We start from the raw sequence: 72,089 nt of genomic DNA, 5'->3' as shown, positions 1-72,089 counted from the left end.
CTATTCATACAGATATGACTTCAGTAGACATTAATGTAAATATGAAATATATGGTGCTTGTTTTTAGGAACCTTAAAATATAGAGAATGAAGGCAAATCTATAAGCAAATAAGGCACCAAAGCTTATACATGTTTTGCAAACAGGCCAAAATATATTTCTGGCATATAAACAAAGTAAAAATATTCTACTTGAATTGGAGTATGCAGTGGAGAGTAAGATAGAAGAAAAGTTAGATAGAGAATTTGATGTCTTAGCTAAATGCTGAAAACCAAGAAGATTTGCACTAATCACTAACCACACAGAGCAAGGGCTTAGGATAGTAAAGTGTGGGATGGAGGGAGAATGATGTAATAGATAGTGAAGAATGTGAAGGTACCATATTAGCATAATCATGTATTTAACTAAAGTATTTGAACTTCATGCTGCACACAATAGCGAACCTTCAAATGTTTTTTGATGAGAGTAAGTTATTATCCACTTTGTAACTTATACAGCATGGTCTGACAAGTTTGAAGAGTTTACTGTCCAAGAGGCAGATCAAGATAAGTTTGATTAATTTTTACTAATGAATTAGTCCTAAGGAAAGATGAGTTCCCACACAAGGAAGTGGTAATGTATATATAACAAGGATTGAATTTGACAGCTGATTAAGAAATGAGATTGACAAAGACTTGGAATCAACCCAAATGTCCATCAGTGACAGACTGTATTAAGAAAATGTGGCACATATACACCATGGAATACTATGCAGCCATAAAAAAGGATGAGTTGCTGTCCTTTGTAGGCACATGGATGCAGCTGGAAACCATCATTCTCAGCAAACTATCACAAGAACGGAAAACCAAATACCACATGTTCTCACTCATAGGTGGGAATTGAACAATGAGATCACTTGGACACCGGAAGGGGAGCATCACACACCAGGTCCTATTGTGGGGAGGGAGAGGGGGTAGGGATAGCATTAGGAGATATACCTAATGTAAATGACGAGTTAATGGGTGCAGCACACCAACATGGCACATGTACACATATGTAACAAACCTGCACGCTGTGCACATGTACCCTAGAACTTAAAGTATAAAAAAAAAAAAAAAAAAAAGTGAGATTGACAGGATTCTTAAAAGTGTCTCTCGCTGGTGTTGATAGGTACCAAATAAAAAATGAATCAGGTTCTAGCTTAAAATTATATAATCCAGTGGTTCTCAAACTTCAGCATACTGGAATTATATGGGAACTTATAAGCGTACTAATAGACAGGCCACACCACTTTCAATCTATTCAGAATCTTTGGGATAATTAGTAATTCCCAAGTGATTCAATTTGGCAGCCCAGTTGGATAATCGCTAGTATACTAAATAATGGTGCCATTTAATAATAGAGAACAGATCTATAACATGGAGAGGACTTGTCAAAAAGAATGCAAGAGAGGAAGAGTTGGAAGATACAGGAGAAGAAATGAGATAACTGAAAAACAAATGGCCTGGAGACAATAGAAGAATAGAGAATGAAAAACAGAGGTCAAAGTATTAAACTTCAAATTTGAGTAAGTATGCTTCAGTTTCTGAGATTAAAGGAAAGTAGGTAATGCTCAAGCACCCAGAAAAAAACTAATAGGAAACTTTATGTTCATATCTTTGGGGTGTAGTCTTGAAAGCCCCTCCGATGCTAGAGCACAACCCAAATTTTGTATTTTCCCTTATAAACTTAATAGGTGATACAAATATGTATTAGATATCAGTCTAGGATACTCGGTGACATATGTCAATGACTGAAGAATGGGCATGCAAGGAATGTATAAACAAATATTTCATTTTTTGAAAGAAGCTATCAGCATTGCAGTTTATATAAAAAAGAAAATTCCAATAAAATATACAAGCCCAAAGTATATTATATCCATGGGTTTCTTTCAGCTTGTGGGTTGTATTTTGTAATCACTACCCAAAAGCATTGTTTTCAAGCCATTTTTTTTCAAGAAAAGTTTGTCCAAAAAGAATTACATAGAAATATAAAATGACAAATAAAAATCAACTAGATTTGAAAGGAAGTCATTGCTCCTAGAGATTGATGGTCAGTGATTGAGAATATATCAAGTTGTTTTCTGAGAAATCAATTGAATAAAACTTGGGATTGAATGAAACCTCTCTTTTTTAACAAAATGCAGGACATGCATAATGTTTTACAGCTATTCTTTTTAATATGGGAGCTACTAACTACATGTGGTTATCAGGCCTTTGCAATATTGATAGTTAAAAAGATAGTCTGCACATTTGATTTTATAAACATAGTAAAACAGAAAGATAAAATACATTAATAATATTTACAATATTGATTACATATTGAAATAATACTATTTTGAATATATTAGATTAAATGTAATATATTGTTAAAACTAAGTTTATCTCTGTCTTTTCTACCCTTTAAATGCAGCTGCCAGAAATTTAAAATTAAATATGCATCTCACATTTTGTCTTTATTAGATAGCGCTAATCTCCAAGCATTTGGGCACTAGGGAACATCAATGAATATTAAGTTGGAACTTAATTTAGCTTATGGAGGATGGTCACAATTAGTTGTTTTCAGACTCTTAATATATGTATTTTTAGGATTGAATCAAAAGTTTATTTAGAGAAGGAAATGCTTTAAAGTTATTGCTGCTATAGAATCCTTAAAAAATTATAAATTACCAATACAAAAGGTACATTACATTTTTCTTGCATCTCTATTTCTCTTCAGTAGCTTTTCTGATTTTTAATAAAGTCTTGCTTCTCCATATGTATATAATTTCGAACATCTTTTTCTTTATCCCATTTTATCCTCAGAATAACTCTGTGTGATAGGAAATAAATTATCTTCACTTTATCTTTACCTCTTTCTTTTACTAATCTGTCTACATGCAGGGAGCAGAGCATCTTACAGCAACATTTCTTCATTGAATAGCTTATAATTTAGACATTCATTCAATGATCAGTCAAGAGATCGCTGTCTTATTTTTGCATAATTGATATAATTTTGAAAGATTGACTGTCCTCAATATTGTTCTTTTAGAGCCCAACATACTACTTATTCATCCACAGGAATTCACTGTGCCAGGCAATGCAATCATTGAACTTTGGATAGTACATCTGTGCCTATTAGAGATAATGCCATTGAAAAGCTCCTCCTTAGAAACACTGAAGACAAGAATGCACCGCAAGGTACACTGGGGAAAAAGATGGTATTATGAAGTCCAAAATTTCTACCTTTCTTAATTAATGCCCCGCATCTTCAAAAGGCTTGGCTACAGCTCTGAATTGAGGTCTTCTTCAATGAAACAATCTAGAAGTTCTAGCTGTGTACTAAGGTCACCACTGAACCAACTGAGCTGTGCTCGTAATTGCCTGCTGGTGGAAGCTATCAGTGGTGTGAACAAATACTTTCCTGTGCTAGATGACCTTATTTGAATAGTGCATTTTTAACTTCCTAGATGTGTCTCCATAGCATAATTACTTTGAAAACCTATGTATCAGTTTTCTAATGCTGCTGTTATAAATTACCACCGACTCATTGGCAGAAAACAATACAAATGTATTCTCTTGAATTTCTGTGAGTTAGAAGTCTGACATGGGCCTCAGTGGGCTAAAATCAAAGTGTCAGACCTACGGCATTGTGTTCTGGAAACTCTGAGGGACAATCTATTTTCTTGCTTTTTCTGGTTTCTAGAAACCATTTGCATTCCTTAGCTCACGGCCACCTTCCATCATCATCAAAACCAGTGCCTTTGCATTTGTTGACTCTTCCTCTGATTACAAATGGGAAAGGATTCCTACTTTCAAGGGGTGTTTGTGTGTGTGTGTGTGTGTGTGTGTGTGAGAGAGAGAGAGAGAGAGACAGAGAGAGAGAGATTAGATCAGACTCGAGATAATTTCCACATCTCAAGGACTTTTGCTTATTTTTACAAAACCTTTTTTTTTTCTGTATTGGATAATATATTAATATCAACTAGATCTGGTGATTAGAATGTGGACATCTTTTTAAAGAGGATTGCATTACTCTGCCTACAGCCTCTTCTACTGCTCTGAGTATTTTGATAGGAACTATATCTCTTACTAGCAGTGATCCTTTTTCCTTTCATTTTATATAGATATACTGTCAAAAAATGTCCCAGCCCATAGGACAATAAAATACCTGTTAAAAAGCCATTTGTCTCATAATGACACCCTTAAATCATCTAAATAGCCATTGAAACCAAGATTGAGTTTGATATAATTAACATAGATATATAAGGAAAGTTGGTTAAAAGTAAAATTGTGTGGGTTTTTTTGTTTGTTTGTTTTGTTTTGTTTTTTGTTTGTTTTTGAGATGGAGTCTTCTCTGTTGCCCAGGCTGGAGTACAGTGGTGCAATTTTGGTTCACTGCAACCTCCACCTCCTACATTCAAGCAATTCTGCCTCAGCCTCCTGACTAGCTGGGACGACAAGCACGTGCCACCATGCCTGGCTAATTTTTTTTGTTTTTATTAGAGATGGGATTTCATCTTGTTACCCAGGATGGTCTCCATCTCCTGACCTCGTTATTCGCCTGCCTCGGCCTCCCAAAGTGCTGGCATTACAGGCGTGAGCCACCACACACAGCTTTAACACACATTTTATACATATGATATTTAATTGTTAAAAGCAATTTTCTAAAATTCCAGAAGATTAATCTTATTGAAAATTCAAAATAATGGGATTAGGACAGTCTTTACGTCTCCTATCCGAGTGGCCATTTTTAGGGCAGAGTAAATATTAAGCCATTATCAGTTAAAACTTATTCACTGTATGAGTTAGGACAATCCAGAGAACCAATAGCTCTATCAATTTATCATCTATCTAGAAATGTATTTTAAGAATTGACTCTAGCAATGTGGGGGCTAGTAAATTTGAAATGTGTAGCCAGGAACCTGGAAATTCAAGTAAAGGTTGATGTTGCCATCTTAAATCTGAAATAGTCTGGAAATGAGTCAAGAGGCTGGAAACTCAGGCAAGGTTTCTATGTTGCGGTCTGGAGAAGAAGTTACTTCTTCTTTGAGATTCTTCCATCTTGTCTTTTCATGCATTCAATAAATTGAATGAGGCCCACTCTCCTTTTGGAGGGTAATCTGGTTTTCCCTTAATTCCTCTGATTGGAAATTTTAAAAACACACACAAGTATCTTCACAACAATATCTAGACGGATGTAAGACCAAACCACTCGGCATCAAAGCCTAGTGAAGTTGACAGATAAAAGTAACCGTCACATTTTTACAAAGCATTATGGAATTAAAGTTTCCTCTGAAGAACTCATTATTTTTGTGAAAGCCTTTTAAAATCAAATACTATCTTATAAGCTACTGATTCAATAATTTTCTATTGAGGGCTTACTGTACCGTGTGTGTATATGCACTTAAGTTTTTACTGCTTGCTAGTTGGTACATTTGGTTATATAAATATGAATGACACACTGTCCCTGACTTGAAGACAATTGTTGTTAATCATAAAGGTAAATGCATATAAAAAAATCACAGTGCAACATTCTTGGTGTTAAGAGGACTGGGAATGCGGTGGCAGGGCTTCAGCATGAATGGAGTGCAACTGACACATCCCTGGGGAGTCATATTTGAGGGAACTGAAGACACTGTGAATGAACAAAATAGGAAGCGGAGACATAGGCAGCTCATAGATCAAAAAGCATCACATTCTATTGCCAGTTTATATAACTGAGTATTTTGGTATATCTTGAAAGCAGGACGGATGTTAGGAACATAAGTGGAGTCGTACTGTGAAGAGCTTTGGATGTCGGACCACATTTTTGTCTTACAGGAATGAGAGGACATTAAGGTAGTAGCTGTTAACCAGTGAAAGACCCAGATTTGCCTTTGCAGTTCTTGAAAAGGCCATTTCCTTTGCAGAAAGAGACTCAATTCTTGCTCTTTCTCTGTCTTTGTGTTGCTATAACAAAATATCTGAGACTGGGCAACAGATAACGTAAATATGTAAATAAGTAGATACAGAAATGTTTTAAACTTCTTTCTTGCAGTTCTGAATGCTGGAAAGTCTAAGAACCAGTCACTAGCTGGTCTGGTGTCTGGTAAGGGCTGCTCTCAGCTTTCCAGGATAGTACCTTGCTGTCGTGTCCTCTGAAAAGGACAAACACAGTGTCCTCACAAGGCAAAGGCGGAAGGGCAAAAAAATAAAAACCAAAAACCCTAGAACAGCCCCCCCCCAAAAAAAAGCCAAATGCTGTTTGAAGCCTCTTTTATATAGGCCTTAATCCCATTCATGAGAGTTTCACCCTCATTGACTTAACGTCCCAAAAGCCTCATCTCTTAATACAATCGCAGTGGGAATTAAGTTTCAACACTTAAATATTGGAGAACACATTCAGACCATAGCACTCCCCACACACGGTGTGTGAAAAAGAGAACATGAACATTTGCATTCAGCAATTCCAAATATTAAGGGTTGAGTCTAATTTTTAATTACTACTGTAAGTTTTTAATAACTTATAAAGACACTTCAGATTTATCGTACTGCTAAGAACAACAACATTTAGGACTGTAAATCACGAGAGAAGAATAACTCCTTTTCTTTGTCTAGTCTCATGCTAATTCTAATGGATCCAGGGCACAAAATATAGAAATGACATAATTTCCTTATTAAATATGTCTCCATAAAATGTTAAATGCATATTAAAGATGAAAGTTTTCTTCTTTTAATTGTGGCTGGTTTCATAAGATTCAGCTTTACTGAAATGTTCTACTTTGGCTGCAGGCACATTAATGTATGAGTATATTAATTTCTGTGCTTTATAACAAATTATCATACACTTAGTGCGTTAAAACAACACACATTTGGTATTTCAGTTTCTGTATGTCGGAAACCCAACTATAGCTTAATTGGACCTCACCAGGCTGCAATCCAGGCGTTGGTCATGGCTTCAGTCTCATCAGAGGCTCTGCTGGGATCAGAGTCACCTTCAGGCTCTCTCTGGTTGTTGTCAGGATCAATTTTCCTGGATCTGTAGGACTGGGATTCCCATTTCCTTGATGGCCACGGCCTTCAGGCCTCTCTTGGCTCCTATAAGTGCCTGAAGTTTTAAATTTTTTTTTATTTGCCACACGAGCCACTTTATAGGTCTTCTCACAAATAGAAGCTCACTTTCAAATCCAGCAAAGGTGAATTTTCCCGTTCAGTCTGCTAGAATGAAGTCTTACATCATGTAACCACGGGAACCATGGCATAGGCGTTCCATTAACTTTGCCATATTATGTAACCTAACCACAGGCTTGACATGCCATTACTGTTGCCTTGTTTGCTGTACACTAATGGTTAGAAACAAGTAACAGTTGCCACCTCCAGCCAAGGGGCAAGGGTTGTGGGGAGAGCACACAGAGGTGTGATATACCATGAGGTGGGAATTACTCGGGATCCTGGGGAAGTCTGCCACAGTGAAACATAAAAACAGGTCATGTTGGTTATGTTGAAATATTTTGGAATCTCCATTCTTGAAGTATTCTGGATCAATATCTAACAATTTTTTCTAGAATGCATTAATGGAGAAATATTTTTTAAAATGTCCCAAACAATACATTCATCAAACTGCTAGGAAAAAAAGATGATTATACAACATTTTATTAAAAAGAAACTTCAACTTAACAAGGATTAGTAATCAGGGCCGATCAACACAGATAACGCCGATCAACACAGATAACTCTTTTCATTTCATAGTCCTATTTAAGTTATTTTATTTCGAGCTCGATATTTTCCTTAATATATGTACAGCTTGGTTGCTTGACTTGATTTTACATATATATGTATTCATGTATATGTGCATGTATGCATATTTTTACATACATATTTTCCAATACCTGAAAGCACTGAAATGGGAACTTTATCGTTATGGTAAATAGATATCTCCATGTTGAAATTTTGACTATCACAAATTTGCATTAAGCATATGCAAATCCAAAACAAGCTATATAATGATCCCAAACATTGCTTTTTTGCTACATTAAGTTTAACGGCTCAGTCTCAAGCTCTCTGTAGGAGGGCAAGTATTTTCACCTCTGTAAGGCTTTGCAGAAAATAAACTTTTGGTAGAATGACCACACTCATATGCATACCTGGCAGCAAAGGGTACATGTGCTATATTCCCCATAATATAATGTGTCACTTCACAGTGAGAAAATGTCCACAGAAGAAGACCAACGCCCTATCAGGCTTCAAGACAGACAATAGTTATGACTAGAATGAGATGATCCTGAAGCTTATCAGTGGAACTTATGCATCAGTAGAAATGCTGTCTTGTTAAAGTTAACTATTAGATCTGCAAAACTGTAACCAACAAGCAAAAGCTGTTCATGTTCTCCTGTAGAAATGCATCTTTTATGCTATATTTACAATTATTATGCTGTGAGTCAGGATTTCCATCTCACATCCATCACCCAATTGTGTAACTCCTGATTTGGGACAAAATTACAATACTTATATGAAACATGAAAATGTGGATCGTTTTTCTGTTATGATATTTATCAAATGGCTCTGTTTTGTTCCACTTAGAGAAGCCCATTTAATTTTTTTTTTTTTTTTTTTTTGAGACGGAGTCTTGCTCTGTTGCCCAGGCTGGAGTACAGTGGCGCGATCTCGGCTCACTGCAAGCTCCGCCTCTCGGGTTCACGCCATTCTCCTGCCTCAGCCTCCCGAGTAGCTGGAACTACAGGCGCCGCCACCAAGCCCAGCTAAGTTTTTGTAATTTTAGTAGAGACGGGGTTTCACCGTGTTAGCCAGGATGGTCTTGATCTCCTGACCTCGTGATCCACCCACCTCGGTCTCCCAAAGTGCTGGGATTACAGGCGTGAGCCACCGAGCCCGGCCAGCCCATTTAATTAAATAAACAAAACAAAACAAAACAAAAACCAAAAAAGTATGTGCTGATTTTTGCATGATTTTGTCAGGAAGTTATTTGTTGTTATGGCTTTGTATTTTTGCTGTTATGCATGTACTCTCTCAGTACCTGGCTACACAAAATTAATGCTCCTAACTTACCCAGATCACTGTGTTTTGGTAAGCTTCTCCCACACTGTTTTTCTTACTCTTCTGTGCCCAATTTCATATATGAACTAAAAAAAATCATCTAATATGCTTAATGTCTTTAAATTGGAGTATGTACCTGAATCAAACAGAATATTTGCAAAACTTGTCACTCATATTTTGAGTTTCTACTTTAGTGTCTTAGTGCTTTCTTGACATGGGAGAATTTATGTCCTCCATTCACAAGTGTGCAGTAACTAAGAGGTATCATGTGTGTTTCCTGATTAGGGACTAATCTTGAAATATTATCCTACAATAGGTTAGAGCACATATACCTCCTGATAATATATTGAATATCATGTATTTAAATAATCGATTAACTAAATACTAAAGCAAATTACTGCACATATCATTTATTATCCAATGTGTAGAAAGTGGCCTGGCTCAGTGTTTGGAAATTGTCTGACTTTTCATCATATATAGTGTGGTTTCATGTTATTGTATATAAGACCTGACATGAACTCTGTTTACAATAATCTCCCAGTGCCATAAAGACCATAATAAATAATATTAGCAATTGGTTTCTTTATGCTGTCATTATTAGTGCATATAGCATTAGTGGAGGATTACCTTTATTACTCATAGTGCTTACAGTATGAATCACACATGCACCTTGAAAGGAGGTGCAATGTAATAAGAAACCAGATATTGAAAATGCAAGTTTTGTTATGTCATTCTGGGTATGTTAACCTTTGTTTCCGCCCTCTATATGCATCTGTAGCAAAATCGGCCTATTTTTGCTTCCTCCCACCACTCCTTAGTTATTGTTCCATCTGCCTTAGTGATTAAACTTTATACAACATGAACCAGACTTCCCCTCCATGATCACACGAAAACATTCAATTCACAGGTACTTACAGTCTACAGAATGGGCCTAGAAAGGTGATAATACCTGAGCACCTCTTGTTTCATAAAAATTTGAACTCAGGCTATGTAACGACTTTGCTTTTAGTAGTACAGACATTTCTGGAAGGTTGTCAGTTGTATTAGAATAGAGAAGCTACTATCAATCATGTTTCCCTGAAGCTGGAAGAGCACATGACTCCCTTTTAGTGTCTGAGTTACATTACATAAGTTGAGGACTGTTATAAGTAAGTTGGAGTTAGTTGACCTGGAATTTTGCTAAGCAAGAAAATCTTAGCAGGTATAGTTATTTGAGTAAACAGGGATGGGAATAATTTGTAATAACATAGAATATGGGTTTCCTTTGCATAAAGGTAAAATGCTGAAATATTTCATGCCCGATGATCATTACACTGTGTGTGATTTATACCAGGAATAAGCTGAGCCTCTTCCCACCATGTCATTTCGTATCAGCCATAAACGAGAAAACAAATGAGAAAGTTATTATTTGCCATGTGATTAAGTAGTCCGTCAAATCCATTCTCTCTAACAAGCAATTGATTTCTTTAAAATGGGAGCCAGAATTTATAAGGATGGGGTGATATACTTTGGAGTGTGGGGTATGCAATCAAAATTTTTGTGGTGTATTGCATTTTTCAATGATGATCACAACAGTATCTCCATTCCATAAGTTCTTTCTACAATGCAACCTATGATAGGTTCTTTGCCCTCTCCCTTTAAAACTCAATGGCTTTTTGTGACTGCTTCAACATATTACATAAAAATGCCATCATCATCCACTGTGATCTTTTGAGATGCTTGCTGTAGAAAAAGAGCCAGCATGCTGTGAGAATGTTCAAACAGGCAAAACACAGAGACTCCATGGAAAGGATGTATGCATGAATTTTGACTGACAGTATAGCTGAGATCCCAACTGATAGCTAGTACCAAATCACCACCTATGTGAGTTAACCATTTTGATAGTATGTTCTCCAGTTCTGAGATCAATTGCTTTAAACAGACCTCCTGAATCAAAGGCAAACTCCCTACTAAATGCTTCATGAGCCTTACCCAAGGAGTAGATACAGAAACAAAATAATTGTTGTTCTTTCAGGTCAGTAAGTTTTCTGATTTTTTTAACACATAGCAAAGAGTCATACAATCAGCAACTAATATATTGTGCTGTCCGTGATCTTTAAAAAAAATTTTTTTATAAATGGGATTTACTAGAATAATACCCTTGAAATGAGTCTTTGTATGTGACCAGTTGTCCAATGGTGGAAGAAGACATTCAAAGGGGAAAAAAGGAATAGACTATGAAACATTTATTTTTGGAGGTCATAATTATTTAAGAATAGCTAAAGCTGGAAGTCCTAAATAGGACACAGTAAAAGATTACATTGGCAGTAGAAGCAGAAACCTTATGATGGAGTTATCTATCTATTATCTATCATCTATCTATCTAAGTATCTATCTATCTATCTATCTATCTATCTATCTATCTACCTACCTATCTATCATCTATCTGTCTCCCTTTCTACTAAGTTTAGATTTGATTTTGAAGGTAATGCAAAGTCATAAAGGACTTTCTGCAGAGCATAGATAGTTGGATTTGCCTTTTAGGAATATTTGGAGAGAGAATGTTGAAATCTCATCACCAGGTATATATGTCATATATACTCTAACCGAACCTGAACCCTAGCCCTATCCCTAACCCAGTTAATAGATGCCTGGTAGAGATCTGACACAAATATATTAAGAACTTATAGTCAACTGAATCTGACTATTAATTAGATGTGAAGAGTGAAGGTAATAGAGTCATTCAAATGAATGACTTGCCAGGTAATGGAGCAAAGGGCCAGATTGGGAGGGGTTGCATGAGCAATAATAAATTCAGCTTTGCCTACGTTACACTCAGTCACATTCTTCTTCTTACTTAATTTCTCAGACCAAAACCTTGAGCACATCGTTGCTTTTTCTTTCTCAGTTACAACACTCTGAAGAATATCAAGCATGATTATATTCCAAGTCGAGGATACATCTTGTCGCCTTCACCAATGCATCTTAGTCTTCAAACTGTCATCAATTGCAAACTGATAAAGCATGTGTGTGTTAATGTTCTACCCTTTACCATGAAATCAATATTGTTGGAGCTTGTTGAATGAGAAGAGTACTAATGGAAGATGATGTCAGAAAGACAAGATTGAGCATGAGTTGGCTTTGCAGGCTCTAGTAAATCATTTGGAATTTATTTTGTATTTCAAAAGAAGTTATTGAAGTCCTTCCACTAGCCAAGCAAAGCATCTGATGATGTTTTTCAACAAACACTGCTGTCTGGAGAACTGAATATAGGATGGCAAGGATAAAAATAGCTAGGAAACTCTTTCTGTAATGTAATCATGAGACTGGTAATTCTTTTTCCTTTGCCAAATCAAACTTATTCCAATCAAGGCACTATCTTTGTTTATATATTTACCTAGACGGTCTTTTCCTCAGAGTTTCATGTCTTGTCAATAAGATGTAGGACATATCAAGATCAAAGAGTTCTTTCAGCATATCTTCCAAAAGTAGTTTTTCCTCTTGTCATACATTGACTGATATTTTTCCTTTGAATTTTCAAAGCACAGAGCACTCTAAGGAGTTAAATTATTTACTTAATTGTTTCTATTCCGTATTTTCCATCAGAATGTAAGGCATCTGAGGATAGAAAATATATTTTTCTTATGACATCATATTCCTAATGTTCAGCATAGTACTTAGAGTGAAATTTGTCTTCAACACATGTTTGTAGATTAGCAAACGAAAATAAAATAAGACATAATTTAAAATTTGGAAGATATGTGCTTGGAGGAAAAAATTGAAGGAGATTTTCTAAAATGAAGATATTGCTTTAGACTTGATGAGGGGGAAATTTTTGACATCCATCATCAATTTATGGATTGATAGTAAATTAAATTATCTTTTAAAACATAGCAGAAAGTAAATCATAATCTTTAATAAAGAAGGGAAATTGAAGAAAACATGTCTCCATTGAGTATTAGGCACCCCGTTATGTACTTAATATATTTAAACTCATGCCAGTCTCCAAGAGCCATGACTTTAAAAAAAATTCAGTGATTTAATAAAATATTTATGTTTTAAGCATGAAGAGTTATATTTGTTAAAATTCATGTACTTACAGAACAATGAAAAAATCACATGTAAAACACACAGCATTTGGTGTACTCAATTTTGACAAATATTTATCTTTTTTAGCATTGAAAATAGGAACATTATTTGCATTTGGAAAAATATTTCTTGGATCTATTGGTCACTAAACAATGAAGTAACATGTCATGGTTGTTTTATGTTTACCTGTCTTGCAAAAAGCTAGATTTGACTAACAATAAAAATGTCTACTGTTAAAATGCCTGCAGAAACACTTTTCACATTAAATTATAACCAGATACTCACGTTTGCATTGCCAGGCCATCAATAAAACAATTCCAGGTTTATAGCACAGAGGTACCTTGTACCCAGTAATGTTATTGTGATATATTGTGTTGCCTTGTGCTGTATCATATTGTAGTTCAGACATTAACGTGTGTGACTACCACTCTTTATGTAGAAAATATGGTGTTCTCATTTGTTCAAAAATTGTCATATACATATTTCAAACTACAAAATATATCTATTTTCACGGTAGTATCAATTATTCATTGAGCTCCTTCATAATATACTAGTAAATATATTTTAAATTGTGAAAATAGTGAGTAAATAAATAAAATAAAGAAAGAGCTGCAAGTTACTGAGATTCTGGGACATATGAGTATGTTATCTCAGTAAAGCACGACCTGTGCAGTTCCTTTCTATTTATGTTCCTCAGACTTGATTTTTTTAAGCTTTAAAATAATTGGATTAAATTTTTGTCAAACTTTAGAAAATACTTCTTATAGACAAATTTTGGGGCCAAAAAGGGAACAATAAGAAGCTGTGGGAAGTAAAAGTGATATTTTGGGCGTCAAAATTATCATTTCTCTATGCTAGGATTGAAGATGTATACACATTATCATCAGCATTCACACACACACTCACTCACTCTCACACACACATGCAATTTGTGCCTTAAAATACTATACAAAATAAAATTGGTGCCTAGGAAAAGATACAGAGTTCAAACAGAATTCTCCCATAAATACATCCCCATTACTATTTTAAATATGAACTCTCAGGAGGATTATAGTGTTGGGGAAAAAATGTCAAATCAGGGAGTGAGCTGTTGAACTTTCAACTCATTACTAAATAAAACCAGTTTGATTTTTATTTGTTTCACACTTTGTTCATCCATAATTTCCTTTGAACTAGGGGTTGTGGAGCTAAATAAAATGGAGAAAATCCAAATTATTTGTGGAATTCAACATTAACATAGAAACTGAAAAAAAGACAATGTAGGATATATCTGAAAGATAAAATGATAAAATCTAATAATCAATATTGTATCATCTTTTAGCATAAATTAATAATCTTGAGTAAGGTTGCTAATATATATTTCAAATGACACATTAAGATTTAACAAATAATTAAAATTTTTAGGAAGGGTTATAGGAAATTTAAATCTATTATTTCTAATTCACTGATATGTTTAATTTAAAAACTTTTACTCTCTCTACTAATACTTCCACTTTAAGAAGGAGATGGACACTCAGAAGTAAAATAATATACCCAATGTTACACCGTTAATTAATCGTTGGAAATATTTGAAAGCAGCTCATAAATACCTCATAGTCCATTCTCTTTAACTACATTACACTGCTATCAAATTTCATGAAAAATCTCAAAAACTTGTGTTAAAGTATTTAGTTCAGTTTATTTGGATACTTTTATTTTCTCCAAAGTTCCCTTAATTTAGAGAGACCAAAGTAATTACATAAGTGAAATGTCTACAAGAGTAAAGAATAAATAGTAGAAAATGCTTCAGGAAAGGGATATTTTACTAGAGTATTTACCATGTCTTTAATTTGTGATTATCGAATATGAAAATACATGGGAAAGACCTTGAGACCTTTCAAAAGAGAGCAAATATAAAAGTAATGGAAAATATAATATGTAAAGAAAGAGTAGAATTGATAATATCTTGCCTGAAAGGCCTAGACAGATTTAATAACTATCCCAAAACATGTAAAAGGTTATGCTTATTAGAATGGTTCCAGGCATTTTACAGGGGAAGCAACAGAGTAAAACAGTTGTATGGTCTTAAAGAATGAAAAAAAAATCCCCTGCCTCTACCCTGTAACTGTATCATTAGATTTGAATTTTTGTATTGTTTCTAGCATTCTTCATAGAAGAGTAACAATATTGGAAAGGATACATGGAAAAGAATAGTACTATAGATAAGAACACATATATTATGGTCATAATTTTGTAACTACCTGTGTGACTTTGTATAAGACATTTTATTGGTCTGAATTTTACATGCCTCATTTGAAAAGGGATAAAGCTGAACTGTAACAATTTCTTTTGATCTTTTTGAGTCATGGACATTTTGAAAATTTGATTAAAGTTATATCTCGTCTCTCTATAAAAATGACTTTCACTTTGCATTTTACTTTTAATTTCAGGAATACAATAACATCCTGTAGCTCATTCATGAGTATTTCCTAGAGGTTCCTGCTAGCTAAATAATTTTAGATTCAGAGTCTACAATTGCATACAATTCTAAAATTTCCTAGTCTGCTGTAGTATCACTATTTGGATGTTTAGATATATTTTTGCTAGTATCTCTTTTTCCTAGTAATAATACAAGCAAAACTTCCCTCTTAAATAATTAAGCATTAATCAATTTTCTAATAATTTCACTGGAATAAGAATGAAGAAACTCAGTCTACTTTTACATTGACTCCTTAGGTGTCTGGCACAGACTTTAACATAAAACAACAAACAGTAATATATTTGAAAAAATCTGTTGCTGAAACATTCATGATAGTTTATCTTGATTAAAAGACTCACTGTATTTTTAAGAATTACATGTGATTTTAATCTGTATCTTTCTCTATTAATTTTTCCATATCCATTTTAAAATGAGAGCACTGAATAAAATGTCTCCTATCAACTGTAAGTTTTATGACAAATTGAACTTAAAATTTCAAAATCCCTGTCATGAACACATTTAATCAATGTAGTTCTGGATCTTATTTATTCAGTTTAACCCCTCATTTAAAAAAAGTTCACTCTCCTATTTTCAATGACATTATGTTATTACATACTTATTACATAATCAGTTTATTTTATTCCTTTAGAGCCACTCATCCTCCTTTTGTTTCCTAATCTGAGACATTCCCAGGGCTCTGTTTTTGAGTATTGTTTCTTTTGTCCTTTTTCTTTCCTTTAGTGACTTTATTCATTCTCATTTTTGTTCCAACATTCTACATTTATTTTGTCAGCCTTGTTTTTGCACTTTAGTTCTAGAACTAAGAACTCAGTAAACTGCCAAAATAAATAATCAAATATCTCTGTGTCTTAAACACAACAAATGTGTATGTTTTGTTCTTCCTAAATCCAATGTAGATTTCCTAAACATGCAATTCCCTTGGACGGTACTTTTTAAAGAACTGAGATACAGGATATAGGTATTCCATCAAGTGATTCCAACATCCTCCAAAAATATGGAGTTCTCCAGACTCATTTCCATCTTCCCAGCCCTCAACAGGAAAGAGAGAAAAAGAAAAATCAGGCAATAGATCAGGAAGAGAGGTGCCTCATCTCTGCCCACATTTTATCAGCCAAAACTTGATCCCATGGTCTCACCTTTCTAAAAGATGGTGGTTGTAGGCAAGAAAAGAGTAGTTTGGCTTTGTGTTTAGGATTGAAAAAATGACTTGGTGAGCACTTTGGAGACTCTGCATTGCACTGCTTCATCATCATTTAATTAAACCATTTCCTTCCCATATTGGTTGACTCTGAATTAGTGCACCTCTCTTATTATTTTAATATCTTCTCAGCAACTGGCCTTCTCCATCCATTCTGCATTATGGCCAAACACTTCCTTTGGCTTCTCTCTGTTTGTTTCATACACACTAGTCTCCCTGGATAATTTCAAACTGGAAATATAGAGCAGGTCCTTGACTGAAAGACCTGTACCTCAATGGCTGAAGTCCTCTGTAATACTGAGCACATGTATATGCTCTTCCATTGCACTTTCATCTTCTTCAGTTTCAATCAGCCTTCTAGGCCTTGGTGAAGGACCATTTGATACCTTTGCCTAAATATTAGAAGGGAAATGTGCCTTGATAAAAAGAAGTATCAAAATGAAGAAGAACATTGTATTATGGTAATTAGTGCTAATCGTAATCACTGGATCCTTTAATGTACAGAAGTACCTTCTTACAAGATATTCAAAGGTAACTAATAAATAGAGATAACTCTGTTCTTCAGTTCTGCATTTTAGCAGCAACCATTTTGAACAAGATGGTTTAATGTTCTCTTCAGCTTGACTAAACCTTGGACAGACTTCTTTCTGATTTCTAGGCCCCTGAACTCTCACTTCTTAAAGCATGTAGTTTTGACAACACATAATTGCAAATTCTTTCTCCGCTTCTTTAAGATGTCAAGTTGTTTCAAAAGTATCGTGGTGTTTTTATACCCTAGGACTGTCTTTTTCAAGGACCTGGGAGCCATCCCTTTGAAATGTAATCATTAAGGAAGATAGAGCCCCCATCTCCCAGTCTCTATCTGAGCACAGAAGCCTAAATCTAAGTTGTAAACTTTCCTTCAGTCATAAAAAGAGAGTTTACATTTTTCAAATAACAAGCCATTATTCTAAGTGAATCAACGCAGGAACAGAAAGCCAAATACATCATATTCTTACATATTATTGGGAGCTAAACACCAAAAACATGTGGACATAAAGGTGGAACCTTGCAGACAACTAGAGGGAGGAAGGAGGAAGAGAGGTATGGGCTGAAAAATTACCTGTGGGGTACTATGCTCACCTGCTGGGTGATGGGATCATCAATACAAAAACCCAGCATCACACACTATATCCACCTAGCAAACCTTCATATGTACCTGCTGAATCTAAAATAAAAGTTGAAATTACATTTCCTTTGAATGAGGCTCATTTGAAAACACACACGGCTTATAATCCAGCACCCCAGCTCTTCAAAACTCTCCAGCCTTTTGCTGCAACAGAGTTCAGTCCATACCGCCTTTGGTTTTATCTTCCCTGTTGCAAGAGTCTTGAATAAACTCTTCCTTAGCGTTTTTACTTTGTCAGGTTTAATTTTTCCTTGAGACTACCTGGGGACTGTCTTAATTCTTGATCCTTCAGACTTCCTCAGTTCAGTTCAGACTGCCTTTTATTTTCTTTCCTATTTCAATAGTCTTGAATTAAATCTTCCCTATCTTTCTAACTATGTCCATTTTAATTTCCCTTGACACTACCCGGGGACTTTCTTAATTCTTTGCCCTTCAGACTTCCTGATTATATATTCTGCTCCTGCCTCTGCAGAAGTGGTCTTTTCTTATTCTTTTCACCTTTCCAGAAACAGATTTGTTCTTGAGTAATGATATGACCTTAAGTTCTCCCACCTTGTTTGTCTCCTCTCCCGTGGCCCTTGCCATTGTAAGACTCTGACCAATGGCTTCATTAACTTTAACTTCACATATTTTCTATTTTGGACTAGGTGTCCTTCCTGGCCTGCTGCTTCTACGGGTGATGGATTTGGTGCGTGGGTTCATCTTCCTTATTGTAAGATCCTTACTTTCCTTTCCCACATTTGTAGACACACTTGTTGCAAATATTCTTCTACTTAGCACATTTTTCTTACCTATTTTGTCCTATTTTCTCTAGATTCCTGAGACTTTACTTAATATTTTCCTTAACTAGAAATGGAAAGGTGCATATCAACTATCAGAGATGCTAGAACATAAAAAGTAATGAAGTGAAGCTATTTGTGAGCTATTACTTCACCGAGTTGGATTCTTCTCTTATTCCCACTGAGTATTTCAGTGAATTTCTGAACTGAAGAATAAACTAATTCATAATTCATATGACTAATAAATAAACTCATTCATAATTCATAACCTAATAAATTAATTCATAATTCCTGTGATACATTGCAACAAGGAGAACTCCCTTCATCTTTTAACTTTTTGTGTTACCGTATTTACTACAGGTTTTCCATCTCCAGACGTGCTTACTTTTCAAGTTGCAATTTCTGAATGCAGGCAGAATAAGATGTGTTTATGAGGGGAAAAAAAGAGGGAGAGAGATATCAAGATGGACTACACAAAGTATTATATCCTCCCTACAAAATAAGTATCTCTGCTGTGGAAGAATAAGTACACAGTTCTAAGGTATACTTTGGGTCTTTAAGACACGTACTAAAATTTATGGTTTTTTTTTTATTTTTTTTATTCAGTCCTGCTGATGGCCAGCTTTTCTCAGAAAATATAATTATGTAATGTATCAATCCAGATCCATTGATCAAGGTGAACTATTTCATGATTTTTTTTGTTATAAAAAATTGAATTAATCTGCCCAGAGAGAGAATATTATAACAATCTTCCAAATATACATCATTCAAATGATAAACATTATTCTAAACTTGTTTGATATCTTTTTAATATCTTCTTTGTTTCCTCACATATTTTTTTCTTTTGGTGATAAAATACTTCAAAAATATCTCAGACTTTTTATGGCCTTCCACATTTTCATATGTAAATGTAATACCATCTTCATGCATAGCTAAAAATGTATAATAATTCCTTAATATCTAATCTATACAGTAAACTTTTGATAGAATTTAAGTTTTTTCAGAGGTTGGTGCAAGGTGATTTAAATTGAGATGTTTAGAGTTCTAATGGGGGCAATGTCTGGTTTGTTTGACAGCCAGGGTGAATCATTTTTTAACAACCTCCTTGTCTATAGGACAAAATTATTTTCTGGGATATTAATAAGATGAAGTAACTGTGAATTATGGCAAAAAATTGTAGGGTAAGAATTTTGTGTTACTGAATTTCACATATGTGGAATCATGACAGAAAAATTTTTAAAAAATCCAAAAGGAAAATAATGGATAGTTTTAATTGCAATATTTTATTTAAAAAAGGAAAAATACATGACATACAGATTTGTTATATTTATAAATATTACCATTTTTCTTTTGAGTCTTAACTTACAAATTTATCAATGACTTTATCAAAGTTGATCTTCTTGTCCTATAGCTATTATAACAAGATTTGTCCTTCTTCTTTCTCTCCTTGTTGGTCAGAGAACACTTATTATTAATTTCAGTTTTGAAAATGTTCTACTACACGAAGAAACAAGAAACACAAATTATTAAGAAAAGTCTTCAATATAAAGATGAGTTTTGCAGATGTTTATAAATATCCCATTTGAAAACATTTTATAATATTGTTTAATTTCTTGCTCTTACAAACTTTCCCATAAAATATCTTCAACAGAAAATACACCATGAATTTTAATGATATTTATTAAAATATTGTTACTTTTTGTCTTTTATGAAAATTGTAGAAACAGCTGAATAATAGCAAATATTGGTGTTATTAATTCATCAATTTAGAATGAGTATCCATTTATTAAAGAGAACAATCTATGCAATAAACCATCCCAGTTTTGAAAATCTTTGGCAACATAAGATGAACACCTTTTTCAGTTCTCTTGGTCTTCTTCTTAGAAACTTGAGGGGGGGTGGAGCAAGATGACCGAATAGGAACAGCGCCAGTCTCCAGCTCCCAGCGCCAGTGACACAGAAGACGGGTGATTTCTGCATTTTCAACTGGAGGTGCAAGCTCCGGGTTCATCTCAGCCTCCCACTACAGGTGGGGTATTTTTAGTGCCGGACAGGATGGTCTCGATCTCCTGACCTCGTGCGCCCGTCAGCTGCTGCAGCCTGACCATTTTCCAGAGCTGAAGCAGGGCGAGGCATCGCCTCACCTGACCAGCCAGAGGAAGCAGGGCGAGGCAACCTGGGGCACAAGGGGGAAGGGAATCCCTTTTCCTAGCCAGAGGAACTGAGACACAAAACACATGGAAAATCAGGTAACTCCCACCCCAATACTGTGCTTTACCAAAGGTCTTAGCAAACGGCACACCAGGAGATTATATCGCACAGCAGACCAGGAGGGTCCCACGCCCACGGAGCCTTCCTCATTGCTAGCACAGCAGTCTGTGATCTAACAGCAAGGCAGCAGCGAGGCTGGGGGAGGGGCGCCCACCATTGCTGAGGCTTAAGTAGGTAAACAAAGCCACTGGGAAGCTTGAACTGGGTGGAACCCATGGCAGCTCAAGGAGGCCTGCTTGTCTCTGTAGACTCCACCTCTGGGGACAGGGCACAACTAAACAAAAAAAAAAAAAAACAGGAGAAACCTCTGCAGATGCAAATGACCCTGTCTGACAGCTTTGAAGAGAGCAGTGGATCTCCCAACACGGAGGCTGAGATCTGAGAACGGACAGACTGCCTACTCAAGTGGGTCCCTGACCCCTGAGTAGCCTAACTGGGAGACATCCCCCACTAGGGGCAGACTGACACCCCACATCTCACACGGCGGGGTACACCCCTGAGACGAAGCTTCCAAAGCAAGAATCAGACAGGTACACTCGCTGTTCAGAAATATTCTATCTTCTGCAGCCTCCACTGCTGATACCCAGGCAAACAGGGTCTGGAGTGGACCTCAAGCAATCTCCAACAGACCTACAGCTGAGGGTCCTGACTGTTAGAAGGAAAACTAACAAACAGGAAGGACACCCACACCAAAACCCCATCAGTACATCACCATCACCAAGACCAGAGGCAGATAAAACCACAAAGATGGGGAAAAAGCAGGGCAGAAAAGCTGGAAATTCAAAAAATAAAAGCGTGTCTCCCCCTCCAAAGGAACGCAGCTCATTGCCAGCAACGGATCAAAGCTGGACGGAGAATGACTTTGACAAGTTGAAAAAAGAAGGCTTCAGTCCATCAAACTTCTCAGAGTTAAAGGAGGAGTTATGTATCCAGCGCAAAGACACTAAAAATTCTGAAAAAAGAATGGAAGAATGGATAACTAGAATAATCAATGCAGAGAAAGCCATAAAGAAACTGACAGATAAAAACCATGACATGAGAAATACGTGACAAATGCACAAGCTTCAGTAACCGACTCGATCAACTGGAAGAAAGAGTATCAGCGATTAAAGATCAAATGAATGAAATGAAACGAGAAGAGAAGTCTAAAGAAAAAAGAGGAAAAATAAATGAACAAAGCCTTCAAATATGGGATTATGTGAAAAGACCAAATCTACATCTGATTGGGGTGCCTGAAAGTGAGGGGGAAAATGGAACCAAGTTGGAAAACACTCTTCAGGATATCATCCAGGAGAACTTCCCCAACCTAGTAAGGCAGGCCAACATTCAAATTCAGGAAATACAGAGAACGCCACAAAGATACTCCTCAAGAAGAGCAACTCCAAGACACATAATTGTCAGATTCACCAAAGTTGAAATGAAGGAAAAACTGTTAAGGGCAACCAGAGAGAAAGGGCGGTTACCAACAAAGGGAAACCCATCAGACTAACAGCAGATCTCTCGGCAGAAACTGTACAAGCCAGAAGAGAGTGGGGGCCAATATTCAACATTCTTAAAGGAAAGAATTTTCAACCCAGAATTTCATATCCAGTCAAACTAAGTTTCATAAGTGAAGGAGAAATAAAATCCTTTACAGATAAGCAAATGCTTAGAGATTTTGTCACCACCAGGCCTGCCTTACAAGAGACCCTGAAGGAAGCACTAAACATGGAAAGGAACAACCAGTACCAGCCATTGCAAAAACATGCCAAAATGTAAAGACCATCGATGCTAGGAAGAAACTGCATCAACTAAGGAGCAAAATAACCAGTTAATATCATAATGACAGGATCAAGTTCACACATAACAATATTAACCTTAAATGTAAATGGACTAAATGGTCCAATTAAAAGACAGACTGGCAAATTGGATAAAGAATCAAGACCCATCAGTTTGCTGTATTCAGGAGACCCATCTCACATGCAGAGACACACATAGGCTCAAAATAAAGGGATGGAGGAAGATCTACCAAGCCTTTCAGGTTTTGAATTTCCTTCTGGTTCAATCTTGATAGGTTGTACGTGTCTAATAATTTGTCCATTTCTTCTAGATTTTTCAATTTATGGGTATATAGTTGCTCATAGTCTCTATTAATGATACTTTCAACCTCTGTGGTATCAGACATAATGTCCCCTTTATTATCTTTGATTTTTTTATTTGGATAATCTCTTCTTGTTAGCCTGGCTAAAAATTTGTCTATTTCATTTAACTTTTCAAAAACCAACTTTTTGTTTCATTGATCTTTTGTATTGCTTTCTTCATTTCAAATTCATTTATTTCTGCTTTGAACTTTATCATTTATTTTCTTCTACTAATGTTGGGTTTGGTTTGCTCTTGCTTATCTAGTTCTTTACATGCATCATTAGATTGTTAATTTGAAGTTTTTCTTCTTTTTTGATGTAGGTACTTATAGCTATAAACTTCTTTCTTAGTACTTCATTTGCTGTATCCCATAGGATTTGGTAGGTTGTGTTTCCATTATCATTTATTTCAATAAATTTTTCAATTTCCTTCTTAATTTATTTATTGACTCACTGATCATTCAGCAGCATACTGTTTAATTTCCTTGTATTTGTATAGTTTCCAAAATACCTCTTGTTATTGATTTCTGCTTTTATTCCATTGTAGTCATAGAAGATGCTTGATATTTTTTCAGTCTTTTTGAATGTTTTAAGGCTTTTTTTTTTTTTTTGACCTAACATATGGTGTATCCTTGAGAATGATCCATGTAAATATTTATTAGATTCATTTGGTCTATAATGCAGATTAAGTCCAATGTTTCTTTGTTGTTTTTTGTCTGGAAGATCTGTCCATTGCTGAAAGTAGAGTGTTGAAGCATCTAGCTATTATTGTATTGGGGCTTATCTCTCTCTTTAACTCTAATAATATATTTCCTTTATATATCTGGGTGCCCCAGTGTTTGGTGCATATATAGTTAAAATTGTTATATCCTCTTAATGAATTAAACCCATTATTATTACATAATGTCCCCCTTTGCTCCTTCTTAGAGTTTTTGTCTTGAAATCTATTCTTTTTTGGATAAGAGTAGCTACTCTTGCTCTTTTTTGGTTTCCATTGACATGGAATATCTTTCTCCATCCCTTTATTTTCAGTATATGTGTGTCTTTATAAATGAAGTGTGTTCCTTGTGGGAAACAGATCAGTGGGTCTTATTTTTTCATTTATTCCACCAATCTATGTCTTCTGATTGGAGAGTTTAGTTCATTCACATTCAATGTTATTATTGATCAATAAGGACTTACTCCTGTGATTTTGTTATTTGTTTTCTGGTTGTTTTGTGGTCTTCTCTTTCTTCTTTCTTTCCTTCATGTCTTCCTTTCATGAAGGTGATTTTCTCTGGTGATATGATTTACTTTCTTACTTTTTATTTTTTGAGTATCCATTGTATGTATGTGATTTGAGGTTAAAATGAGGCTTGCCCATACTATCTTATAATCCATTATTTTAAGCTGATGATAACACTGTCTGCATAAACAAACAAACCAAAAGATAACTAATAAAGATTGTACTCCTTAACTTTATCTCCCCATTTTTTAACATTTTGTGGTTTCTATTTATATCTTGTTGTACAACCTGTGTCTTGAAAACTTGTAGTTATTATTTTTAATTTGTTCATTGTTTAGTACGTCTACTTAAGAGTAGTTTACACACCATAATTAGAGTGTTACAATGCTCTGTGATTTTCTGTGTACCTATTTTTACCAGTGAATTTTGTGCCTTCACATGATTTCTTATTATGATTAACATCCTTTTCTTTCTGATTGAAGTACAACCTTTAGCATTTATCTTAAGACAGGTGGGCATTGATGAAGTCCTTCCACTTTTATCTGGAAAAGTGTTTACTTCTCCTTCATGTTCGAAGGCTAATCTTGCTAAATATACTATTCTAGGATAAAAGTTTCCTTCCTTCAGCATTTTAGATGTGTCATGCCATTCTTTCTTGGCCTGTAAGATTTCCACTGAAAAGTCTGCTGGCAGATATTGGAGCTCTATTGTGTATTATTTGTTTCCTTCCTCTTGTTGTTTTTTTGTTTTGTTTTGTTTTGTTGTTTTGAGACGGAGTCTGACTGTGTCACCCAGGCTGGAGGGCAGTGGCATGGTCTCGGCTCAGTTCACTGCAAACTTCACCTCCCGATTTCAAGTAATTCTCTTGCCTCAGCCTCACAGGTAGTTGGGATTACAGGTGCATACCTCCACATCTGGCTAATTTTTTGTACTTTTAGTAGAGACAGGGTTTCACCATGTTGGTGAGGCTGGTCTTGAACTCCTAACCTCAGATGATTCACTCACTTTGGCTTCCCAAAGTGCTGGGATTAGAGGAATGAGCCATAGCACCTGGCCTCTTGCTGCTTTTAGAATCTTTTATTCTTGACCTTTGGGAGTTTGATTATGAAATGCCTTGGGGTAGACTTCGTTGGGTTAACTCTGCTTGGTGTTCTATAGCCTTCTTGCATTTAGATAGTGATATCTTTCTCTAGGTTTAGAAAGTTCTTTGTTATTATCCCTTTGAGTCAACTTTCTACCCTTATCTCTTTTTCTACTTCCTTTAAGATCAGTAACTCTTAGATCTGCTTTTTATGAGGGAATTTTATAGATCCTGTAGACATGCTTTATTCTTTTTCATTTTTTTCTTTTGTCTCCTTTGACTGTGTATTTTTAAATAGCCTGTATTCAAGCTCACTAATTCTTTCTTTTTCTTAAACTATTCTGAGATTTAAAAACTGATGCATTCTTCATTATATCAATGGTATTTTTCAACTTGGGAATTTTATTTTTTTTAATTATTTCAATTTCTTTGTTAAATTTATCTAATTTGGAATTCCTTCTCTATGTTATCTTGAATGTCTTTGAGTTTCCAGAAAACAGCTATTTTAAATTGTTTATCTAAATAATCATATATCTGCTTCCCCACGACTGGTCCCTGGTGCCTTATTAAGTTCATTTGATAGGATCATGTTTTCCTAGATCATCCTGTAACTTGTAGATGTTCATCTGTTTATGGGCCTTGAAGAGTTAGGTGTTTATTGTAGTCTTTGCAGTCTAGGCTCATTTGAACCCATCCTTTTGGGAAGGATTTTCAGATATTTGAAAGGATTTGGGTGTTGTTATCCAAGGTGTATCTGATTTAATGGGGACCCCAAGCCCAGTAGCTCTGTCATTATTGTAGACTCCTAAGAGTAGCATCTTGATGATCTTGGACAAGATCCTGAAGAATTATCTGGATTACCAGACAGAGAGACTCTTGTTCTCTTCCCTTACATTCTTCCAAACAGAGTCTCCCTCTTTCTCTGCTCTGAGCCACCTGGAGCTGGGGGTGGAGTGACACAAGAACTCCTGTGGCCACCACCCCTAGGTGTGTACGGCATCACACCTGAAGTCTGTACAGCACTGGATCTTACGCAAGGTCTGCCGTAACCACTCCCTGGTACCACCTATGTTCCCTCAAAGTGCTGGGTCTCTAAAATCAGCCTTGTAGTCATCCAGACCTATGCCCTTTCCTTCAGGGCAGTGATTTCTCCCAGGCCCTGGGAAGGTCCAGAAGTTCAGTTAGGGAGCCAGAGACTAGAGTCAAAAACCTTAGAAGTCGTCCTTGGGTTCTATTGTGCTGTGGTTGAGTTGGCACTCAAACCACAGGACAAAGTCCTTCCCCCTCTTCCCTCCCCTTTCCAACGGCAGAGGAATTGCACCCTATGGCCGCTGCCACATCACATTCATAGGACGTGCTGCCATACTACCTTCAATGTATCCTTAGGGCCCTAGGGCTCTTCAGTCAGTTTGTGGTGGGTGTTACCTGGTCTGGGACCCACCCTTCAGGGGAGTGGGCTCTTCTCTGACCCAATGAAGGTCTAGAAATGCCATCCAAGAGCAACCTACTGGAATCGGGGACCCCAAGAGCCTCTTTGGTGCTCTACCCTTCTTTGGCTAAGCTGGTGCCTAACGTGCAATACTAAGTCTCCTGTACTTTTTCTTCTGCTTTTTTCCAGCAGCAGGAGTCTCACCCTGTAGGTACCACAGCTGGGAATGTGCTGAGTTTCACCTGAGGCCAGCAAGTCTCAGCATCTCATCAGTGGCCCACAATGTAGTACCTGGGTATTGCTGTTGGTTATTCAGGGGCCAAGAGCTCTTCAGTTAGCAAGTGATGAATCTTGTCAAAACGGAGTCATTCCCTTTAGTGTAGGGAGTTCCCTTCTAACCCAGTGTGTTTCTAGAAATGTCTGAGAGCTAATGCCTGGGAAGGAGCCTCATAACTTTAATTGGTGCCCTATCCTGCTGTGACTGAACTGGAATTCAAGAGGCAAGACAAAGTTCTCCCCACTATTTTGTCTTCTCTTCTCAAGCAAAATGATGGGCTCTTTCTTGGAGCCACGAGCTGTGCAGCCTGGGTTAGAGGAAGGATGATGTCAGCACTGCCTTAACCACCCTGGCTGGTGTCTCAGTAGGTTACATGCCACCCCAGTCCACTATCTCTAGGTCCAGCTCAGCCCTAGGACATGACTTGCCTGGGTGTTGCAATTCTTATGGCCTAGACTCCTTTACAAGTTTATTTGGAGCCACAGACCACTTTAGCCTGTGGTGGAGAGGCTTATGACAACTCAAATTCTGATCTCTGGGATTAGTCATTCTCCTCTGACTAGGGCTGGTTTAAATGCACCCTCTGTGGATAGACACCAACTGAGTTTAATCTAGTTTTACTTTCTTCTATAAACAAGGGCAGCATGGAGTTCAATGCCTCAAAATTGCTGTGTCTCCTTCTCCCCAGGGCACAGAAACGCTCTCTAAAGAAAGCTGCTGCTGCTGGTGGGTGGGGAAAGGGTGGTGTCAGTGATTCAAGACTGTTTTTTCTACCTCTTCAGTGTCTCTTTCAGTGATACAAAGTAAAAGCCAGGGATTGTGAATGGTCACTTGAGTTTTGGTTCTTACGAAGGTGCTTTTTTGTGTGTAGATAATTGTTAAATTAGTGTCCTTGCAGGGGATGATAGGTGGAGCCTTCTATTCTGCCATCTTGCTTCTTTCTCAACCTATCCTCCCATTTAAAATTATTATGGTCTTCATTTTTGGAAACAGATGTAACAGGAATCAGCAGATGTTAACAGGAAACAATGGAATTTTCCTGACGAGACAATTTGGTCTTAGAACTGTTTTAGAAACCAAGTAAAGTGCAAAGTTTCGCTAGGGCCCTCAAATAAAAATGATGTAAACCCACAAATGACAGCTTAATGAGTTTAGGCAGGAGGATGGGGCTATATAATATCAAGATAGATGATGTTGAATCTCATGGATAGATTCGGTTACTGACTCTACAGATCAATAATGGCAATCATGATGATGATTTACTGTTAGGGAAACATATTTTGGTGGTATCTAGGGCTTGTCTGACAATGCATATTCAAAAGATAGATTGAATGCCCTGGAATGTTAACCTTGTCACTGATGATTTTAGCATTTTCTTGAGATGCACTAAAAAAGACTTTTTTTTTTCCTTTTAAAATTATTGGGCTGAATAAACATATTTAGTTATATCAATTCTAGTTGAAGAATTTGGTATGTTTCAAAATATGACACTAAGGTTAAATTGCATTTTGTTCCAAAGGTCTCATATTAATTTTTATTATTTTAAATGAAAACTCACAGTAACTTGGAAAATAGAGTGGTTTCACCTCTATTTACTATACTACAAACAGTAAAAGTGATATTGAAGGATATTCATATAGTAAAATCACAAAATGATATATTGCATTGTATTCAGGGAAAGCATCAGGATTGTGCAAAGTTGGACACCCTTGCATCTTTTAGGAAAACAGTCATTGACATCCTTACTGTAAGAAATAATGCACTTTTTTTTTGGAGATGGATAAAAATGTAATTAATCAAAATTAAATTTCAAGGCATTTGAAAGTTTCTCCTCCTTTCTCCAACATAACAAACAAAAGGATTTTCATAACTTTACTCCCTCAAGTTGTCAACTTTTTAACTATTTTTTTATATTGCTACATGTTGCATATTATTATTGTATAAAATAATATTGTAAATAATTTGAACAATTTGAATGCAAAATTCTTTTTATTTATCATTAAAATTAATTTTTTCCTGTGTTTATTGTTCTACTCACAGAGTGATACAGAGACGTGACGTAACATGTCTACCTACCAGGGAGGGGGTGTGGTTTTTACTGGAATATACTGGCAAGCAAACGTGAGTAGCTTAGTTTGAGTCCTGGAACTTCTCTCTACCAGGAAGTCATTTATCTGTGCCATTGTTTCCTTATCAGCAAAATATGAACTGGGCTGCCTACTTGACAGTTTTTCCATGACAAGCAAGTGAGCTGAGTCAATATGAGTAAGGGAAACAAATGCAAATCTCCAATGCCATCTCAGTGCTGAGTATTAACTTTCAAATGAAATACAAAATATTTACAGCATTTCCTCCATTTAATTTGGTATCATTGAAATAGTCTTTATTTTTCATAATGATATACTTAATGATTTATTATAATATAGTCTTTAATTTGTGTTTTACATCTTTGAAATGACAACAATTTTACTCTTTCATGACAAACTTTTTTATTACTTTATATATTATCAATATCTAAAACCTCTCCATAATTTTCATTTCATCCAACCCACTCTACCACCAGATCAATGTAAGGACCCAGGTTTAGAATGAATGTATCTCCTCTTATTCCCTTGTTTATGCCATTCCATGACCCACCAAACATACATTTTATTGATTCTCCATACCACTTTCTTTGTCAACTCATCTTCAACATTTTGATGGTTTTTCTCTCTTGCTTACTGGATTTAATGGTATAGTTAGTCACGACAGTCATTCTCTTGCTTACATTCTCAGATCTCCTCTCTCTCTTTGTTTCAAATATTTATTTTGAAACACTTGATTAATTTCACCCCCTGACTATTCCCTGCCTGTATTGCATGTAGCTGAATGAGACTGAATAGCAGTGTGACAGCAGGTAATTCTAATACCCCTTTTCTAATCTTCTTTTATTCACTTTTTAAATATTCCCAAAACACCTATTGCTTTCAACGTATTACATCATTTACCTACTGCCTCTACTTTACTAGGATGCATGTCCTTACAAGGCTAGGATCTTTGATGTTTTTTCTGATACATCTCAAGTGCCTGATATATTAAACACTCAAATATATTTGTTGGATATATGTTGTTTAATATTTATGTCCTTATCTTCAGATTGTCTATGTGATTTAGAGTTTCCAGAAAACTATTTAACTTTGCATCCACTGACAATGGAAAGACCACATTTATTTTTCTGTGCAAAGGGTTATATATGTATGTGCTACAGGTAAAATGTTGATTCATTTTTCTTCTTCATTCCCATTCTCTATTCTAGGTGAGTATCTATAATGCTAGTGAAAACTCTAACAAAGTAATTATAATGTGCTTCATACAGGTTCTCTCCTTTTGGCTTTCTCCCTGCTTCTGAAACACATCCCTTTCCAGGAATGCAGGCTTTCTGAGGTAGACAAAAGAAGAGTTGTTCAAGGTATGTCAACATGAAATGTCAGTTTACTGAATTGCAGTTTCTACCTTTTTTCCCTATAAAACACTTCTCAATTAAATGCTTAGCTTTCAGTGTCAATAAGTCTGATACTATAATTGCTACAATCCTAATACATTTCTAAGTGCCACTATATTATTTTTTTTTCTTTTCTTTTCTTTTTCTTTTCTTTTCATCTTTTCTGTTCTTTTGAGACAAAGTCTCACTCTGTTGCCCAGGCTGGAGTGCAGTGGCGCTGTCTTGGCTCACTGCAACCTCCACCTCCTGGGTACCAGTGATTCTCCCACCTCAGTCTCCTCAGTAGCTGGGACAATAGGCATGCACCACCTTGCCAAACTAGTTTTTTGTATTTTTAGTAGAGACTGAGTTTTGCTATGTTGGTCAGCATGGTCTCGAATTCTGGCCTCAAGTGATCTGCCCAAGTCAGCCTCCCAAAGTGCTGGGATTAGAGGCATGAGCAACCGCACACGGCTAAATGCCACTATATCATTTTCTTTTTTTTTTTTTTTAATTTATTTATTATTATTGTACTTTAAGTTGTAGGGTACATGTGCATAACGTGCAGGTTTGTTACATATGTATACTTGTGCCATGTTGGTGTGCTGCACCCATCAACTCATCATTTACATCAGGTATAACTCCCAATGCAATCCCTCCCTCCTCCCCCCTCCCCATGATAGGCCCCTGTGTGTGATGCTCCCCTTCCGGTGTCCAAGTGATCTCATTGTTCAGTTCCCACCTATGAGTGAGAACATGCGGTGTTTGGTTTTCTGTTCTTGTGATAGTTTGCTAAGAATGATGGTTTCCAGCTGCATCCATGTCCCTACAAAGGACTCAAACTCATCCTTTTTGATGGCTGCATAGTATTCCATGGTGTATATGTGCCACATTTTCTTAATCCAATCTGTCACTGATGGACATTTGGGTTGATTCCAAGTCTTTGCTATTGTGAATAGTGCTGCAATAAACATATGTGTGCATGTGTCTTTATAGCAGCATAATTTATAATCCTTTGGGTATATACCCAGTAATGGGATGGCTGGGTCATATGGTACATCTAGTTCTAGATCCTTGAGGAATCGCCATACTGTTTTCCATAATGGTTGAACTAGTTTACAATCCCACCAACAGTGTAAAAGTGTTCCTATTTCTCCACATCCTCTCCAGCACCTGTTGTTTCCTGACTTTTTAATGATCGCCATTCTAACTGGTGTGAGATGGTATCTCATTGTGGTTTTGATTTGCATTTCTCTGATGGCCAGTGATGATGAGCATTTTTTCATGTGTCTGTTGGCTGTATGAATGTCTTCTTTTGAGAAATGTCTGTTCATATCCTTTGCCCACTTTTTGATGGGGTTGTTTGTTTTTTTCTTGTAAATTTGTTTACTTTAAAAAATTGATTTGGGGGACACATAAAATCCTCGGTTATTCACATAGTGAGGGGACAATTTAGCTTCTATTTCTTACTTTAAGGATAAGGAAACTGAGGCTGTGAAAAATTAGGAAATTTGTAGAAGGTCACAAATATAAAGAACTTTTTACTTTGAAATGGTTCTTGAGACTTTTCTTTTTAGAAGCTTAATATAAACATTTCACACATGCAGGAAATTATACCATCATGTCTCCTTTAGGAAAGAAAAAAGTTACAATAGAAAATATTTCTCATTAAGACAGCCTTGATTCTATTCGACATTTTAACTGTACTATCTTTATCGTGTATAATGGATGGATTATGTAATTACATTACTCTATAGATTCTATTAGAAGAAGCAGACATTTGAATTTGGGAAACCAATCAGGCTGGTTAATTAGAAGAAGTTAGTTGAAATAGCCTGAGGAAATGAAAAATAGGATTTCTTTTATGTTAAGTCACAGATTACAAAATTATGTCTACATTGTTAAGGTTTTCTTTAAATAAATTATTTTATTCAGATTATAATACACACTACTACATTTTACACCCTAAAGCGTGCCACAGTTTTCTTCCTTGTTACCTGATATGGTAATTCTCCTCCTTTAATGTAGTTAATAAAAAGGTCGAGGCGCCAAGATGACCTAATAGGAACAGCTCCAATCTGCAGCTCCCAGCATGAACGACGCAGAAGAGGGGTGATTTCTGCATTTCCAACTGAGGTACTGAGTTCATCTCATTGGGGCTTGCCAGACAAGTGGGTGCAGCCCACGGAGCAGGGCAGGGCATCCCCTCACCAGGGAAGTGCAAAGGGTTAGGGAATTCCCTTTCCTAGCAAAAGGAAGCACCTGGAAAATCCTGACACTCCCAGCCTAATACTGCGCTTTTCCAACGGCCTTAGCAAATGGCACAATAGGAGATTATATTCCACGCCTGGCTCAGAGGGTCCCACGTCCACTGAGCCTCACTCACTGCTAGCACAGCAGTCTGAGATCCAACTGCAAGGTGGCAGTGATGCTGGGGGAGGGGCATCCGCCACTGCTGAGGCTTCAGTAGGTAAACAAAGCCACCAGGAAGCTCGAACTGGGTGGAGCCCACCGCTACTCAAGGAGGTCTGCCTGCCTCTGTAGACTCCACCTCTAGGGGCAAGGCATAGCTGAACAAAAGGCAGCAGAGTCTTCTGCAGACTTAAACATCTCCCCATCTGACAGCTTTGAAGAGAGTAGTGGTTCTCCCAGCATGGAGTGTGAGATCTGAAAACATACAGACTGCCTCCTCAAGTGGGTCCCTGATTCCCGAGTAGCCTAAGTGGGAGGCACCTCCCAGTAGTGTGATGACTGACACCTAATAAGGCCGGGTGCCCCTCTGGGATGAAGCTTGTAGAGGAAGGATTGGGCAGCAACATTTGCTGTTCTGCAGCCTCTGCTAGTGATACACAGGCAAATGGGGTCTGGAGTGGACCTCCAGCAAACTCCAACAGGCCTGCAGCTGAGAGTCCTGACTGTAGAAGGAAAACTAACAGAAAGGACATCCACACCAAAACCCCATCTGTACATCACCATCATCAAAGACCAAAGGTAGATAAAACCACAAAGAGGGGAGAAACCAGAGCAGAAAAGCTGAAAATTCTAAAAATCAGAGTGCCTCTTCTCCTCCAAAGGAGCGCAGCTCCTCACCAGCAATGGAATAAAGCTGGACAGAGAATGACTTTGACGAGTTGAAAGAAGAAGGCTTCAGACGATCGGTAATAACAAACTTCTCTGAGCTAAAGGAGGATGTTCGAACCCATCACAAAGAAGCTAAAAACCTTGAAAAAAGAGTAGACGAATGGTTAACTAGAATAAACAGTGTAGAGAAGTCCTCAAATGACCTGATGCAGTTGAAAACCATGGCACGAGAACTATGTGACACATCTACAAGCTCCAGGAACAGATTTGATCAAATGTAAGAAAGGGCATCAGTGATTGAAGATCAAATGAATGAAATGAAGTGAGAAGAGAGGTTTAGAGAAAAAAGAGTAAAAACAAATGAACAAAACCTCCAAGAAATATGTGACTATGTGAAAAAAACCAAATCTGGTTGGTGTACCTGAAAGTGACGGGGAGAATGGAACCAAGTTGGAAAGCATTCTTTAAGATACCATCCAGGAGAACTTCCCCAACCTAGTGAGGCAGGCGTTGGCGTTCAAATTCAGGAAATACAGAGAATGCCACAAAGATACTTCTCTAGAAGAGCAACTCCAAGACACATAATTGTCAGATTCACCAAAGTTGAAAAAAAGAAAAAATGTTAAGGGCAGCCAGAGAGAAAGGTCGGGTTAACTACAAAGGGAAGCCCATCAGACTAACAGCAGATCTCTTGGCAGAAACTCTACAAGCCAGAAGAGAGTGCAGGCCAATATTCAACATTCTTAAAAAAAAGAATTTTCAACCCAGAATTTCATATCCAGCCAAACATAAGTGATGGAAAAATAAAATCCTTTACAGACAAACAAATGCTGAGAGATTTTGTCACCACCAGACCTGCCTTACAGCAGCTCCTGAAGGAAGCGCTAAACATGGAAAGGAACAACTAGTACCAGCCACTACAAAAACATGCCAAATAAGGCCATCAATACTAGGAAGAAACTGCATCAACTGATGAGCAAAATAACCAGCTAACATCCTAATGACATGATCAAATTCACACATAACAATATTAACCTGAAATGTGAATGGGCTAATGCTCCAATTAAAAGACACAGACTGGCAAATTGGATAGAGTCAAGACCCATCAGTGTGCTGTTTTCAGGAGACCCATCTCACATGCAGAGACACACATAGGCTCAAAATAAATGGATGGAGGAAGATCTACCAAGCAAATGGAAAACAAAAAAAAAGCAGGGGTTGCAATCTTAGTCTTTCATAAAACAGACTGTAAACCAACAAAGATCAAAAGAGACAAAGAAGGCCATTACTTAATGGTAAAGGAATCAATTCAACAGGAAGAGCTAACTATCCTAAATACAGCTAACTATCCTCCAATACAGGTGGACCCAGATTCATAAAGCAAGTCCTGAGAAACCTAAAAAGAAACTTAGACTCCCACACAAAAATAATGGGAGACTTTAACACCCCACTGTCAACATTAGACAGATCAATGAGACAGAAAGTTAACAAGGATATCCAGGAATTGAACTCAGCTCTGCATCAAATGGATATAATAGACCTCTACAGAACTCTCCACCCCAAAACCACAGAATGTACATTCTTATGAGCACCACATCACTTATTCCAAAACTGACCACATAGATGGAAGTAAAGCACTCCTCAGCAAATGTAAAAGAAGAGAAACTATAACAAACTGTATCTCAGACCACATGGCAATCAAACTAGAACTCAGGAATAAGAAACTCACTCATAACCGCTCAACTACATGGAAACTGAAAAACCTGCTGCTGAATGTCTACTGGGTACGTAACGAAATGAAGACAGAAATAAAGATGTTCTTTGAAACCAATGAGAGCAAAGAAATAACATACCAGAATCTCTGGGATACACTTAAAGCAGTGTGTAGAGGGAAATTTGTAGCACGAAATGCCCACAAGAGAAAGCAGGAGAGATCTAAAATTGAGTCCCTAACATCACAATTAAAAGAACTAGAGAAGCAAGAGCAAACACATTCAAAAGCTAGCAGAAGGCTAGCTCAGATCAGAGCAGAACTAACTAAGATCAGAGCAGAACAAAAGGAGATAGAGACACAAAAATCCCTTCAAAAAATCAATGAATCCAGAAGCTGGTTTTTTGAAAACATCAACAAAATTGATAGACCCCTAGCAAGACTAATAAAGAAGAAAAGAGAGAAGAATCAAATAGATGCAATAAAAAAATGATAAAGGGGATATCACCACCGACCCCATAGAAATACAAACTACCATCAGAGAATACTATAAACACCTCTACGCAAATAAACTAGAAAATCTAGAAGAAATGGAAAAATTCCTGGACATACACCCTCCCAGGACTAAACCAGGAAGAAGTTGAATCCCTGAATAGACCAATAACAGGTTCTGAAATTGAGGCAATAATTAATAGCCTAACAACCAAAAAAAGTCCAGGACCAGACGGATTCACAGCCGAATTCTACCAGAGGTACAAAGAGGATCTGGTTCCATTTCTTCTGAAGCTATTCCAATCAATAGAAAAGAGGGAATCCTCCCTAACTCATTTTATGAGGCCAACATCATCCTGATATCAAAGCCTGGCAGAGATACAACAAAAAAAGAGAATTTTAGACCAATATCCCTGATGAACACCGATGCAAAAATCCTCAGTAAAATACTGGCAAACTGAATCCAGCAGCACATCAAAAAGCTTATCCACCATGATCAAGTGGGCTTCATCCCTGGGATGCAAGGCTGGTTCAACATATGCAAATTAATAAACATAATCCATTATATAAACAGAACCAAAGACAAAAACCACATGATTACCTCAATAGATGCAGAAAAGGCCTTTGACAAAATTCAATAGCCCTTCTTGCTAAAAACTCTCAATAAATTTGGTATTGATGGAACGTATCTCAAAATAATAACAGCTATTTATGACAAACCCACAACCAATATCATACTGAATGGGCAAAAACTGGAAACATTCCCTTTGAAAATTGGCACAAGACAGGGATGCCCTCTCTCACCACTCCTATTCAACACAGTGTTGGAAGTTCTGGCCAGGGAAATCAGGCAAGAGAAAGAAATAAAGGGTATTAGGAAAAGAGGAAGTCAAATTGTCCCTGTTTGCAGATGACATGATTGTATATTTAGAAAATCCCATTGTCTCAGCCTCAAATCTCCTTAAGCTGATAAGTAACTCCAGCACAGTCGCAGGATACAAAATCAATGTGCAAAAATCACAAGCATTCCTATACACCAATAACATACAAACAGAGAGCCAAATCATGAGTGAACTCCCATTCACAATTGCTTCAAAAACAATAAAATACCTAGGAATAAAACTTACAAGGGATGTGAAGGACCTCTTCAAGGAGAACTACAAACCACTGCTCAGTGAAATAAAAGAGGATACAAACAAATGGAAGAACATTCCATGCTCATGGATAGGAAGAATCAATATTGTAAAAATGGCCATACTGCTCAAGGTAATTTATAGATTCAATGCCATCACCATCAAGTTACCAATGACTTCCTTCACAGAATTGGAAAAAACTACTCTAAAGTTCATATGGAACCAAAAAAGAGCCTGCATTGCCAAGACAATCCTAAGCAAAAAGAACAAAGCTGGAGGCATCACACTACCTGACTTCAAACTATACTACAAGGCTACAATAACCAAAACAGCATGGTACTGGTACCAAAACAGAGATATAGACTAATGGAACAGAATAGAGCCCTCAGAAATGATACCACACATCTACAACCATCTGATCTTTGACAAACCTGACAAAAACAAGAAATGAGGAAAGGATTCCCTATTTAATAAATGGTGCTGGGAAAACTGGCTATCCATATATAGAAAGCTGAAACTGGATCCCTGCCTTACACCTTATACAAAAAACAATTCAAGATGGATTAAAGACTTTTAAATGTTATACCTAAAACCATAAAAATCCAGAAGAAAACCTAGGGAATACCATTCAGGCCATAGGCATGGGCAAGGACTTTGTGATTAATTAAAACACCAACAGCAATGGCAACAAAAGCCAGAATTGACAAATGGGATCTAATAAAACTAAAAAGCTTCTGCACAGCAAAAGAAAATACCATCAGAGTGAACAGGCAACCTACAGAATGGGAGAAAATTTTTACAATCTACCCATCTGACAAAGGGCTAATATCCAGAATCTACAAAGAATTTAAACAAATTTGCAAGAAAAAAATCAAACAACCCCATCAAAAAGTGGGTGAAGGATATGAACAGACACTTCTCAAAAGAAGACATTTATGCAGCCAACAGACACATGAAAAAATGCTCATCATCACTGGCCATCAGAGAAATGCAAATCAAAACCGCAATAAGATACCATCTCACACCATTTAGAATGGCGATCATTAAAAAGTCAGGAAACAACAGGTGCTGGAGAGGATGTGGAGAATCAGGAATGCTTTTACACTGTTGGTGGGACTGTAAACTAGTTCAACCATTGTGGAAGACAGTGTGGCAATTACTCAAGGATCTAGAACTAGAAATACCATTTGACTCAGCCTTCTCATTACTGGGCATATATCCAAAGGATTATAAATCATGCTACTATAAAGACACATGCACATGTATGTTTATTGTGGCACTATTCACAATTGCAAAGACTTGGAACCAACCCAAATGTCCATCAATGATAGACTGGATTAAGAAGATGTGGCACATATGCACCATGGAATACTATGCAGTCATAAAAAAGGATGAGTTCATGTCCTTTGCAGGGACATGGATGAAGCTGGAAAACATCTTTCTGAGCAAACTATCAGAAGGACAGAAAACGAAACACTGCATGTTCTCACTCATAGGTGGGAATCAGACAGTAAGAACACATGGACACAGGGTGGGGAACATCACACACCAGGGCCTGCGGTGGGATGGGAGGAGGCAGGAGGGATAGCATTAGCAGATATACTTAATGTAAGTGACGAGTTAACGGTTGCAGCACACCAACGTTGCACAAGTATACATATGTAAGAAACCTGCACATTGTGCACATATACCCTAGAACTTAAAGTAAAATAATAAAATTTAAGAAAAAAGAAGGTCGAGATTCCCTAGTTCCTTCTTATGCTCTTCTTTATTATAATACCCCATCACTTGAGATTGGAAGCTAAATGAACTTCACCTTTTATATATTTTTTTCACTGCAGAATGTACATCATATGGTAATGGGGCAGTGTCTGTTGGATCTGTGGCCACAGCTGTGATTATTCATCTTAATTTGCTTATAAAAGATGCTGATTATTTCATATGGCATTCACTTATAAAATGGGAACCAAAGCAAACAGAAGCAGCGTTTTGTTGACATGTTTTAAAATACACAAATAATTCTAATTGAAACGTTAATTAAAATACATCATGTCCTTAAAAATCTTGGATGTTCCAGGTTTATTTGAGATGGTCTTCAGTCCTTGGAAAAATATTTATAGCTCCATCAAATTTGGTTTCTTATTATATCAAAGAAAGGAACAGTCAGTGAAACTTAAGCTCAGATACGTGTGTGACACACATACAATGTCAGATCTAGGAGAGTCAATATTTAAAAAATATATAGCTACTTTGGATTATATAATAAAAAGCTCTGTGCTTTAATAGATAATATCTAGTGAGCACTGACTACATGTTATATTAATAACTCATTTTCTTACCAAACTATCGATGTTAGGAAATTGAGACTTTAATTTTTTGAAAATATTATGGCATGGCTAAAGTCTGTAACCAGAAAGTCTGAATCCAGAACCTATTTCTTAATTGCTTGTGCTACTTGCCTTTTGACTAGAAGCTTTATTGATGCTAATATTGCAAAACTCGATATGCATTTTCATGATTGCTATGATGTCTATTTTTCTCAAAGTCTTTTATCTGAGTTTCACGTCTGTTTAAGACAATTTCAGAAATAAAATGATGTTTAATGTAAAGTGTTCAGAGTGTTTTTGAAAAAACACATATTTATTCCTAATTGATATTAAAAAATAATTGTATTGGTAATGTCTTGTGATTAGTGACACTGTTGAACAATGTCAGGACTTTTTTTTTTTTTTTTTTTTTTTAACCAGGGACGCATGCATTACTTAGAATTTAATTAATTGAAATGAAAAAGAAAATATTTTTCTTAGTGTATAATGCCTAAAAGTTTATTTTGTCTAGAAATTTTGTAAAAAATGTATTTTAACATATTAACCTTTTAGTAATGTTCATGGATTAATTAACCTAATGCTTTAAGAAAGTGAAGAGTTGTTTAACTACATTAATGGTTACTTTGGACACAAGCTAGTTCAGAGTAAGTTTATGAATTAAATCTCTTTCTAAAATATAAAGTCCTGGGAATTAAGCCAAGGTCAGGGTCTTGAAGCTAACCAAGCAGTCTAATAATAATAACTCTTATATTAGCCAAACTGAATTATTCAGATGTAACCAATAGTGTCTAAAATTTCCAAATGTCTTGGAACAACATCAATCTGATATTATGCTCAAATGTCTGGCTAACTTCTGGAAAGATTTACTACATATCTGTACTCTTTGGTCATTGCATTCTTGACAAGTGAATAGCATTTCTGTTAGGAGAAGACCTTGGTCTATCCCGAAAGAGAGAAGAGGATTATTGCTACCACATGAAAACAAAGTGAAATAGATATGTAATTTTCAGTGGGTTCGTTGCATTATGTAAACCTATTTAAGCACTTGCTCTTATGTACATCTTAAATGTATTTATTTTAAAGCACATAAGAATCAAATTCCTTCTTCCTAATCTTTGTGATTCTCATGAAGTAGCTCTTAGATGTGAATCAGGACTTTGCATTCTCAGCAAGCATCCAGGTGATTCCGTTGCAGGTGAATCACATATGGTACTTTTAGAAATACTGAGAGTAGCTGTGTTTTCCAATACACATAAGTATAAGTTTTCAGCAAGACTTGGTATTGGGGGACGTTTAGTTAAAATGGGTAATGTGTTAAGGGCTAATAAGCCTGCCCTAATATTTGGAGTGGCTGAATTGGTTAACAATATTCTATCAGGGAAAATCCTTTTACTTGACCTTCGTTTTCACCTTTGATATGTTCATACAGGTTAAGAGTAACAATGGTGATTTAATGTAGTTAATGTGCATTTGCAAAGGTTTAGATGATAAGAAGAGAATGTACTCTGACCTTGGACTAGACAAGGAAATGGAATGTTATAGAAAAAATGAAAGGGTTATACAAGGAAACTTAATCCTAAGCAGGGCTTTACCCATGGGACTAAGCCTGGAAGGGAATAACTGAAACTGAGACTGAGAGGAAACTGAAGCTTGTAGCAGATTTGTGGCCAGGATAATGGCATGATTCTAAAGATTCTGCTTGCACAAACATCACTAGAAGACCAGATTAGAAACTGCTATTAGGTCTCTGTAAAGTGAGAGGGTCTTAGAAAATTTCATAGAACTTCTGCACAATCTAGTATGTCTCCATAAAAAGTTGATGATTTTTGTGTAAAGCAAAGTAAGATAGGGTGGGCAAAAAACTGACTAATACCTCACTGAATTTTTTGTAGCCCTACAGTGGTGGAAGGAGGAAGTCTAAAGATGCTTCCAAGATTGATGTTGACTTATACCCAACCATCAGATGAGAACAGTGATTTCTCAGAAAATGCTGGAAATTAAAAACAAATTGTGTGTGTGTGTGTGTGTGTGTATATATATATATATATATATATATGAAGCTGATATCAAATACCACCATACTACCTTGTACTGTCTCAATTTATTTAGTCATATTCATTCTGCAGAGGCTTGAGATGCCATAAATTGACAACAGTGCAGTTCTTAACTCCTGGTTACATCTGGTATTTGGATTAAAACAATACATTCCTTTGTAAAAGAATAAGAAAAATATTTGTCAAACAACTGAAATTGTGTCTGGCAAAGATTCTAAATTATTCCTGAGAGAATTCATAAAGAATGAGTGAATATATTAAAGAATGATATTGACAGTACATTTATGAGTACAAACACATGCTTCATTTCCTTCATTATTTCAAAAAATATTTATTAAATCCCTAGTATTTGTCAAAAAACTGCTCTAGGCTCTGGGTAGATAAGAGTGGAGAAATTGGGTAAGATCATGCTTTTTAAGAGCTTACAATACAGTGGTGAGAATACAGAAAGAAAAAGTCAGAAGGTCACAAATGCTAAGCAAATAATTTAAAATCGGAGGATAGGTTAAAAAGTGGTGGAGAGGTATCTCTGTTAGGGATGATAATGGAATCACTGTGATGAGATTGTTAGCTTTTGCTGCCTAATAAGCCCCTAAAGCTTAGTGAATTGAAACAACCACCTTTTTATCTCTGAACTCCTTGGAATGTCTGCCTGATTTTTCTGCTCTGAGATTTCCCATGTGTCTTCAATCAACAATCAAGTTGGCCGTGGTATGGGTGACATTGGTAAGTGTCTGTCACATATTTGGAGATCAGCAAGCTGTTTGCCATCAGATGTCAGCGCCACATGCCTCTCATCTTCCAGTAAGCTAGCTTGATCTTGCTTACACAGGAGTGGGATGGCTCTAACATCCACCAAAGAAAGAGAGTTGCAATGAGTAATTGGAAACCTCTGCTTGGATAACATTTGTTATTGTCCCACTGGCTAAAACAAGTCACATGGACAAGGCCAAAATCAGTAAGGAAGGGTACTACCAAAGGGTAAGTAAAGCCTGGGCGCAGTGGCTCACTCCTGTAATCCCAGCACTTTGGGAGGCTGAGGTGGGTAGATTACGAAGTCAAGAGATCGAGACCATCCTGGCCAACATGGTGAAACCCCATCTCTACTAAAAATACAATAATTAGCTGGGCGTGGTGGTGTGCACCTGTAGTCCCAGCTACTTGGGAGGCTGAGGCAGGAGAATCATCTGAATCCGGAAAGCGGAGGCCGCAGTGAGCCCAGATTACGCCACTGCACTTTAGCCTGATGACAGAGCGAGACTCCGTCCAAAAAAGAAAAAAAAAAAGGCCGGGCGCGGTAGCTCACCCCTGTAATCCCAGCACTTTGGAAGGCCGAGGTGGGCGGATCACGCGGTCAGGAGATGGAGACCGTCCTGGCTAACACGGCGAAACCCCGTCTCTACTAAAAACACAAAAAATCAGCCAGGCGTGGGGGCGGCGCCTGTGGTCCCAGCTACTCCGGAGGCTGAGGCAGGAGAATGGCGGGAACCCGGGAGGCGGAGCTTGCAGTGAGCTGAGATCCGGCCACTGCACTCCAGCCTGGGCGACAGAGCGAGACTCCGTCTCAAAAAAATTTAGTGGGTTTAAAAAAATATTTTTTCTTAACAGTCTATCTCAAATGTCATTTATTCCAAGACCTAAAGGAAAAAAAGAGGAGCAAAATACACAAAAATCAGAACAGATCATTCCAAACAGCTGTAATAAGGTAATAGATAGTACAATGACCCATAGGGAAAGTGAGAAAAAAAATGAAGATGCCTAAACATCCTGAGAGAAGCAAGGAAAATAGTAGAAGAGGTTAGATAATCAGGCAAGTATCAGATGATAGAGGACATTTTTCTTTTTCGTTTTTAAGAAAAAGTATGCAGTTTGAATTTTATTCTAAGTGTGAGTAATTCTTTTGGAAAATTATAAGTAGGAGTGCTTATAACTCCAGATCTCTGTGGCCTACAAATGTACAATTTTATTTCTTGCTCAATTACTTGTCAGCTGAAGATTGACTATAATTATGCCACCTGTCTTCTTTAGTATTGAATGCAGGTTGCAGAAATGTTTCCCTCTGAGAGAAGACATTCTCATGGAAAAGGAGAAAAGAAAAAGAAAGTAGAATTGCGGAAGCACATGATGGTTTAAAACTTCTACTTAGATGATTTAAACGTGACATATATCATCTCTGATCACCCTCCATCGGTTAAAGCAAGTCCTGATAACCCAGATGTTTTGGGAGGGTCATAATCTTCTTACAGGAGGGGTCAGTGAATAATTGGAGACAATATTTTCTGTATCAAAAACACTCACAACATCAGTGAATTTGAAGCTATATAAACAAGTGAATAATAAATAAGCAAGCTGAATGGAGGTAGAAAAAAAGTAAAATCCAGAAAAAGACCAAAGAGCTCCTCTTTATTTAGAGGCAAAGTGGTGGAGGAAGAGTTAGCGAAGATGATTGAGGAGTAAAATCCAGTATAGCAGCAAGACAACCAAAAAGGTATCTGCCATGGAGAAAAAGAAAATGTTTCCAGAAAAAGATTAACCATGTGGAAAGCAGCTGAGAAATTAAGATAAAATACATGAAACAATTAGATTTGTGAGTATTTGGCAACATTGTATTTGAAATGACAGCAATAAGTTTACCCTGTTGGTATTATTTTTTTTCCAGCAGCAAATATTGTGTACTGGGTGAGGAGATGTAGGATAAAGGAGAATGGTTTCAAAGAAGATGGGGGTGAGTTAGGGAGTAGATGGTAGATAAAAACAGCCCAGAAAATCAATGATGGTCGTGATAGTCGCACATGTTATTGAATCTATAGTTTAGGCTGTGGAGAAAGTAAAGTGAGATTTCAGGGGATAAAACATTCCAGGAAATAATAAAACTTAAGGGATGGGAAGGGTTTTGGTTTATTATATAAAGTTAAAATCCCAGTGTCAAGCGGGCAGCCCACATGAGTTTGAAATTAACCAGAATAGTGACAACAGTTGAAGTGAGAAACTCTTTAAAGTGGATCGCTAAGTTCCTGGTGAATGAAGAGGTAGGACCACAAGGTTGGCAACTGGAGATGTTGTGTAGTGTGTGCACATATGTGTGTTTATGAGTAATCATGCCATTATTCTATATCACAGAATATTTACATATTAAATATAATGAGGTACCTTGGCAGTTATTACTGGTTTGTGTGTTTCATTTGTTGAGAAATGTTGAAGGTACAATTCAGAATGCTGGAAATATTTATAATGGCAATCCCTCCACATCTTAAAATTAGATGGTATGAACTTTACCAATTCATTAAGTGATGCGCAGTAAAATTTTGCACTTCTCTTTAATGGCAATTTGCATCATAAAGGAAAGAATAGGAGTATGTTAATTGGTTCAAGAATTATTTTTCTAAGTAACTGCGCTCATTTCCATTTTGGAATGAGGCTCCAAAACTGAACTCAAGCTCTCTATATGCAGTTATGTCCTAAGTGACCTTGTTAGAATGCATGGTTATAATTATACTGAATAATCAATGGAAAAACAGGAAACTTCAAAGGCTAATGAATAGAATTCTCTATGGTATTTAAGGTTTTAAAAAATGACTAGCTTTTCATTTATTTTCTTTGTGCTTTTTGCAAAACTAATTCCCACATTTCACCTGCATGAACTCTAACTGGGCATATGATGTTCTGTTGATCATATAGTCTGGTTCCATTAATAACTCTATTGCTCACAAATTTTTAGATTTCCGTTTTCACCCACCACTTATCACTATTTATTTTTTAAATAACTTTTATGTGATGCAAATTGCTTTTATGCTTCATCAAGACTGACATCCTAAAGAAAATAGTATTTTATGATCTTTTATGTAAGAACACTTCATTGACTTTGATCATATCCTCTGCCCTAATCTAATTTATTCCTACCATCTACTCTAATCTACTACTAATCTAACATTAAAAACAAAAAAAGTAAGAATTATCAATTTTCATTTATACTTAAAAATCCCTCTGGATTAACTATAATATTTGTCCTATTTTTAAAAAGTGCTTGCTAAAAATTGGAGTTCGGAAAATTGTGGTCTTAATAATTATTTTTAAACAAATTATCTCTAACAGCCAGATAGGACAAATAAGTTCTATTGCTCTATACCATTGCAGGATGAGTATAGTTAACAAAAATATATTATATAGTTTTAAAATAGCTAGAAGGAGGATATTGAATATCCCTAACACGAATAAATGATAAAAGTTTAAGATAATAGAAGTGTGGGTTACCCTTACCTGCTCACTATATGTTGTGTATTGAAACATCACTAGTACTCCAGAAGTATGTACAATTAATATTTGCCAGTAAAAGAAACAAAAACTAACACATGCTTAAAATTTTAAAAAATTAAAAACACACTCTTCAAAGATAATAGTTCATTCAAAATTCTTCACAATATACCTTTCATTGCTATCAAAACAATAGATTTAAGGGACACTTGCTGGAATTAAAGCTGTTTACTGAATATAAGTACTTTCTTATTTTTTTTTCTTTTTGAGACGGAGTTTCGCTTTTGTCGCCCAGGCTGCAGTGCAGTGGTGCGATCTTGGCTCACTTCAACCTCCGCCTCCCAGGTTCAAGTGATTTTTCTGCCTCAGCTTCCCGAGTGGCTGGGATCACAGGCGTGCGCCACCACACCCGGCTAATTTTTGTATATTTAGTAGAGATCGTGTTGGCCAGGCTGGTCTCGAACTCATGACCTCAGGTGATCCACCCATCTCGGGCTCCCAAAGTGCTGGGATTACAGGTGTGAGCCACCACACCTGGCTGAATATAAGTACTTTCTTTTTTTTTTTTTTTTTTTTTTTTTTTTTTTGAGACGGAGTCTGGCCGGATCTCAGCTCACTGCAAGCTCCGCCTCCTGGGTTTACGCCATTCTCCTGCCTCAGCCTCCCGAGTAGCTGGGACTACAGGTGCCCGCCACCTCGCCCGGCTAGTTTTTTGTATTTTTTTTTTTTTTTAGTAGAGACGGGGTTTCACCGTGTTAGCCAGGATGGTCTCGATTTCCTGACCTCGTGATCCGCCCGTCTCGTCCTCCCAAAGTGCTGGGATTACAGGCTTGAGCTACCGCGCCCGGCCGAATATAAGTACTTTCTTAACAAATCTGAGTAGTTTTTAAATCTGTGCATATGGATGATAGTAGGAAACAAATAAAATGTTTTAGTGAATAACGCAGAAAAAACTACAGAACACTTGGCAAATAGCTGTGTTAATATAGAAATTTAGGGGAAAATACTGGAATCAATTAAGAAAATAAAAAGAACATCTATTTACTAGATCACAAGTATCACGTAAAAACCCAGAAGCTAAATTAACAGGCTTTATGCTGTGATTTTAGGGGATTTGGTTTCCAGCATTCTCTTGGTTCCTCAGGCCCACCAAGTCTGTGGCACCCTGGGCCCTGCTTCTGTAGCCATTGTGACTTGTGTTTTTGCCCCCTCTCTCCACCTTTCTCAAACTGGTCATTGATCTAAAATGAACTTACCGAGTGCCTAACTTTTTCCAGGCAATTGTGCTAAGGACAGCGTTAGGATTCGCTAACTCCCGTGAGGCATCATTTCTTTGAGAATGTGTTTTCTTCAATTGCCTGAATGTGGGCAGCTTCTCCTCCCCTTACAGTCAGAAATCATGGAGAGACGCCTTTAAACTTCTTGCGATGATAGATAACCACAGAGCACTGCACTTGAGAACTCAGATTTTGAAAATAGAAAACTCTGCGATTGAATCCTCATGTAGTTTTGTAATGTGTCAATTTAGCTACACTGAAATACGTTTTTTATTACTTCCTTTTCTGTATGTTTCTGGCTAATTGGATCACAGAAAAGACTGTTGGGAGAAATTCAGAGGGTGAAAGTGAAGGGGCAGACATTCTGTAGCCTTCACACTGTGTCACTCATGTGTACTTGTTTCCTTACTTAGAGGCAGTGGCCAAGCCTGCAAATGTTCCACCTTCGTTTTGTTCCTCTTTTGGCTTCATAAACTCCTATGTCAGGTGTGTGTGTTACGCCTGGCTTATGCAGAACACTCATACCAATGAGGTTCAGAGGCAGTAACAACTGACCTAGCATTTAGCCTGTCCTCATTTGCTACAGCTTGTGCTTTTGGGTTCCATTTACTGCTTGCTCTCACCCACCTGACAGCTGTCCCTCCTTCCTTGCTGCCTGTGTCCTGTGTTCTTCAAGGTCCAACATCAAATACAAAGACAAGAGATTTACAGATACCACTTAACCAGTTTGCATACGGTCAAGCCTCTGAAAATGCTGCATGAGGTCAAATCTCTATTGATTTATCTATTTCTGATTCTCTGACTGAACACTGAGTGATATGCTTGATATCACCAATGACTAGCTAAGTGATTTGGGAGTAATAAGTGATTTATCTTCATTAAATATGTTGTATTTACTACAAAATAGGAGTTTTGTGTGAAATGAAAATTAATGTATGTACTGCACTTAGCAAGAGATCAAACATTTTATAAACACTCGATCAATAGTAACAATTATCTTTATCCTAACAACCATCATGTTTTTATTTTCTTTTTGCTATTGAACTAAATATAAAACAAAATACAACAACAGAAAAAATAAACAACCAACAAATATGCAAAGAAATTACTACTATTCCCCAATGGCAACTTAATCTTCTTCTTCTTGTTTCCTTCCAAGAGCCTGCAAAACAAGAAAACTAAAAAAAAATCTGTTAGATTCAGTATTTATCTCAAGCTCATTACACATAAACAAATTCTCCCTAATAATCAATATGGGAAATATGCTTCTGTAGAAAACATTTGAATCATTTAAATAGCATTGGTTTTTGCCTATGTGATTCTTGTTGTAAGAACATTCTTTGCATTAGTTTGAAAATAGGAACATCTAGAAAATCTACTAGATGGTATTTAATGGTTTTTAGTATTTCTTAGTTTCTCAAGTCATGTAAACAAGCATATTTTACTGTTTTTAACATGGGATAAAGTTGACTGGGCTCCAGAGACCAATTAATTACATGGGAAAAGATAGAAAAATTAAAAATTGTGAAAATGAAAAATTATTTTTACATTACTATATATAAAAAAAATTCGTACTTAGGAATATAGGACCTGTACAATGGAGAAAATCATTAGTTGCCTAAAATAGTCAGTTAAATGTCCATATCTTTCTGTGGCTCTGGCTTATTAGACACAAAATGGTATATTTATTAAAACATCCTTGAAAGTGTCAAAATATTATAAAAACATTATAATAAAGGTGATATATCCTGGATATAATTTAATAAAATTTATAAATATATTATAACCTGTATATTATATGTATACAACAACATATATACAGAGAGAGAAAGAGCTACAGAGAGAAGAAATAAGAACACTCAAACATAGCTGATAGAAATGTAAATTGGTATAGCTTTTAAAAAGTTAAGGAAGAAAATGTTTTAGTATATATCAAAAAAATGTGTATTTACATTTGAATTAAGCAATTTCATTTTTTGGAGTTAAGACAAAGACACATTTCCAACAATATGAAAATGCACCTGCAACAGGTTGTTCATTGTTTTGAGTAGCAAGATGTTTGGTGAAGATGCATTCACAAACGTAAGAGATTGATTGAATAAACTATTACAATTACACACTGAAAACTTTGGGAGACCAAGGCGGGCCGATCACGGGGTCAGGAGATGGAGACCATCCTGGCTAATACAGTGAAACCCCGTCTCTACTAAAAATACAAACAATTAGCCGTGGTGGCGGCTCCTGTAGTACCAGCTACTCGGGAGGCTGAGGCAGGAGAATGGCGTGAACCTGGGAAGCGGAGCTTGAAGTGAGCCGAGATTGCGCCACTGCACTCCAGCCTGGGCGACAGAGACTCCGTCTCCAAAAAAAAAAGAAAGAAAGAAAAGAAAAGAAAAACTGAGGGAGATCTGTTTTACCAATAGTGGAGAAACAGTCCTACAATTTTTTAGTGAAAAAAGTTGTATAGAGTATATATAGCGTGCTATCATATGTATCAATAAAGGAGGAGTAATAGGAAATATACATATATTTGCTTATTTTTGCGAAACAAAACCCAGGAATGATAAATCTAAAACTAATGATATTGCCCATATTAGTGAGTTGAATAGTGTCCCCCAAAATTCATGTGTACTGTAAACCTATGAATGTCATCTTATTTGAAAACAAGGTCTTTGTATATACAGTCAGGTTAAGATGAATTCATATTGGATTACAGTAGGACCTAACTCCTTATTTTTGCTGTAACATTTTAGAGTAGTGGTATAGAGTAGTAGCAGAGTAGTAGAGTAGAGTGTTTTTGTTTTTTGTTTTTTTTGTTTGTTTGTTTGTTTGTTTTTAGTAGAAGACTTAGAGACACAGACACACAGAGGGAAGAAGGCCATGGAAAGACAAAAGCAAAGATTGGAGTTGTACTGCCACAAGCCCAAGAACGCGGAAACCAACACGAGCTAGAAGAAACAAGGAATCTTTTCTGGATTGATGTTTCAAAGGGAGCGTGGCCCTGCTAACACTTTAATTTCAGGCTTCTAGGTTGCAGAACCATGAAAGAATAAATTTCCTTTGTTTCAAACCACGCTGCTTCTGTTGTTTTCTTATGGCAGTCCTGGGCAAATAATATATCTATTCATACATGGAAATGGAACTGGGGAGAAAAAGTGTTAAAGAGTGAGCTTCTCAGACTGCCCTTTTTGGTATAGATTTTACTTTTGGACCCATGTTAATATTTTACATAGTTAATAAAATAAAATTAAGAAGGTTGAGGGAAAAATCTTTAAAATGAAAAACAAACAAACAACAAACAAATGAACCTAACAGTATTTCCATTCAACCTAATGGAAAAATGCAACCAAACTGAAACATGAAGCAAAGAACGAATCCAAATAAATTGCAAACACATTAGCACAGTATTTTGACTATAATACCTTCAGTGTAAAGACAAAAAAGACTTTCTAAAAGGTTCTGCAACCCAGTTAGCAATATTTTTGTATTGGCATGGATTGATAATTTTAGAACTGCTTTCAATGTAATCTAAGACTGACAAATGAAATTATACATTGTGGACAATAGGTTGCACTGCTGGAAAAGGGAGTAACCATATAAAAAGGAGTTGGGGAATAGAACAGATATTCTAGTGTGGAATTTAAATTGGGAATATCAGCTTATGAAATAGTTAAACAGATAGATACCTACATGTATATGTATAGATGTATGTATACATGTATGGGTCTATGTATATTATAGACATATATTAATATATTATCTATTCTAGTGCTCTCAATATCAATTCTCAGAGACAACTGGAGTCATTCAAGACTTTTTCCTTACACTATATGGTCAGTTTCATTTGGGTCTCAAAGTACAAGATCCGTCAGTTGCTATTTACTAAATTTTCCATGGCATATTTCACACATATTTTTACCTGCTTTGAAAGACCTTTTTTGATGTTATGTTTCAAAACTTATGAAAATGAATATTTGTAAGGATAAATGATTATAAAGTATTTAAAAGGTTGATGTAATATCATAAAAATTGACAGATCAATCATATTCCATGAAAACATTATAGCTAATTAGAGGAAATATTTCTTAGATTTCTACCCCCAAAAATTAATTCATTTTACCCTCCATTTTGAGTGGTGCTGAAAAAAAGTATTAAACAGAGTTCTTAAAATATGCCATAATGAGTAGAAATTTTTTTTTTAATTTCCAGTGTTTTCATTTTTCAAAGCAAAATTTATTTAAAATTTATATCAAAAATTAAGATTTATCAGACTATGTCTCCTTTGGCAAAATAAATATTTTTTGTGATCATTTTGTCTTTCACTATGAGGCAAATTATTAAGGTGAGTTTTCTTTTCAGCTTGTTACAATTATCCTAGTAGACAGCACAGGATGCTGTCAGAGTCTTAGTTTTGAGGGTTGATATTAAATCACCATTCTTATATTTCCCTTCCTCATTAGATCAATAATGCAAAAGGTCTAATGTAATGTCAAAGGACTTGCATTCATCAAACTGGAAATGTCTTGTGGCTGTTCATTAGGGTTATCTCCTCCCCCCTTTTAGAAAATATTACTGAGAGATTTTTATTCAACCAATGAATACCTATAGGATTTTTTATGAACCAAGTTACAAGGTAGACTGGGAGAAATGTATGGATAGTTAGTAAACAGAACAAAACAGAGTAAGTCCAAGATGATGAAACATAAATTCCTGCCTGTGCTAAATTAAAAATTATATAAATATAATATTATTCAAAACACATATACTGTAGATTTGGAGACTCTTGGTTATCACCTTTTGCCATATATAATGTTTGTATTTAATAGAAACAAAATAATTTGAAATTAACTTTGTAGTCATATTTTATTGATTTTACATTTAATTTTCATTTATTTGTTGGGTGACAGTGTAGTGTTTACAGTCTGAAGCAGTTTCTTTAAATCTGTATTGAAACATTAAAAAAAATCTAGTAGAGCTTCCTTACATCATCCTTCAGTTTACCATTTATTTTTGTCAATATGCTAACTTCTCACAAATGCTTTGCCTTGTGTTATAATAGTCCAAAAATTACCCTGTTTCCTTAAAAAGTAGTTTTTTAAAGAATCTACTACATTAATAACTTCACATAACATTTAACATGTAATTAAACAACATATTATGGATTTACTGAGTTACTGAGTTAGGAGATGTTCATTGAAATAATAAACTGTATAGTTCATTCAGTTAAAGCTGGTATGTTGTAAAAGCAGGAAACAGACTTATAGTCACTTAAAGTCATATAAACTGCATAATTTCTGTAATTTATAACGTTATCTTATGTAAATTGAAAATACACACATTAAAAGATGCTTCACGTCGTTAATTACTAATAAAATGCAAATTAAAAACCACAATGAGGTACTATGACATGCTTGTTTAAATGGCTAATATTAAAAGAGACTATCTGAAGTATTGCAGAGAATAGGGTGGAACTGGAATTCTGATACTCTGACTACGTGTATGTAAAATAACACAACAACTTTAGAAAAACAGTTCAACGACTTGTTTTGTTTTGTTTACTGAGCATATGTCAGCCATATGATATAGCCATTCTACTCCTAGGCATTTACCCAAAGGAATAAAAAGGAAATATATGTCCATATATCATGTATCAATTATTGTAAGAGATATTTGTAATAATCAAAGCCAACCTAAATGCTTATGAATAGGTGAATAAATAACACATTATAATGTACCCATCAAATGAAATATTACCAACGAAAATGGGTGAAATGCTGATAAAATCAACACCATGGATGAACCTGAAAATGTTTGTGAATAAGAGAAGCCAAGACCTTCCACTCCCCAAAAAAGAGTATGTATTAGATGATTCCATTTATACAAAGTTCAAGAAAATGCAAACTAATTTATATTGACAAAAAGCGGGCAATGATTGTTTGGGGATGGAAGGGTAAAGTAGAATGGATGGGAGGCGGGTATTACCAAGAGGCATGAGGAAATTTTGGGGGATGATGACATGTTCACTATTTTGATTATGGTGAGTATTTCACAGTGTCAAAATTATTAAATTTTATCCTTTAAAACTTTGCAGTTGCAAAAGGTTTTACAGAACAAGTGTTATTTTAAAGCATCCTTTAAAATAGTGTGTTTTCATTCTCTGTTGTCATGTGTCCCATGTGGGGCTCCTTGAACCACAACTCTCTCAATACAGACCATACCTCTCCTTCACTGCCTTATTCCAAGTCTCAGTCACCACAGGCTGCTCTAGTCAAACTCCCTCCTTCATCTTTCTCAGGCATGGGTCAGCCATCAACTCCCCAAATCTCCAGCTGCAGGAAACAAATATTTAATCTTTTCAAGTGGTATTGTACCCATAGACTTTAAGCAAAAGGCACACATTCTTCACCTTGTTGAAGGTTAGAATTTAGGTCTTTCTAATTATACCTTTTATGATAGATATAAGTGAGTTCTCTAACATAATAATTTCTGTAAGTTATAATGTTATCTTATGTAAATTGAAAATACACACATTAAGAGATGCTTTACATCATTAATTATTAATAAAATGCAAATTAAAAACCACAGTGAGATACTATGACATGCTTGTTTAAATGGCTAATATTAAAAGAGGCTATATCTGAAGTATTGCAGAGAATACGGTGGAAATGGAACTCTGATACTCTGAGGATGTGCATGTAAAATGACACAACCACTTTAGAGAAACAGTTCAACAACTTGTTTTGTTTGCTAAGCACATGTTCCTGAGTCAGTATATCAGTTAAAGGGAAACTTCCCTTTAACAGTCTGTTGCAGCCTCTCATCCATTCTACCTTACCCTTCCGTCCCCAAACAATCATTGCCTGCTTTTTATCAATACAAATTAGTTTGCCTTTTCTTGAGTTTTGTGTAAATGGAATCGTTATCACCTATTATGGCTGCTTGGAGTTATGTCTTACAAGCTGCTTGGAAATGCAACACTTTTTATTGTTATGTCTCAGAAAAAAGTGAGTTAGGAAACTTCCTTTTAACAATCTGTTACAGGTATACTGACTGAGGAAATATTATTCAATATCTACTGTATTTAACATACTGTACCAGTTTCTGTAGAACATAAAGAGGTGATAAACATATACCTCAAATACTTTCAATATATATACGTCAAAATACTCCAAAGGTGTCCTTTATTCTGGATTTTCAGGATTTGGGCCAGTGGAGAGAATAAGAAAGAACAGTCCTGGGGAAACTTATGTGAGTAAGAGATGAGTAAAATATGAAGTATGATAACTTTATAAGTAAAATAATTATTTACCACTGGTTACTTCCAATTAGAATAATAATTCAATTTTACAACCTCAGACCTCATGACTTTGGTGTTACCCAACTATCTATTAGTATGTTTCTGAATACATTTAAATGAACCAATTGAAATATTTATGTGCATATTAAATTATAAAAATATAATAAATCACAGAGTTTCATTTACAGTTTATTAGTGAGTAGATTACCTCTTCTGCTTCCTGGCTGCTTTCATATTGATCTGAGATTTAATAGCCAGACAGAAATGATACTTACAGATTGTAATTGCCCATAATAATGAGTCTTTCTTTTTGTATTCTATGAATGGCATAACAATGTCTTACGATTATTAAAATAATTTGCTATGTCATGAGAAGCACACAATTTAGAGATGACAAAACCAAAAAGAAAAAATATTGTATCATGAATGTTATGTAATACAATTTTCTTAATTCTTGATCTAACTCTATGAAGATGTTTATGAAATGAGAATATGTAAGTCAAGCCTGAGATGCCAGGTACTTTAAGAGTAAGATTTTTCTGGTCACGATGGTTAGGTCAGGGAGGCTGTCAATCAGGAGCATGCCGCACAGTAACTGACCTCTGAAGGCTCACACTTTAATGACACAACCAATAGAGTATGTATTGGATATAAGGAAAAGAAGAAACCATAAAATTGTGTGTGTATGTGTATGTTTGTGTGTATTCACCTGTATCTGTGTACACACATTCTCTTATTCCCAAACAGGAAGCAATGGTCATTGTCCAGGCTCCTTACTACTTCTTTGCACCACTCAAAAGTGCCGTCCCTTGGAATGCAGACCACATTGTTATTTAAACTGAACTTTCCTTTCACTTTTACCTCACTCAGTCCTTTTATTTCAAAGAAGTTCATAGAGAAGCAGTAAAATCAAACATTTAGATTTGGTGGCAGCAAAGAGGTGAGTATGATTAGCATTTTGACCTATGTAAATGACATGTTTGTTATAGCCTATCTAGGAAATTTGCCTCTCATAATAATTATTTAAAATATATCACTAGGGTTGCCATTGCTAAGTTAGGCATTGTAACTTCAATTATATTTTAACCAAATAACAAAATGATAAACCAATTTTAAAAACTATTGACATCTACAGTAGTATACAAAATCAATATTTTAAATTGTTTTATAAAATTTTATGATACAGTCAGTTGGCCAGTAAGCAATGCAGTGAAGAGATTAATATAACTATAGAAAATTTACTTTGAGAGGAGATAGCTATTAAGGACAAGTGGGTGACAGGCCTAGACAAGTATGATAGATCTGGATTTTGTGAGACGGCTTTGCATTCTGACTCTGAATGCAGGTTTCGAATTGATAGAGAAAATTTGTGAAGAGGTAAAAAGAAATCCTACATATCTACCCTGGTGCCAATCAGGAACATGATCCCTTTATTTATCTATTGCTCTATATATATATATATGTATATACACACACATATACATACACACACACTCCTTAGATATGCTAGAAAGCATAATAGTGTTTACTTTTTTTCCTTGTGGCTTACAGGTTTCCATTTCTGCTAAGGGCAGGGGAACTTTATAAAATTAAAGTTAAAAGAAATTAAGTTTATTTTCATTTTAAAATAGTCTCCTTTGGGGAAAATGCTCAGTCTTCTAATAATCCTTCTGCTCCTCGTTATCGCTGATATGTAGAAGACTCTTTATATGTCCTCATCATGATGGGACAATGGATCTATGCTCTGATTTGGATTCTTGTGCTGTTCTCTAGCTCATGAATTAATACTCCTTAGCAATAAGTGTCTTCCTGCCATCTAGGCTAAAAGAAGTGGCCACAGTCAGAGACTTCTGGGCCCTCCTAGTGGATCCATCCCCGACATGACTCTTGCAGATACTGTTGAATCCTGAGTCCTCAAACATGTCCTTCATTCAGTATTTGTCCTAGGCTCTTTCTGATGGTTAATATTGAGTGTCAGCTTTACTGGAATGAAGGATGCAAAGTCTTGTTCCTGGGTGTGTCGGTGAGGGTGTTGCCAAAGGAGATTAACATTTGAGTCAGTGGACTGGGAGAGGCAGACTCACTGTCAATCTGGGTGGGTGCCATCTAATCAGTTGCCAGTATGGCTAGAATAAAGCAGGCAGGAGAAGATGGAGAGCATGGAGAGCAGACTTGCTGAGTCTTCCAGACTTCATCTTTCTCCTTTGTTGCATGCTTCCTGCCTAATATGGTTTGGCTGTGTCCTCACCCAAATATCATCTTGAATTGTAGCTCCCATAATTCTCTCATGTGGTGGGAGGGGCCCAGTGGGAAATAATTGAATTATGTGTCAGTTTCCCCTACACTGTCCTTGTGGTAGTGAATAAGTCTCACGAAATCTAATGGTTTTATGAGGGGAAAACCCTTCTGCTTGGCTCTCACTCTTCTCTTGTCTGCCACCATGTGAGACATGCCTTTCACCTTCCACCATGATTGTGAGGTCTCCCCAGCCATGTGGAACTGTAAGTCCATTAAACCTCTTTCTTTTATAAATTGCCAAGTCTAGGTTATGTCTTCATCAGCACTGTGTAAATGGACTAATACACTACTCTAGAACATTATACTCCAAGTTCTTCAGCTTTTGGACTCTTGTACTCACAACAGTGGTTTGCCAGGGGCTCTTAGGCCATTGACCACAGACTGAACGTTGCATTGCCGGCTTCCCTACTATTGAGGTTTTGGGAGTTGGACTGATCCACCACTGACTTCTTTGCTTCTCAACTTGCAGACGGCCTATCATGGGGCTTTAACTTGTGAGTGTGTGAGTCAATTCTCTTTAATAAACTCCCTTTCATTTATACATCTCTCTTATTAGTTCTGTCCCTCTAGAGAACCCTGACTAATACACTCTTTAAGCTGGAGCCTTTGTAATACAGTCAACACCTACCCTCAGTACAAAACAGAACTACTGGTTCTAAACTATGTCTACACAACACTCAAGATTTGATGATTAACCCTATAGGTAGCCTTTCCCCCAAATTCTTAAGTCCCTCTCTAAATCTAAACAAACCAAATACTGTTTCTCTTCTAAAATTATGTAGGTATATGACTTTCTTTAAGGTGGCCCCAATTCTCTAATACAGTCAATTAGTTGACACTACAATAATTACTCAATATTTGATATTTTCAAAGGAGAACTTTGTTTTTTATAGTTCTTCTTGGTTTAAATACACTTTCATATACTTTTTTCTATCTGGAATAATTTTAGTTTAGGATAAAGTAGGAAATGGATTTCAAAAATATTTTTATATGAACAAATAAGAAAAAGTCCTGCTAGATCCAATCTTCTTCTTACTATGAGAACATCTTATAGTTTTGTGGCTCTTTCTTTATGAAGTTATGACCTAGATGAGGGTTAAAAGACCTCAAGTCTGACTGCTTGTGCTCTTGCTCCTTCTCTCTCTCTGCACAAATAGTTAATTTCATAGGGACTGCCCTTTTGCCTTGTTGTTCTCTTTCCAAGAAACATTCCCCCTTCCCACTTTTGTAGGATAGAAAAAAGTTCTCATTTAAACATGACTAATGGGCTGCAGAATAACGTGAATTATGAAAGTACTATATATTAATTAAATATTTTCACAATATTATTTGTATATTAATTGACTTTTTTATTTATTTGGTTATAAAAGAGATATTGAGTATCTTACCACTAGCACAAAATTCCAGGCTATAAAGCTAAAACAGTAAATCAGAGAGTCTATGTTCTTAGTGAGATTACAGTAAGGCAGGAAAGACAAATAATTGCATAGAAACTTACAAAAAAGCGTTACAAAGATTTTGAAAAAGGGGAAATCTTCAGCGGCATACAACCGAATAGAGCTCACCTTCAGGCCAGGGATGAAAGGAGAAACACCTGGCAACTAGCCAGAAGAGCTTTGACTTCATGTGACAGTTAACAGGGACTGGCTTCATACCGGATGAAGGTATGTGATGCTACTTTACGAAACTAGTCTGATGGTAGAAGATAAATGCATGGGAGGAGAGTGTGACAAGGATTAATGGTACTGTCAGAGCCCCCAAATTGTTGATGTAGAAATGAATTGCAAAGATAACTTTTTGGGGGAAATGCTATCTATAAGGTTGCAAAATAATAATTACTGAAACTGACATTTATGGCCATGGTGAAATGTCATGATAAAGTGTAATTCAATAAGATACTGAGAAGTATTAAATAATTATGGCAGAAATGGAAAGCAATCTTTCTGCTGTTCTACATCAATCAGGTTTCTGTAATTGTGTCTAGTTTTAGATGCTGACCTTATTTAAGAAAGGGTGAAAAAGGAGATGGTCAGAGAAGAGAAACGAAGATAATTAACCTTCTGGCAAATAGTGATATTAAATGAATTAGATTTGTTTAGCTTAGAGAAACGAAGGACAAGGGTAATCTGATTATAGAAATGAGTCATACATAGAGTAATTAGGAGGGAAATGCAGTTTTCTATGTCCACACAGGACTAAACAAAAGGAAATTGACTTTAATAAAGCAGTAATTGCATTTCCAGATTTTAAAAAAACACCATTTAAACACTACTACTAATCAGCTACTGTTCTATATTTACCATATTTGTGTAGGTTCCCACAGGACTGTCTGTTGAGTCTCCATTAGCATTTGTCTGTGCTGACTGCTCTACTCATGTGGTTAGGGATTTAGGACTCGATGTGCTCATGGGTGTGTGATTTAAACACATTTGCAACAGTTTCTTAATTTGATTTCATAGATGTGCTCTGACAAGTGATTGAAAACACTGTAACGCTACTCTTTTAAGTCAATAGACTTAAAAGTGATTTAAGTAAAGTGTGATTTAAGTTTGGGGGAAAAGAGAAAAAAGATCTGTAAGTTGCTTTGTTAGTTTTTATCTTATTGCGTAATCAAGAGAGTTTTTAACATATTTTAAAGTAATTTTATAACTCACTTTATGATTTTATCTGTTTTAGTTATATGGAAAAATCTGAAGTTACTAAAAACTTAAAATAGATATTTCTAAGTGACTCTAGAAAGTTCAAGGTAACTGATTTTATCATTTTTTACAGATACATAGAAACTTCCTGTGTATCAAATCTTTCAATACCCCCTTTCTATAAACTCCTATAAGCTCCCTGTCCACAAACTGTGTATGTAACCTAGGGTCAACTCCACCTGTGACGAAGGACTATCAATATATTTAAGAACATAAGTTAAATCCACCACAGTACTATACATACATATATTTATGAAACATTTTCGTACTGTGCTAAAAAAAGCTATTTCTTGCATGATCCTTTAACCTTTAAATGTATAATGGTCCAGTGCATTGAACAAGTCATATGTGTCCAGGAGCAACAATCAAAAAGGTTATAGTAGCAAGAACGTGGGAGAAGGTTGAGCTTTGAGTGTGATGTATGATAAACAGTCTGGAAGGAAATTGCCTAGTGCATAGCAGAGGAAGATCAGAAGGTGGAATCACAACTTCGTTTGGAAGACACAGGTCGCTAACACATTTGTTTGGGCTTGCTTGTTTGCTGCTTCTTATTATTTGTTATGATAAGCAGAGATGCCACAATGACATGTGTTTAAGAACTATAAATTAGGTAGTCTCAGTGGTAAACTGGTGTGAGCTCAACATTAGGGGACGGGCGCGGTGGCTCACGCCTGTAATCCCAGCACTTTGGGAGGCTGAGGCGGGCGGATCACGAGATCAGGAGATCGAGGCCATCCTGGCTAACGCGGTGAAACCGTGTCTCTACTAAAAAAAAAAAAAATATGAAAAATGGGCTGGGCGTGGTGGCGGCGCCTCTAGTCTCAGCTACTCGGGAGGCTGAGGCAGGAGAATGGCTGGAACCCGGGAGGCGGAGCTTGCAGTGAACGGAGATTGCGCCACTGCACTGCAGCCTGGGCGACAGAGCGACACTCCGTCTCAAAAAAAAAAAAAAAAAAAAAAAAAAAAAAAAAAAAAAGGAGTAAGGGGGACATTTTAATGGAGAAGTTGAGAGATATTATCATCTTACCTATGTGGGTCAGCAGTGTATTGCAGATGACAAATGGGTTAATGGAGACAGATGCTTTGGAGGTAAAAGTCACTGGCTTAATTGACTTACTAGATGTGGGAGGTGCCATGTTCTAATACCTAAATCACGGCCCTGTCTTTCTGTTAAGAAGTTTTGTCTAAAGGTCAAATGCTTGCAACCATTTACATTATAATTGCTCCCTATTATTAGATAGTACAAACATTTTAACAGAAAGTCAATTTGTATTCATTTGTACTAAATATTACATCTGTTTGCATGGTATCAGTATTTTCCTAACATTTCTAAAAGGTTTAATATTTGTAAAGTACAATATAAGCCCTGTTTTATTACTGTCATTTAAAAAATAAATTTAAAAATTTGATTGAAAATTTAAGAATTTTGTTTTTCTCTTTCAGAAATAACCATAAATACATTAACTCTAAGTGAGAAGTTTAAAGAGTTAATCTTTGGTGAATATAATATAAAAGGTGATAGCATGATTTACTATTTTCGTGGCTATTTCTTAGGTATTTTTCAATATATTACTAACTTTTAAATAATAAAATGAATTATAAATACTGCATTTTCAGTTGGCTGCAAAACTTAATTTTCTTATAAAATTTATGTTTTAAAACCATAAATATGAATAAAAATGTACAAATATTTTAAATGTGCAATATTATTTAATTGTAATTATATATATTGTATATTCCAACAACAATATTTTAATACTTTGGAGACATAATTGTATTATTCTAAAAATGCTTCAATTTTTCATTAATCAGGAGCAATATCATGCATATTGGTGTAAGAATGTGTACATAAAGTATTCACTATTTAAAAATGTATAGTACAAATTATGTACTGTTTTTATGTTAAATTACCAATTTAACTATTATATAAAAATAACCTTTTAGAGTTGAAAATCAGTATCAGTTCATTTATTTATAAATATGATTTAACTGCTACCTGAAAACATTGTTTTTATTTTCGTTATTTGGTTCTTCACATCATATTTGAGGGCTTTATTTTCATATTTATGCAAGATGATAAATTAGTCTAATTTTACCTCATGTTGTAAGAAAAACTAGCTAAACATTCTCCAAATTTTCCTTTGTAATGTGGGTCTTTGGGCAATAATTCAATCATTTTATTTTTCTGCATGGTACTGATCTGTGTAATGGATTTTAAATATTTATCAAATTAATCAATTGCTTGAATAAACAAATTCCATTAATGGCTTGAGATTTATGTGAATATCATATGTAGATTATGAGCCTTTCATTGCCAAACCATTTTACTCATGGACCTGTATTTCTAAAATTTGTGAGCACATACTCCAAATATATGTACGATTTGCTTATAGTTTATATACTTATACTACTTATACTACCATACTGATATGTATGTATATTGTAAAAATCTACAAAAGAGAAATTAAAATTAACCAAATAAAAAATAAAATACTAATGAACAAACAATAATGCTACATGATTTGATATTTTATATCATCCATTATTTTCACAAAAATTCACAATAAAATAAATGTTGATACTTATTACTCTCAATGAAACCATCACTGACACTTAGTGCTTAGTTCTTAACAATTTTGCTAATGATGATGGGTAAATAGTATTATTAACAAGCATCTCAAGGCATAACACACACTCTCACGACATTAAATACATGTTTCCAATTAGTTTCACTTTGTTTCCATTTTTGTCATCATCCCTTGAAAAATCTTAAATTGGCATTTGTTTCATCCTGTAGTTCTTGACAAAGTTAATGTGCTCTAAGAATGTTTATGCTCCTCCATTGCTTGTTTGCCTGTGTTTATACTGTGACCAATATTGTCAACTAATGGTTCTTTGCAGGGATATTTTAAAGCTGGTTGTTCATGTTATAAAACTTACTTTTGTTAAAATAAAATAATACTATTTAGAAATTCACTAAACCTGAAACAGGAATATTGCATGCATGATAACTTGTTAGGGGAAAAAGAAAGTAAGACTGTCACTTCTCTTTTTTTAGGGGATATTTACACAATGTAGGACAACCCTCCATTTGTCTTAAGATGAAGTGAGAACATCAGTATTTATCTATATATTAAATATTATAAAAATAATTTTTCTCTACATTTAAATATTATTCATTGTAATGTTTTCTTCTTATACCCCAGTAGATCATCTTGATACATACACTTCACTTTGGAGACAACTAATTTGAGGAATACACAGGACAACTGTGCCCCAGCAAGCCAGGGGTATAGGAATGGTGTCTGGAGTCTTCCAAACCATCTCAGGAGTATAGCTAGTAAATCAGATTTTGGTAATTAGGAAGTTGCCTCACTCTAGACTTTCGATGGATGTAGAATAGTTATTATGTTCTACCTCTACCTATGAATAGAACATGACAAAGTAGTTCCAGACTTTCGCACATCAAATTGTCCAATAATTGATGATATATATCGCTAAAATAAGCAACTAATTTTGTCAGTTTCCTTTGAAAAGAAGACTATGCACAACATGGTAAATAGTATTTCAGCTTAGTTTAGCTTACATATCTGGACAACTCAGAAAGCTTTCAGTGCATGCATGGACTATTAATTTATTCAACAAATATTTGATAAATATCTGGCACTCTTCTAATATTAGAACAATGGGGAAAAAAGGAAAACTTACCTTGATCTAAGAGAGTGCTCAGTTACAAAGGATAAAAGGTCAAGTAGCAGAGAGAAAAGACCAGTGTTACTTTCTGCACGGTGACCAGTGATAGCTTCTTGAATAAGATGATACTTGAAGAGACCAGAAAGGAAGAGAGGAAGCAAGACAAGCAGGAGGGTGTACTAGTAAGGCCTATAAATAAAGACTATGGCAACTGCAATACTATAGTTGAGACAATGGTGGCTTATAGCAAGCCAATAAGTGAAGGGCATGAAAATTGATTAGATTCTGACTATATTTTGAAAGTAAGACAGTAGTTGTTAGGAGTATGCATTCTGGACCCAGACTACTTTGACTTCAATCCCAAAACTTCCTGTTTGTTGCTACATAGCAGAGTACCACTTAAACTTTTTATGATACCTTATCTGTGTAAAACAGGTTACTGTGTTACCTATCTTAGCTAGTTGTGAAATTTTCTGCTTTCTGTATGTGTGTGTGTACTAGCTAGAACACTATCTGACGCATAGTAAACACTGTTAGCTTTTGCAATTACTTTGGAAGGAGAGAAAAATAGATGAGTCCAGGAAGACCCCAAGGTTTTGGTGTAACCAATATAGGAAGAGTGGGATTGTTTTTTACTGAAATGGGGACAACTGAAAAAGAAGTAAGTTCAGGGCTGATTGAAAATCAAAGTGAAGATTCAAACATCTAACTCTGTGATGACTCAGAGGCATAAACATGAATGTTTTTCATAGGAATACCTCAGGTGAGAGATTCAGCCTGAGGCAAAAAAGTGAAGTTTTAAACATTTATATGATTCTTAAGGCTAAGAAAATGGAAAGGATCACCAAAAAAGTCATCATAAGTAGAGCAAAGATAACTCAAGGCTCAGCTCTGGAGATGAAAACTTTAGAAGAAGAATCAGCAAGAGTGACTGAAAGGTGAAATGAGAGAAAAATTATTAAGACATGGGTCTTGGTTACCAAAAAGTAAAACCTGTTTCTGTATGAGTGAGTGATCATCTGTGCCAACGGCTTCATATAACTCAAGTAAGATAAAAGCAAAAAAAAAAAAAAAAAAATCTAGTAGATGTAACAAACAAATCTCATTGGAAGCTTTAACTGTAATTGTTGTATTATCAGATGTGGTGTAGTTCAAGGGAGAATAGAAGAAGAAAAATTGGATTCAACCAATACACACAACTCAGGAGAGTTTTACTCCAAAGTGCAGAGAGCAACATTGTTGGTGATAGCAGAGAGATTGTGCAGCCAAAAATATTTTAAAATTCATTCTGCACTGAGTTATTTAATAATAGAAAGTACAAAAGTGTATACAACAAAATCATTTGAGAGAGGTTAATTTCATTGTACAAGTTTAGAATTTGGTCTTTGGCCTTAGATAGTTACAAGACAAACTAAACCAGGTGGAAAACCAGCGAGTAGAATTGCAGACATAGGTAGAGAGCACATAAAAATGTATCGTATTTTACTTCTGATTCATTGTCCTTTTCAAGTTTACGAAGATAATGTTTTAGAAAGAAGACTAAAGTATGATATAGTCCTTGAGATTAGAACTCTAGAGTAAATATACCAGGTACATTGAGTAGGATCTTTGAACAGAAGGTAAATGGAAGCTGCTAGTCATGAGTTAAAAGCAAGATCAGTCAGTGTGGGTGTGTGTGTTTTTCTTCAACTACTTTGAGTTGCTCAGAGGCAGGCATGAAACAGGTAGAGAGCTTGACTGAATTAAAATTGGGTTTTTTTAAAGGTGGCAAAATGCAGAAGGAAAAGGGACAAGGGGATTCCAAATACACTCAACATGATGATTATAATGATAGCTCATAGAAACCAAAGCAGGTAATGAGAAGAATGAAGACATAATGGAGGTGACAAACAGCAGTAGGTCAAAGGGTTGAAGGAAGTTCAGGTAGGAAAAAAAAATGTTCTTGGAATTCTCAAGTAATAAAGAATTTGGAAAGATAAGAAGTGGTGGCTGGAGAGTGTGAAGGTTCGAGTTGATATTAAGGAAGAAATGTAGTTGCTGGAAATAACAAAAACTAGGGCATGAACACAGAGTCAGTAACTGAAGGACCAGATCATTGGAAGTAAAGAAGTTTCAGAACTCTAAGGTTAGGGGACTAAAATGACCTTTCATGTCAATAGCAAATCATCAAAATTTTAGCTGAAATTCTATTGGGGAGATAGTCTAACAAGTGGTACATCTTTATACAGCAAACATCTGGGAAATAAAGTCAGAGTCATTTTGTTGGGTTATTGTCTTCTAATTCAACAAGATAATGAGCAGAGATTTTTTATTTGGCATCAGAAAAATTCAAGATACTAAAGGTTATCTATGGGGCACACAGTTTAAGTGGCTAAGGCAAAACATTCCATCAGAGAGACATTGGTGGAGAATATAAACGAAAAATTCCTGTAAATGGTTACTTTATTAACAATAATACCTAATTATTTTTCTTCTATATAGCAGTTGACAGTTTTTAGAGCATTTTATTTGACCCTGACAACATCTGTGTGAAGAATTTGGAGACAGTGTTATGCTTCTGGGGAAAAATATGAGGGCTTGAGATATTAACCAGTCCTCACTGACGACCACTAAATAAACGGCAAGCCCAAAAATATTGTATAGCTTTGCTGGGTAAATGTGTTGCTCTTTGCTCTGAAACATTTTCCTATTTTATTTTTTTTTCAATATTTACTTCTATTTTATAGCACGTTTATTACAGGTGAGTAGAGTTTTGTTTGAATAAACCAAAATAGGATATTAGAAACACCTATCACATTCAAAGCAATGACAAGATTCTGTTCATTTCATGAAAATTCTATTCAAAAGCAGAATAAATTTTGCCACATATATATGGAAAATACATATGTGAAAAATACATATATATGAAAAATAGATCTGGAGCCTCGATTAAGGGGGATATCTATGAAGTAAAAATATTTTTGAAATGTTCTATTATTCAGAAAGCTCAGATAGCAGATGATTTTTAAAATTATAGGACCTTTATTACAGTATTATATGACATAGAGCAATATACTACAGAATAAAATATTAAATACTTCAAAACATTTTTAACTGCCTCAGAAAAAAATATTTTCAAGTTCATCCTCTTCCAACATGCTTAAATATTTCTACTATTTATTTAATTCCCATCAGAGTAACTTTGGCACTTTCTATCACATGGTCAACTTACTGATTCTATTGAAACCTCGGATTCCTCATCTGTAAAACAGAGATAACAGTGAAACTCCCCAGGGCTGTGATGAAAAGTGAAGGAGGGAACACATGAAATGTTCTGAGCACTATGCCTTTGCCATGGTAAGCACTTGATCAATGGTAGTTGCTGTTGTTATACTTACTAGATTTTTATAATGTATTCCCCTTTCAAAGTTACAAAATAAATAATATTCTGATACTGTAACTCTTTTTTAATGATCAAAGCACATGCCTGAGTATCAAATAGTCCTCCGTGATTTACAACTATTTTCCTGTCTCTTGGACAGGTAATTTGAAATCATACTCTAGAATTGTTTTTAAATGCTTGCTCTAGTGTATTTAACATATATAGGTTTTCTTATCCTCTTTGTATTGCAAATGCATTTTCTCTTTAAAATTAACTTCAGGCTTCCTTTTCTTTCCTTTGGGTAGAATGAAATAAAGATAAAAGTAAGTTCTGAAATAATGCATGTCGTCCCTGTATGTACTCCAAGTTATAAAGAAAATTATAAACATAGAGAACATAAAAAAGGCAAAATGAGATGGTGAAAATAAATTTTAACATAGCAAAAACTCAATACATATACATATGAATATATTTCCTAGGTAACAAAAAAATTGGAACTTTTGATTTTTCTTTTGGGTTTTCTCAGAAGCAGACCGTGAGAAATGGATTTGAGTACTTGTAATTTATTTGGTGTCTGCATGAATACAAGTAGGAAAGTATGAAATGAAAAAGAAGCCAATAAAAAGATGCATTTAATTGCTCTTATAGATGTCAGGTTAATTCCAAAGGAAATCTTTGGGAAACAATGCAAAACATACATATCAGAATTTGCACCTAAAGGGCTGAGGGGGCTGGAGTACACAGACACCCACTTTGCAAAGTCAATCACTGAGGATTTCCTTGAAGTTGAGTTTGGAGAGGCGGGTACTTCATTCCCTGTATCCAGCAAGGAAACTTAGTTTTTATCTATACATTAGAGTGGTAGTTCAATGTCTTCTGATGCTGAATTTGCTGCATTAGCTATCGTGTGTGTGTGTGGTGCGTGTGTGTGTGTGTGTGTCTAAAAGGGTGTAGTTACATGTCATTCACAGTAGAGACAAACAACACACCCAGAAGATAATACAATCAAAATTTAAAAATTAAAGATGGAATATACACAGAAAAAAAAAATTACCAAGCAGTAAATAATAGCTAAACAGCAAGAAAGCAAACAAAACACTAGTATAAAGAGTATTAAAATATCTCAAACTGAAAATTCAATATGCCAGATTTTAAAAACATTCCAAATTTCATGTATCTAACACTATAGTTTCAAAATACGTAAAGAAAGATGAAAATACAGGAATTATTGTCTAATCCACCATCTTATTGGGTGGTTTTAGCACACCTTATACAGTGATTGACAGAAAAAGTAGACAAATTTAGTGAAACTATAGAAAAAGTGAAGACACTATAAATAAAATTCAACTAATAACCACTATATATAGATACCAATACATATTATATTTCTACATCACTACGTTTATATATATATATACCTATCTGCCTATATCTCAAGTTAAAATTTTCATTCTCAAAAAACATTCAATTAAATTATTGTATTAAAAAAGAGATAAAATTGATTCAAGGGTAAGAATGTTGCCATTTTTGGGGAGTTTAAAGAGTTCTGAAGAAAATGTAAACACTGACAATGGATATAAATAGAATAATAATGGAAAGAAGCCAATAAATAGATACATTTAATTGTTCTTATAGATGTCAAGTTAATTCTAAAGGAAATCTTTGGGAAATTATGCAAAACATACATATCAGAATATATGTATATACAATGGATATAAATAATATATAAAACAATGGATATAAATAATATATAAAGCAACAAAGAATAAACATTAACAGAGCAAGTCTTTTCAGCATTAAATTGTCAAAATTAGAGTTAACAGAAACTGTTTCATACACTTTTTAATAGTGGATAAGACTCCTGAATCAGTGAAAACCCATATGATGTTTGAACCCAGGTTATCATATCTGAGTCTCATCCCAAACAGTTACAGTTTACGTCAAATGAAATTACAGGCAAAAATATTATATGAGACATTGGTCTGGAAGACAATGGATCTGATTCAATCTGGCAGTTACCAGGATTTTATCAGCAGAATTGTCTCTTGATCTGGAAAAGAAAGCATATTCTCGTTTTGTTCATTAGCCTCTCTGGAATGGTTTCATCGGCATGATTATGTAAACCTGGACCGGATCCAAATGATAGAAGGCACTGGACTGTGTTTCAAGAAATAGATGGTCTCAGATTTTGCCAATGTTGTAGGCCAAAGACTTTTGATACTAGGACCGTGTCATTATTAAGATATATGTAATTTTTGAAGAAAATTTTTATTCTGGGGTAACAAGATGTTTCTAAGCAGATTAAATACAAAATGAGTGAGAACCTGAAAGGAAATGAAAGTAGAGCAAGCAACATATAAAGCAAGTAATTAGCCAGGCGCAGTGACTCACGCCTGTAATCCCAGAGGCCGAGGCGGGCAGATCACGAGCTCAGGAGATCGAGACCATCCTGGCTAACACGATGAAATCCCGTCTCTACTAAAAAATACAAAAAATTAGCCGGGCGTGGTGGCGGCGCCTGTAGTCCCAGCTAGTCAGGAGGCTGAGGCAGGAGAATGGCGGGAACCCGGCGGGGGGAGAGCTTGCAGTGAGCCGAGATCGTGCCACTGCACTCCGGCCTGGGTGACAGAGCGAGACTCTGTCTCAAAAATAAATAAATAAAAATAAATAAAGCAAGTAATTTGTATTGATTAAAATATCAATGGGCTTTACTATCATTACTCAGCCAAAAATTAGTTTAATATATTTTTAATAAAATCAAAGTAAAGATTTACAATGAACAGAAGCAAAAACAAAACTCTTACGTTATACTGGAAAGGTCATCCTTCTATCTGGTGGTGAGCTATTTTCAACTTTCTCTACATGGATTGAAGAAAAAAATGTTCTTACATTTGTAAAATAATTGGTAGAAATTATGTGGTTTCTCTGTTAGAGAAAATAATATAATTGTTTTATATTCATTATATAATTTGTGATATAATTTATGATTGTGTTACATATCATTAAAATAACATAATTGTTTAGTCTTAATATTCTTTAGAACCTTTGTTGTCATTTTCTGTTTAATTACCATATAATCATGCAGCTCATTCATAAAGAGTTGAGTGATTGTCAATTTTAAAACTTACCAAATACACATAAAAAAATTTGTGAATATCCTTTGAAACAAAACAAATATTTTACTCTACAGTTGTATTAATTTCACAATGAACTAGTAATCATACTTATTTCAATTGTTCCTTTTGTTGTAGAGACAGGATCTCACTTTGTTGTCCAGGCTGGAGTTCAATGGAGTGCAGTTCACATTGATACTGAATGTTGATAGGGAATTCACAAGGATACTTGTGAAATAGCCTAAAAAATTCGGCTACGTACATAGAGAAAGGAGTTGGGTTGCTTTAGGGACTGTCAGCCTGGAGGATATGCATCCTAGCAGAAAGAGAAAAAAATAACAGTAGAAAAAAATTTTAACAATGGTGTAACCTGATAAGCAGATTTTTGCTTCAACAAATCACAGTATATATGAAAACTGTACAGTAGTCAGAATAATGCATCTATAAGATCCAACCCTGGATTACTCTTTCTCTCATGATCTCAAAAATCTGCCCACCCTTTGTGTAAACCTGTACACAATGTCCTAATAGTTCATCTTTGTTACTGTTTCTCACCCACTGTTAATGAGTCCTTACTAATGGTTTCCAAGACAGAGAAGCTAATAATATAATCACAATTGTGACATACTTTTACTGACTTGCATGAAAACTATTGTATGGAATTATGGAACTTGGTGATTTATCCTCTGCATTGCTAGCAAAGATTATTAGATACACAAGTATCTAATAAGTGGCCATGAGACTAATCCTAGCTGTTTCTAATAATTTCAAATATGACAGGTGTTCTTCAAGTCAAATTCTTAGAAATTATTTTCTTAGATTAAAAATGTAGCTGTACATTCTGGCAAGAAGCACATATTCTGACAAAGTGATCTTATTCACTGTTAGAACCAAAGTCCTACACACTGCAGGAATGTGTAGATACACATCTTAGGATATTCAATTGCTTCATATTCTTCACATTAGGGAAGATTGGTAACTTAATCATGTTTGCCAGTTAAAATTGGAAAATTGCTCAGAGTAGAGGGGAGGTTAGAAACAAGCCTGCCTTACAGGTTTCTGGAGTCATAAGGAACAGCACTTGTATGGCATAAAACCCTAAGCCTAGAATTTAATTTACAGTGATCACCTGTGGTTAATCCCATAGATGCTAAGCAGATGCACTGTCAAGCTCTGCCTGTAGGAAAGCAAGACATCTGTCATTATTTTGTTATAAGGTAAGAGGGGTGAGGGATCAAGATAGAGCAGAGAACATTTAATTGAAGACAATACACTTCAGAATTAAAATTATGTCTAGTAACAATATTTGGATACTTTTATTCACAATTAAACTGATTTGAAGCAATTAGACAAGATGCCTGCTAAGACTTCTTTAATAAACTTTATGTTAACAGAATTTTGGATTTACAGAAAGGCTGCTAGGTGAGTAGAGGGAGTCCCCATATACCCAGCTCCCAGTCTCCACTGTCATTAACATCGTGCATTAGTAAGATCATTTGTCACAATTAATCAAATATTATTGAATTTCTCATTAACTGCAGTCAGTATTGCGTTCACGTGTTTATCATTTTTAATCTCTTGTTCTTTCTTCTGTTCTAGTATCCCATTCAGGTTGCCATACTTCATTTAACGACCATTATCTCCTTATGCACCTCTAGAAGATAAGTGTGTCTCAGATATTCCTTGTTTTTTAAGATCTTGACAGTTTTGAGGAGTACTGGTCAGATATTTTGTAAACTCTCCCTCAATTCAGATTCTGGTGTTTTTCTTACGATTAGACTAGGATTTTTGAGAAAAAATCACAAAGGTAAAGTGCCATGTTTATCATATCACCAACATGATATCTTTTTTTATGCTATCCTTGATCACCTGACTGAGAGAGTGCTTGTAAAATTACTTTTCTCTTCTTCTTTTTTATACCATGCCTTTTAGAGGTAAGTCACTATGTACAGCCCAACCTTTTAAGGGATGGAGACCTTAAGTCATTCAAGTTAATTATATTAGCAAGGACACAAACAGCTTGATATGCGGAGGCTTTGATTATACAATTAATAAGCAACCCCCAGGACACCAAACTTACATTCACTCCCTAGGAAGATATTCTCCAATATCCTCTTACCCTGACCAGGGCAAATTACTATACAAGGAAAATTTCCCAAGGGCACAGCCAAAATGCACTCAGGACCATGAACAAGGGAATTACTTCTGAGGTGCGGTGTCCTGCTTAGTGACATTTGTTAAATACTTTGAATAAGGCCTATTGTTTCCTCTTTCACCTTGTTTCAAATCAGATTTTTGTTGTTAGTCTATTCCAAATTCAGTGTTTTTTGACATGGGGAGTGTAAATTTGTCTTTTAGTTATCTAAACTAAATATCCATATTGGAACTTGCTGTATATTATCCATTGTTCATTAACGTTTAATGACATTGTAATTTAGTAGGGAAGGGTTGTTTGTTTTGTTTTTGTTTGTTTATTTTTTGCTGGAGATGGGAAGAGTTTGTATCATTTGTGAGAAGTGAGTACATGGATATTTGGCCACAGAAATAAATGCAAAAATAAAGGACATTGTCACCATCTGTTCTTTCATAGTAACAGAATTTTATTCTGGACACAGTATTGCCCAGAAGAAGAAAAAAATTCCTTTCACTTCTAAGGAATTAGGTGTGTCATGGAACTAAATTCTCTTCAATAAGAGAAGTATGCTGGTGGGAATGTA

Source organism: Macaca thibetana, chromosome 3 (genome assembly GCF_024542745.1).
Source record: "Macaca thibetana thibetana isolate TM-01 chromosome 3, ASM2454274v1, whole genome shotgun sequence".
In the NCBI taxonomy this organism is placed as follows: Eukaryota; Metazoa; Chordata; class Mammalia; order Primates; family Cercopithecidae; genus Macaca; species Macaca thibetana.
The sequence above is the reverse complement of the archived record's forward strand: the minus strand, read 5'-3'. Positions refer to the sequence as shown.